Source organism: Varroa jacobsoni, unplaced genomic scaffold (genome assembly GCF_002532875.2).
Source record: "Varroa jacobsoni isolate VJ856 unplaced genomic scaffold, vjacob_1.0 scaffold_53, whole genome shotgun sequence".
NCBI classification, from domain to species: domain Eukaryota; kingdom Metazoa; phylum Arthropoda; class Arachnida; order Mesostigmata; family Varroidae; genus Varroa; species Varroa jacobsoni.
The window spans coordinates 74340-146428 of record NW_019212955.1 but is presented as its reverse complement, the minus strand read 5'-3'; the positions used below and the strand labels follow the sequence as shown (position 1 = coordinate 146428).

General features: G+C 41.9%; 2 protein-coding genes and 1 long non-coding RNA gene across 3 annotated transcripts; 1 reads left to right on the top strand and 2 right to left on the bottom strand.

Moving 5' to 3' along the window:
• Positions 1-20506: 20506 nt before the first annotated feature.
• Positions 20507-21923, bottom strand: LOC111260900 (purine nucleoside phosphorylase). Its single transcript, XM_022834009.2, has one exon. The coding sequence runs from the start codon at positions 21575-21577 to the stop codon at positions 20726-20728; it is 852 nt and encodes a 283-aa protein (XP_022689744.1). The 5' UTR covers positions 21578-21923; the 3' UTR covers positions 20507-20725.
• Positions 21924-45230: 23307 nt separating this feature from the next.
• LOC111260904 (nose resistant to fluoxetine protein 6) lies at positions 45231-59271 on the top strand. The gene is made up of 14 exons (XM_022834021.2): positions 45231-45867; positions 49467-49675; positions 50337-50460; positions 50704-50794; positions 52360-52445; positions 54354-54539; positions 55167-55260; positions 55564-55834; positions 56341-56543; positions 56866-56980; positions 57448-57634; positions 58026-58171; positions 58447-58602; positions 58780-59271. Exons 1-14 carry the CDS (start codon positions 45549-45551, stop codon positions 59044-59046), a joined length of 2454 nt encoding a protein of 817 aa, XP_022689756.1. The 5' UTR covers positions 45231-45548; the 3' UTR covers positions 59047-59271.
• Positions 59272-64647: 5376 nt separating this feature from the next.
• On the bottom strand, positions 64648-66196 carry LOC147753976 (uncharacterized). Its single transcript, XR_015311241.1, has 2 exons — positions 66086-66196; positions 64648-64987 (listed from the first exon to the last, which is right to left on the bottom strand). It is a non-coding gene; the product is annotated as an uncharacterized LOC147753976 (long non-coding RNA).
• Positions 66197-72089: the final 5893 nt, after the last annotated feature.

The following is a 72089-nucleotide window of genomic DNA, read 5'->3' as shown; positions in this document are numbered from 1 at the left end:
CATGGAAGAAGTATAAGGCCTGGCTCGAGTGCCTCGGATCTTAGGGTATTGCAGTGGTAGCATGTTTGGTGTATTTGTCTATTGCATACTCCGATGTTACGAAGACCATGTAATATGAACAAGTTGATTTCGTTAACGGTATACGCATGCTTCTGGTTTGCATATACCATGACCTAGATATAGGACAGGAAACATATGTGCACAAATACCTGTGCACATGGTTGTAGTTTAAGGTTAAAATTAACTTTTAATTCTAAGAACGCGTCTACAGTCTTCTATAAAAGGACACAACTCTCTTGCTTCCTTGCGTATGTGATATAATAACATCATTTGCGTAAATTCTCACAGATATGGACGAGCACATGGTAGAATTCCTGCTTAAGATACGCATCGCTGACCTAAGAGTGGTCCCCTGAGGGCAGCTCGAGCGTGGGATGTCCGAGTATATCCCGTAACCTGACCAAGGAAAGCCCGGTTTTAAAAGAAATCTTCGATCCATTATACCAAAGCTTCACTGATGTCAAAGTGCGCAACCAACTGATTTAAACTCTGATATAAGGCTAGAATATAGAATGTCAAAGTGACGAAACATGGTAATCTGTATTGATCGTTCAAGTTGTATGATAATGGATCAGAGGTTATTCTTTTTTTTATTACTGAAAGTATTGAATAATTTTGCTAGAGCTGAAGCATCGGCGAGCCTCCATAAAGAATGGTCAGACCACAGAGTAGCGCCGAAGCGAAGCAAAAACGATGTCGGTGACATAAACGAATAGATTCTAGCACACATATTCGAAATGAATGTGGAGAGCATTTATTATTACAAGGTGTCGCCGGAAAATTATGAGTGCTGCCCAATCTCTCCAATTCCTTAACAGACTTATGAGCATGTAGAACGCCAAACGGCAGTACGCAACGATACTGACAACGATGTGACTTCATCGTCACATTTTACTCACGGCCTAAATTAAGGATACGAGATTAAACGATGACTTCGGTCCCTATATTCTCCAGATTTAAGCTCGCGTGATTTTGATTGCTTCTGTGCTTTACAGAGCGCACACAGGAAGCGTAACGTTTCCTAGGATGGCCGATTATCTCAAACAAACTATAGATACTGGAATTAGGTATGGTAACGCCCGTCATTAATACATAGCTGTTCAGAAGTTCTCAAAGCACTAACTTCAATATGTAGAGAATAAGGCAAGGTACATTTAACATATGGCAATATGTAGACTCTAGATAATTTAACAATTAATATAATAGTCGATCAAACGTTGCGGGCAAAACAAGCATTCAGTCATATTCCAATGAACAATTTACATTCAATTCAGACTATTAATTTAATGAACATCAAGTTTTACATTTATTTGATCAAGCGTCTCACCTCATCGCTTATACTAGACGTCTTTATATATCGAAGACCTTATGTATCCTCAAACTTCTAGTTGTATTGAACGTCAGATGTTGTTTTACGCCTCACGTCGTCTAGATAAGAGAATAGACACAGCTAAAAATAACTGGATAATCAATGAGTCAATATAAAGTAGACAGCAAAAAAAATGGACTGCAAAGATTTATATAAAATTATTTCGTTAAAGCCAAAGTTTTTGTTACTAGTAAAAGTCAACGAAGATACGATAATTAAACTATTGAATATTTAAAAAGATTTAGCGTTCGATTTGTGTAAATTAACATGAGTAAAGGAAAAGCTGGCAACCCGTGCCCAAGGAAGTTCAAAGATCCGAGGAAGTCGCGCTGCGCTTACGCCATCTTGACTGCTTGATTGAGGACCATATTCTTGAGGAAACGAAAAGCCATACATTCATCGTTCATATGTGGATGCACGTTACTAAACACAAACATAGCTGGAGCAGTGATCCCGATTAGATTAACCCCCAAGATAAGAGGTGTTTCAACGTCTTTTTTGTATATCTAGGCTTCAATTCCGCCGCTTAACTAAGATGGAGATCAAGCGCTGCTGCGGGTCTAACTTAACAGGTACATACTCTAAAATCATGCTCTAAAGCAAGGACAGCTTTGCCGTCCTTCAGAAACCTGGTGTATATTTTATGCAATGCGCCGCTACGGATGCCACGGTATGGTAATAATTGTAGCACGTAAGGATAGCATTTAACAATACGTTACCCAAAAACTCATTACCAAACCTCACAAGTCGCCTAAATACAGATATTCGAGTAATAGCATCTTGTTATCTCTCGCGAACGAGACTCGTTTATGTCAGGTCGGGAAGTCACTCGTAACCAATACGTGCATGTTTGAAACCTAATTGGTACTTCATTTAGCCTTCAAAAATTATATGGTAAAGAATGTTATGCTTGAAGAATCGACAATCCGCTTTTTTGCAAAATAGAAGAACTCTGCTACTGCGGCAAGCCTTGGATACCGATACGGCCGTAAGGAGCAATAGTGTCGGAGGGCAATTGCAAGGGCGAAACCAGCCGTCTGAGGTGTCCCCTTTCGGGCTCAAATCAAGATCTTGTTGTCCATCTTCGTTTATTAGGTGCTTACAGATGAGTTCAACATTGCGAGTTGCGACAGTAGTAGTTGAGTACAGTGGCCAGAAAAGTCATCCCGGCTCCTGCGGTCCTTCGTTTTGCCGTTCGAAAATTTTCCATCAGCAGCCTTCTACTACTAGTAAACGATGATTGTCTTGGATGCGTCCTTTGAAACAGTAAGTTATTTCTTTCTCCCTTTTTAGGTCCCCTTCGCAGAGTGTTCTGCCGCTTTTCGTCAGTGGCAGTCCAAAGGACTCAACGTGGTCGCTTTTTTCTTTATACATTTGCGAATATTTGTTATTGTTTCTAGCTACTACATTTGCTATCGTTACTATTATGTTCTACAGGGTGCTCTTCTCGTATCTGGGAATTAATCCTGCCAAATGCCGGCGCATTGTCAGGCCTTTGAATCGCAACGAATAATACGCGAGTTTAGAGACTTGTATCATACTATATGATCATAAATAGCGAATATAGAAGAATGGTCCTGAAGTCTGCTCTTTTGCTGTTCCCAATGTTAGGAAAGGCGCGAGGTACCAAAAATGATTGCTTACAGAGCTAGGCCTACTATAGGAAAACAAGTGAGGTTGAGTACGTGTATATTTCGGCGAAACTGTTCGACGTTACTAAGCGCAGCCGAACTAGCAACTGAACGAGGGTTAAGTCTTATATCTTCGTTAGATAAAATCGTATAAGTTGTCAGGACAGGTCGTAATTAGATTTTATGTGTGTTCTATTTAGTTATCGTGGACCCTCAAGCTGTCGTACTTTCTCCACAATGCGCCGCAAACGTGAACAGATAAGCAAAACATTACTATCGTGTAGTATAGTAAACACATTTGTCCTCGACTCTCCGTTCCGAGACAAATAGCCTTGTCGCTCCTATCCAATGACCCAATCAGGTCGACTTGAAGAAGAGCCATACAAAGTGTCATGTACGTGTACAATCTGTTATTTGTCCATGTCAAACGTCATATGTACAGCAGACGAAAAATAACAAAAACAATAACAATAGAAGCAGCAACCGCAGGCATTAGTAGAAATTGTTATGCGAACTAAATTGTAAACATCCGTTGTCACGAGGCTTTTTTCACCTAAGCACGTCAAATCGACCTAACACCAGCTGGGGAAAAGCTCAACAACAACCCAGCATCAGGGCAGTTTGCCTATAGCAGTGGCCAATGCGATAACTACACAGTTGACTGGCCCCTCCTCAATGTGGAAGGAGAGGCCATGTAATGAAATGTAGAACGCACGAATCTCGCCCTTTTTCTCTGTTGCCAGTTATGCCATCGTCGCTTCGGTCGTGTCATGCATGGAAAGTTAGCCCGGATCTTTTGCATCCACGCTTGGCTGCCTCCATTTAACAGACAATGTTGTTTTACGGTACTAGTACAACGTGTCCATAAGGCGTCGGCGGCAACGGAAGTAGGCAACGAACGAAGGGCGACTGACCGTCCCTACGAGCAAAACGTATCCGAGTGGAGAATACTGGTCAATCCGTGCTCAGTTTCACTAGGTGTCGGTCAGTCGTCTGTCGAAAAATATAACGCACCGGGTTATCTTCTATCTACGAGACAAGGGTCACTAGCACAACGACATTCATAGCCGTAGCTACACGAGTAGTAAAGGCAACGCGGAACATGTACAGTGGCTAGGCGAACATGCCATATAGCTTTCGTTGCCCAGAGGGAGTGGGATAAATGGGGGGTAGGCTCACTGTCCCGATTCCCTGACAATTGCCGTATCAGGTTATACGTAACTCTCTTACTGGATAAAAACCAGTTCCGCTTAAGCTAGTCCTACTGGTCCATATGGTTCTACAGACCACAAAACTAACCTGCTGTTGTTCTGTGATAAACCAGAAGTGTAATTTTGAGCCATATGACGTGAGCAGCGGTCCATAACTGACAGGCAGCTGCAAGATTACGGACGCATAGTACATACCTCATATATATGTATATATACATATGTATGCACTACTTAATTTTAAATGATTGTTGTCATTATCGTCTGTACTCGAAAAACAGGACTGCTGCTGCTGCTTTCGCCGCGGTACTCGTTAATAAAACCTGTCTTCCTTATGCTTATTCCCACCACTATTGTTTCACCGTATTGGCTTACCGCTGATAGGACCTAACCTACGTGCAGCGTAAGTTAAAAATTTATAGCAAGTACCTGGAATTAAAACAAGTAAATAAGAAGTTTGGCAGTCAAGCGCAATTATAGCGAACAAAATCAGGAACTAGACTATCATTAAACTTCCGCTGTCAATGTGCTGCGCTAATATTAGCCCCGTTATAGTGGCAGTATCGCAAATAGTATTAAAAACTTGCTCATATCTTTAAGCTTGTGTACTTTTCTTGAGCTTATTTGTTTTTTCTTTTATTGGAGCTCGCGGTAACGAGCACAGAATAGTGTTCGAAATTACCAGCACATAGTTATTTATTAATTATCTATTTAAATACTTGTATGTTTTTGTAGAAATATTTGTTACGATCGCATTAGACGCCTAACTTTGCTGTATTAAGTTAAGGTAAAAGTAAGTAAATTAGAAGTCAGTATAAAACCAATAAGCTAAACGTATTTGTCTTAAAGAAAAATAGAAATGCAAAGTTGTGAAAGACATAACAATTAAATGAAAGAGCACTTCGACAACGAAGATTGTTTCCTCCAAATCGTTTCCACCTTATGCAGAAAACCAGACTTCAAGAGAAATCTAAAAAAACATATATTACAAAATTAGCTAATTTTATTTGAAATAGGTTAAATTATATGCCGACACTACCGTTTTTTAGCCAAGGGAACTACGTCGTTAAAATAAAGGGAAAAGCAGACAGAATACATGTAGGAGTAGATATTGAATACGAGCCACGATCGTCCAGGCTGTTGTTGACAGAATTCGACCATTAATAGTGGGCCTAAGTGGACAGCATTTGAGCCTGCATATAAAGCCATTATTGACAACAATGTAAGGTAAGTCCGAACTAAAAAGCAAAAGTGTCCCTTTCGAGCATCAACAGATTCTTGAGTTGATTTTTATTTTGTAAATAAAATAACTCAGACGCGGTTAGTATTGATCTAATCTTGTCTCTACAACGAAGGTATATCTTATTTAGAAAGAGGATTCATAGCACAGGTATGGCCTAGAAAAAAGTTCGCATAGATTTATGTTCTTAATAACCAAATTACCTCCAGCCATGGTGGTAAAGTTCGAAAACTCTTTAAATTAATTCCCGTTTGAGACAATGCTTGAGAATCATTTTTAAGAGCTGGTCACAAAGAAGATTTTCAGTGACGAGATAAAATGTACCTCTTTCGGTAAAAATTATGTCTTAGACACACGCCTTACGAATGTGTCATCTTTCCGTGCTTCTTACACAATAAATGTTTATTTTTGTGTTATATCTTGTTTTCTTTCACGTCCTGTTCGTATGCTTTCTAAAATTTTCACGAGTGCCTATCTAGTTGATTTGGAAAACGAATGCCCTTTTTAGCTACTGAATGATCCTCTTTTGGTTCTGTTGCGCATCGGTGATTCGTATTCATTTGTGGGATTCGCGTCCCGAATAACCCAAAAAGCTTGGCAGGGGGATACTTTGGCGAAGACTGGATCAACGGGGGGGGCGAAGACATAAGGATGCCCGGGGTTGAATATTTTCGTGGTATGCATCGGTACCCTTTCGTACGATACGGTTGGGTCGTACTTAGGAGTCCACCCCGATCGCAAACAGGCGGCCGCGTGGCTGGAGGGTGCATAGTTAATTTGTCACATCCAAATCCCAGCTAGGTTCTTTCCGCTAACGACTTCTTGCTGGGAAGAACGCGTCAATGGCCGGCGGGCCAGGCCGACGAGGAATCCGATGTGGGCCGTCTTAGGGAAAGGGATCATCGTGCTTAGCTCAATAGAGACACAGCTGGTGACCAGAGCGGTAGCTGCAGTCTGATTTCTCGCAAGCTTGGGGTGCAGCTGAGAATATTGGCTGATCTATCGAAGAAAACATTAAAGCATTATTTTACTCATGACTCAATTATAGAACTTCAAAGCCATTACGTCAGTAATATGCATAAATAAGCATTAACATACATTTAGTATGTGACAGTTCGTTACGACGGGACACCTTTTTGTTGTATGAAATCTCTGTATGTTCACTGAGCTTTAGAACAGAATCTCGTTGGTCGAACTTTGTTTGGGCCGGTCCCAGTGAATTAGTTGTTTTAGGAAACTTTTAGGGGATGAAATTAGCCTCATACATTAATTACTGTTAGCAGTCATATGTAGGATGGCGTAACATCTATAAATACGCCTTCACATGGTTAAAAATATATCGTGTAGTCTATGCGGCTCCTTGGATAAGCACGAATGAAGCGCTTGCTATGAATGAAGTACTGTTTAATATTTCTAATCAACGCTCTTACGGCAAATCAACCGATCGAGTCCTAAGATGCAATAGGTACCTTTTCAGGCTTACTATAGTAACAATCCCATATACAAATTATGTAGGACTAATACCTTTTAGTTTCACACAAAAAAACCCTGGCTCGCTAAAATATTTTTTCAGTATGATTTTTTCTGGCAAAATCTACGTTACTTAGGACACACTATATATTTTATTTTAGAACAGCGATACCTTTATTTTTTCTCACGCTAAACTTTTAACCTTAATGCATCTCTGTGGGCCGGCATGTGACTTTGGCGTCAGGTCGACCATGATGACTAGTTCGCATCAAAATCCTGCGCGACCACATGTACTTCTCGCCAGATCTGCTATTGGTGTCAAGTTAGCGATGACGCACTCTGCTAGTCGTTCCACTGGAAAACTTCTCCAAATTGACCCGCTGCGTAAACGAACCCGTCATACTAACTTCGTGTGTGAAGTTTTTATCTCCATTTCTTGCCCTATTTCGAACTGCCACTATCATCAACTCTAAGCTGCCTATCCGTTCCTGTTTCGGCAACTCGTCACATGCTTATATGATTTTTCGGCTCTGACGCGCTTTCCTGGGTTTAGTATATGTCAGAAACTGCTCATAGTAGTAGTTCGCCTTAGAAAAACTAGTCACCCTCGATCCCTAGTATAGTCCCACCAGCCACCTCACCGACTAGCTCCATATATATATATATAAACTGCGATTCCAGAACTGTGGACATGGTGACAAAAAGACCTACCCCATATTTCACCTCACCCGTTGGCTATGACGAACCTTAGTCATAGCTATATGCCCTGAACATTAGTTCGAGGTGGGGTAGCTTGATGGTGATGGTCTCGCAAAGTCTCTGAATGTACTCCGTGTCGTGTGTGTACGCATAAAACGAAAGTTTCTAAGCGCCAACAGGCAATAACGACTTAAAGTGACAGACTTCCTTCTCCTCAAAGACTTTATATAGGGATTTCAGATTTAGGATATGATACACTTCGCTTTTGTACTCGTTCAGTAACCCGCCCGTGCAAGCCATCGTGCTTGCATTTGCGTGTCGTCGTGTTTGCCCTGTCAGCCGAGAGTTTTCGCACTCGGTCACATCAGCCAGAGGGTCAGATCGGCGGCGAATCGGAAATCGTTCGCTAAAGCCTTTGCGAAATTTTTCGCATAGACCAGGCCAGCTGCCAGGCTATACGCCAATCCAAGAGTTGGGACGAAGGTGGAACAGTAGCAGCACTACCAATCGCAGAGGCGACCGTTACAAAGTACCACAATTTTGTTCGGGCTGTTACTCTCTTACTAGACCTCAAAATGCTGTTATATCCGCACATATGCCTTTGCTCTTTCTCAGGGTTTGGCGGCACCGAGTACCAAACAGCCACTCAAATGTCCAATCAGAACCATATTGAGTAGTGATAGGATTTGGGTTTTGTTCAATCTTTTCCTTTTGCCTTGCCCCCGACATAGAACACTGTGCGGCGCTTTTTGTTGTCAGTCACAGCGCAAGCTACGGGTTCTTGGCCGATGGTCTGGCGAGATCCAATGTCCGGCAGCGCGATATTCTTTCAGAGGCGTATCAACCTAAAATCGATGCCATCGAATCTCATACACGGCGTTGCTTATGTCGTGCTGCTACCACTGCTTCTACTGCTGTTCAAACCTATTGTCTGCCAAGTCTCCCCGATTCCGTTCTGTATTGGCTGCCGCAGCAGACCCCCGTGCAAGCTCCGCCGTCACCCATGAATGAGGAGGGCTACAGTAATTGCGCCAGTAAAGTAAAGGCGACGAACAAACTTACTGTCTGCTTTTTAATTACTGTCCCAGCTAAAAACGCACATGCCGCGTTTCCGTGTTAGTGAGCCAACATCCGTCCAATTTCGTCTTGCCGTCCATTCCTAACGCTAACCATACAATACCTTCTTCCTCTCCGACCCGTTCTGGACGCGAGAAACCCAACTTCTAGACGCCCACAGCCACCTCACCATGCATGTGAGTTAGTGACTGCTAGAGTCCTTTTACCGGCTGTGTCTTCTCTGCTTTCGTAACTTCATTCGTCCATCTGGTTGGCAGAGAACTACGTATCCCAGACGGGGTACGTAGTTTTCTGCGCGAACTACGCAGCACTGCTTCCTTGCACTGACCCTTTTCCTTGCTGAATACGAGATTCTTATTCGCCATTCGTAATGCTACACGTGCCGGTTCTGTCGCTACAACTATTACCCGACCCGAAGACAGTCCGCGGGTAAAAAGACGGTGCTCTCTGGAACTCTGCGACGGCGTGTTCCGCTCGTCCCGCAGTATTCCCTTTCTATGCTCTCACCAGCCGCCAGCGGACAGTCAGTCAGGCAACTAGCGCGCGTCGAGTTATCGGAAAACGTTTTCCGGCTCATTTGCGTTTCTGGGCGACGGTTTTCGTCTCATTTTGCTTCTCCTCGTGTGTTTGCTTCATTCTTGATCCCATTGGTTCCTTGACTAGCTGATGCCATGGTCGCAGCAATGGAACGGAGGCCGGAAAACATTTCCTGTCGACGATGACGACGCCAGTGGCTACGGCGACAATGAAGTGTGACGAAGTCGCTAGCAGGCGCCACTCATAAGGCTGTTATGGTGTCCTAGCAATGACAACGTAAACGACCTTCGAAATATCGAGTCGTCAGTTAGCCTCTGTTCTTTTCGTCGAGCCTTTGCTTTGGCTTTGAACGGTAATATTCGTGTTGCCGTTACAAGAAGAGGTTGTAGTTGAATACATGCACTTTGTCATCGATCGACAATTGACAAACGCCGTTTGTTGGAACGCAGATCAACTAACGAACCAGCGGACGCCAGTGCACAACTGATGCAAGGACGACATATATTTCACGAGTGATCTTTTAAGAAAGCAACAATAGCCAGTTTTATCCTTGATAGAGTCCACTACCAGTTGCCAAATCATCACTCACCGGTATTCCTGGCACTCAACGCACCCGTCTACGTTCACGATTTGCGACAATTGGCCAAACGAGGACAAGTGGAACTCATAGCGCGGGGCGAACTACAGATTCAAAGAAGCAACCCAAACAGCCAGTGGTTAATATCGGTTTCACCTCCAGTCTCTTCGATTGTGCGGAGAATGCTTTCGACCCACGACGAGTTGGGCCTAAACTGTTGGCTTAATTACCGGGACCGTTTGGTTTCTTCTGACTACAGATGAGAAACTCAAGCATCTGAGCGGCACAGCGAGGTGCATTCCTGCCAGACTTTATATAGGCGATAGCAGCATAAAAAACCCAGATTAAAAGGGGCAACGATTTGTATGGCAACTGCAGAAAAGTGGCTGTGACGACGGTGCGTGGTTGTGCCAATATTCATGATTAGGGTGTTTACCGATGCTTATTACGGCAGTAGTTTTCTCTGAGGAAAGGAAACGATCGAACACAGACGTGCCGCAGCACAGCCTTTGCTGCTGCAACCATCGCTGACTGTTGTTCGTTGTTTGATTACCGACGACGTTTGCTACCTGCCCAGTGGCTCACGTACGGTGCTTCAGCTGACGCGACAGCGTCGTTTTGACACACCGCTTAGCAATTCGATGGCTACGACAACCGAATCAGTGGTTATCCTCGATCATCGCTGCATCGATAGTTCGCGGTGGCTGGCTGAAACAGCAGGAACTCGGGTGACATTGGGGGCAAGAAATTGCGGCTACCTGATAACGACAGCAATGTGTTTTGCTCAGACATAGTACGCCGACCATTGCGTGCCGTTCTTCAAACTCCGTCTTTTGCCCTTTTCTACAACGAGCCAAATATCCTATTCCGACCCCCAGGAAATTCTACTTCCCTTTTGAAAAGTACAGACGACAGGGTCCTCATCTCTTATCATGAGGGTTCGAGGTCCCGCATCGTTCGGCAATGACAACTGCACGATGAAAGTTGTCGCCTTAGCTATCGCGGCCGTCGCCGACTGCAGGAAGATGATCATTCTCCATGTTTTCTTCAATAGCTACTTCCTTCTCTCGCCAATCTTTCGATCCCATTTTAGATAGAAGAAAGCCGCACTCGTGAAATGGAAAAGATGCGGTAGGGATAACTGTATCTGTCCGCGGTTATATCGCATTCATGGTATGTTTTTCCCCGTCTGTTATCAGTCGCCCTGGCTGAGAAATACAGTAAAAGGACCAGGTAGACTAGCCAAAACAGTATAGCACTAATTAGTGGAAAATAAAAAAGCAAACTATAACACGAATTTTTTATTTACAATGGATGCAGTAATGACCGAAGAGATGCAGTATAGAAGAACATAGCAGCGGCGCTAACTACTAAAGCCCTTTTGGCAACCAGAGGCGTTCGGCGACCCAGTTACTTCTTTTACCGTTTTAGGTAATCCCTACCTACCCAGGCATTATTTAGGTAGAAATAAACTACCATTATTTTTCAGATAATACCTTCACCGATTCTAGCTTTTTGTTCAACTCGAAATTTCGCCTAGTCTTCCTCTTCTATGAGCGACATTTTCTGCATTCCTCGCATCGTTTTCATCAGTCACGCGTATGACCCGCTAGGCTGCAGCGACGCTGTATGTGCATGGTCGCATGCGTCTGTCAGTTTGTCTGTGATGAGCACTGCGTGCACGACGAGTCCTTCTCGTCGCATGGTATTAGACGCGAGCCAGTGTAGCGTAACGAGAAACAGGAAAGGAGGTTCGGGCTTCTATGGCGGTTATGCCAGGAGAGAAGGCCGACACCTGCGTCCCTGGAGGAGCACTACATGCTGCTAGCGCCGTTTCCACCTACACTCCCTCCGTCATTGCAGCTGAGTGACAGGCAGTTGCCAGTTGTTCACACTGCATGTCGACAATGACGACGCTTCCTAGCTGCACTGACACCAAGGAACCCAGGAGCTATCTCGTCACCTAACTAGCATACAGACTTTGCCGCCCCGCAAACTCTCTTCTTGCTTGCCGTACCCCTAAAACCCTCGACACCACGCCTTTACATTTATCCTCGTGCCCTTCAACAGAACCCATCAGCAATCTACATCCTTCATACCTTTACCATAGAATATCCTAGTATCGTCCATACAGAGATAGGAAGAGCTAGTCCGGCTACCCTTCGCGCGGCTTACGGGAACGACTCGCGCAGCTGAAACCAAGCTATGACCTCGTCGTGTTGACGTGCTACTATGTATAACTTTTGTATGCTGTCACAGCCTATTATTGGTACTTTGGATACTACTACGTTATGACTGCTTCGACGGTGGCTATTTTATGGTACGCCTTTGAATACGCAATTTCACCGGACTTTCTTGCTGCTGACGGCATAGCTAATGAACCTGCAAAAGCGACGGAGATTGCAAGTGGCCATCTGCAGTGGACGGGAAATCTATATATTTTTATATGTAGATATAGGTAGTTATATATATCCAAGTAGAAATGTCATAAACTACTTTAAAAGATTTAATGAGTGAATTGGTGAGCTTACCTAAGCTGTTTCGTTATACAGCGCGTGCGATAATATTGGAGGTCGCAAAACGGTATAAACTATTTAATTGTCCACACAAATCGCCTTTGTCACGTTCAGACTGTTTGTAACTGCCCTGCAAGATCATAGCGATGTCATTTAAATCAATCAAATGCCTCCCCGCGGGATGTGAGTGTCGCTATAAATAACCCCATCTAAATCGAACTATGATGCAGTTATGACCCATACGCGCAGCTGGACAATTCCGCGACAGTTGAGCTTCAACTTTTTTCCAACTTTTGTGGAAAAATGCCCGCGTTCGTAGTCTGCATGATTGCTTCTGTAATTTCTTTGTATGTAAATGAAAGCCTTCTGCTATTCCTACCGCTACACGATACTCATTTACAAGCTCTGTATATATGCATGTGTTACCTTGATGTAATAATTTTGCTAAAAATTCTGACTAGCTTCTAACATGTTACGTCACTGGTACAAATGCCGTTTAGATAACTTGAGATTTCGGAAGTTCAATTAACATTGTATCCAAGAAGGTACGAAAATTGATTTTGTTTCGTTGCTCGTGTATTCACAAGCTACAGCCACTGCTTGACTGGTCGTAGGCGAGCTCGGTACGACGTACGAGAAGAGCATGTAAAGAATATTACAAAGATTCTGAAATATAATAATATTAAAATAAAAGTTTACTTTGTGGCCTGCTGTTTACGGCTCTCAGCTACGCTAAAGAAACATAATATTAATACCAGTGACAACGTTACCTGTGTCGGGCAAACAAACTCTTTGCTCGCAAACAGCCTGTTATCTGCCCAGCTTTCTTAACATAACTCGAACCAACAATTTGTCCTAATCCACTCAATTTGATTTGGCTTGCGTGCTACTAAAGTGGAACGACCTTTTTTGCGCAGAAAAGATGTGGCTGCCAGGAGAGGTCGGCTGTTCCATCAAAGAATCTTTCTTCTAAAGCCACATCTCTGTTGGGTACTGTATATCCCCTAGCAAAATGAAGCATGGGGTAGATTCCTCTAGCTAGCCAAGAAAGAACTGCTGATTCTGCAGAATCCACCTACTCTTACGTGGAGACTTAAGTGCTGTTCCCATGTGGGACTAACTCTACTGACTTCCCAATGTCTTTCTTAGGATCAAGACCGTGTAGCACAAAGATACACTCTATGCTTGCTTAACTCGCTCATGTGTGATACAAACTTTGCCGAATGATGGCACTAAACCGAACGCAGCGAAAAGCACGCGAAATGAGCTTATTGAAAAAAGCGGGGGTCTAAAACCCGATCTTTGACGCACTGACAAATAAGGACACCTACGTAGAGTATCTTACTCGGCATTTTCCACGACAGCAGACGTCTATCCTCTTGATTGGCTGTGTCGTATGGAAAAAAATAAGCGACCGCAAAATTGCCAAATGACTGAGTCCAACGTGCTTATAGCCTGAAAGAGCACAGCGATGCAGATGTCGTTCAATCTATCCGAGCATTACGTTAGGGATAACGTTGCATGTTGCTGCGGGAGGTCTATAATGGTCATTGTAATTGTAATGGCGATATGGCTGAATTGAAACCCTCAAAATATATGTGCGTCATATTTTTCCTGCGCTGAAAGGCATCCCGATCCCGTTCCTTCAAACGTTTTGCTGTTTTGTACTTCTGCTCGATCCCAGTTTACACTAATTCGAATTAAAGAAAAAATACAATTTCATCTCCTACACTTGACAAATGATTGCTTTGATTTTCGGAAGCTGCCCAAGTCAACGACGTATGGCGCCGATCAACGAAATATGGATTAAAAGAAATGAGTTTCAGTTAAGGTATATTATCTGGGTATGCGATTGGCCCGTTTAGCCCCTACGTAAAACGCGAAAGAAGGTGAACAAAAACTTGATAAATAATGTTTTATGTTCTTTTCATAAGTGTCTCAAAAAATCGCTTCCAGTTAAAAACAAACTGTTCTGTAAAGAGCCACCACCGAGGATGTTCTATGATGGTAGTTCTAGTTTCAATCGCCTTGTTTAAATGTAGGCTCTGATTTGTTTCTTTCCTGAACAAAGTCCTTCAAACGGCCTTCTTTCTTACAAGTCTACAGAACTAGAGCTTTTGAAGTCGGGCCGTTAGGGCGCATTGCGCATTAAAGCATCAGTGCATCGCCATCATTAGTGGACGATACTGACTATAGTGGTTCTTACTGAATCACGTTTAATTAATCTTACTGATTCACGTTTAACTTTTTCGTGTTTCGTCTGCTGATAATAGTTATTGCGTGATTATTTACAGTGTCATATTAGTTTTAGATATTAATAACAGAAACTATTGCAAACTCACCTCGCCAGACAAATTTTTAATAAGCCATTTTGAACCAATGAATAGGAGAATCGTTGAAAGTACGACTGAAATTCGGCTCTTTTTATTTCGCTCAAAAATAATGGCCAAAACAGCCCTAATTCGGAAATTTCGCTGTAAAGTTATTGGTTTACAGGCTATGTAAAAATAAAATCTATTTACGTTCTGCATTATGGATGCGAGAATTAATTTTTTCTTATCTTAATTGTTTTATTAGTTTATGGTATGTTTATTTCTTTCCGGTTTAGTAGGATTCCAATATTACATCGAACACATTTAACCACTGGATCATTGATTCGAATGTACCACAGCAGTAATTCCGGCCTTCTCGTTGGGCGTTCTGTGACTTGATGAGCCCTTTGGTGGTTTTCTTGCAAGTGGTCGCCGAATTTCGGCCCACAAATTAAATTATCCCTAACAAATCTTCGTTTATGTGTCATAAATGAAGTTCTGCATCGTGTACATAGACCTTTGGACACGCTGATTAAATTATTACATGTATTTTTTTCATCGGAGAGACCCTTTGGGTTTTTCGATCCGAACTTGAGACTATAGATCTTTTACGCTGAATGAAATAATGAGTGAATGCCGTTATGAACAGGTGTACACTCTAAAGTATTAGGTTAGAAAATGTGTAAAAGATTGAACTTTGCAAATGGAATAGGGGCTTTAAGGAAACATCACATAGAGTTTGACATGCTCGTCATAAAGTATCCTTTTTTTAAATGAACTCAAATCAATACTTAATCCCAATACGGAACTGGCAGTTTAAACTTAGATTGGACTGATCCCAAGGAAGTCGATCTTTTAGCAGCGAATTCCGCGGCGATCTCCGATAAAGTGTCTATCGATGAGCAAATCGGGTTATTTTTAAGTTTATTGTATAGGCGACCAGGAGAGGAATAAAGAAATTCGATTTACGCATAGATCATATGGTTTTAGGGGAATTCGCATATACATGGTCTACTAATTAAACTGTAGTCTAAAACAAGGGCGATTTCTTCCCTGGAAAGCTTCAGTACTACAGGAAACGTAAATATAACAATCTACTATTAATTTTAATTGTTTTTGTTCAGTTTTAATTATTTATAAACATAATAATCGTCGAGTAAAAGCTAGCCCTGCTAGTATGTTTCGTCCTCGTAATCATACATTTTCCTATTGAAAAAGAGCTCAGTTTGCCGATGGGTTTGGTGTGTACCACAGTTCGGACGATAACATTCTGAAACATATATACGTAAAACAGACAGAACGCTAGCCTCTCTTTGTTTAGAGTGCTGCTTGTCGTGCAGTATGTAGCAGTTATATTAAGGATGTAACAGTAAATGAATATGGGACGAATTGTACTTTACCTACCAGTCTCTTCAGCTTAAAACGAAGCATTGTTGGCTTGCACCAATCATGCACACGTAGCCGTTAGTGCGGTACGTGCTCACTCAGTCCGCAATGCTCATAAATATCATATATATATATAACGATGAACTTTTTTGCGACGACACATAAAGCCATTAACGAAATGTATAAATTGTCAATACTAATGTGGCTATTAATGAGACTAGGAATTATTGTGCGGTCTTCAATTTTAAAGTATTACGTCATTAACGAAATCGATTGTGATCGCTGCAGTACAAAACTATTCTGTACCCGAGAGGTCAGGTCAAATCACTTCACAATTTGCGTTTGTTGCTACTGATTCGTTTCAGGACTGCCACATAGGTCTACCCCCTCCCCCCCCCTTCCCCCCTGATGAGCTAGGCACGGTTAGAGGCTAGATTGTTTGCGGAACCAAATGGATGTACACATATATATTCTATAATATATATATATGGAGCTCTATCGGGTCGGTGAGTCTCCACGATTTGTGGCCGACACAGCGAGACATGCTTTACCCTGCGTAGTGGCAGTGGAGGGGGTGGGTAGAGGGTTGTTCCACCTCTCAGCCCGTTTCTTCTTCCTATATTTTCTTTTCCGACTTGGTTGGCCTGTTGGGTCAGTTAGGATCGTGACGTGGACTAGTAGAAAAGAATGGGAAAGGGAAGACAATATTCCCCAATTACCCCTCTATTTGGGAAACAGACAGAGAGAATGGGAGAAAGACCCCCCGCCGTTCTTTTTGGTAAATGCCAACGGCCTGGTAGATGAGAAGTAAAATGGATGTGGGCCGAATGGAAGGTTTACTGAAGCAAGGCAAAGCTAGCGGTCACCGGGTGCCGGCTGCCATGCGGACATTATAGACCAAACTCACGCCAATGCCGATGCCACCTCGTACCCAACGGCAGCAATGGCGGCGGAAGCAGTGGCAGCACTTCTTCGCTAAAATGACTGACTGAGGAGGCCATTATAGCGACGTGACTTCGTTCTTCATCCGTCTTTTGCGCAGCCCGACCGATGTGCCGCTGGAGGCGGTATCAGTGGCGGCGGCCAACGGCCAACCCTGCCTATGCCACGAGCTCAGACCGAATCGGGCGACTCAAGCCTGGGTGGTCCGAATCTGGGTCTGAGCTACTCACCCAAACGGTGTTCTTCCAGTTAGAAAGAGAAGAAGGGAAGATTTAGAGAAGTGGAGGTAGCCACGTCGTTTTGAGGGGATGCGAGAGTGACGCGGCCTGGTCATTCCGGCTACAAATAACCGAGATTGCTTCCTGCGTCTGCCACCCTACAGGCTGCTTTTGCGCGGACCGTAGATTGAGTTCATCGCTTTACGCTACCACAGCTTTTACTTGCACTATTGCAGTTACGCACTCCACCAAGCCGTGAAATAAAATATCAACGGAAAGCGACTTTCTAGATCTTCAAAACGGTATAGGATAAGTCACCAATTGTCGTCGATGTCAATCTGCTATTACTTTGTTTGAATTTTTACGTTAGGCTAAAAGAGCGTGTAACAAAGAAGCTTTGTAAACCCCTGCATTACCTATGTTTTCTACAGAACCGCTGTTTTTTAGGTGATGCGAAAATGGTTTGGTTCTCTCTGCCAAATCATTCATGAAATGCAATGCCGGTCATGTGTTCGTACACATTTGGATGCATACATATCTGCTGTACTACTAAGTGTAAGTAACATACATTAGACATGCTGGCGGTTAACAGGATGAATTCCTATGTTCGGCCTGCCGAAGGAGATAACGACCGACAAAGTGGCGTATGCCTGAAAGACATCGTGTCAGTGAACTTGCCTGCTGTTTATTATAAGCTATATAGCTATATTCATGCCATCGTCTGCATAAACTGCACTGAATGTACTCAGCCTGCTTGGATACAGGCTTGCCTTTTATCACGGAAATGATTTGTCGTATTGTCTATTCGATGGCGGTAGGTTTTAACACATTGGGCCGCATGCCCTTTAAAAGAACTCAGTGTTTCCCAGGGATATGTCCTATCTCGACAACTATAATGTCTACGAGAGATAGTAGTTTTTAGTGCTGACCTCTTTTTTGAATCCCCGAGTTTCAGCACCGAATGGTCTCCTTGCACCTTTGCGCGCCTGGAGTTTTGTTGCTAGGCCCCTATGTTAGCGATTTGTTCCTATATTCGTACGCATGTTAACGTATGGATTATTATCCTATTGTATGCGCATCCATCCAGAACAGCATCTAAATCTCACTCTGATCCAGAAGGTCTAAACGCACGAAAACTCGACCCCATTCCTTGTTTTGCTGGCTATTCTGCCATGGCTTACCGGAAATAAGACCGTTATAGCGACGCCCAAAGCAAATCCTTATACTTATCGGGGCCTTGCTAGAGCGCGCTGGAGCAAACAAGCAACTGCTAGTAGTGGCCAAAACGCCAAGGATGACGCAAACCTCTAGACAAAATGCCAGTAATGCTTCTAGCATCGACATGGTAGGGAATAATCGCGTGGGGTATGGGACGCACGGTAACAAAGGATCAGAATGAAGGTAGTCGGAGGTTGGAGCAGAAGCGTGGTCGATGCCCAGCAATGCGCTTCTCTATTGCTTATAGCAGTCTCTTCTATTGCTGCCGGTGTTGCTGTATTATCCAATGCTTATTCGAGCAGTAGGATTGCCGGCAAATCCAGCGGAACCTTCGCCCGAGGCCCATCCTGCACCACGCACCCCGTTCCCCACCAGTCCTGACGCAAGGTAAGCCGGCCCACCTTCAATTCAAATGTCCGCACCATTAGGCGCCCGTTTCCCTACTCTGGCTACCGCCGGAGCGACCACTTCCGCCGCTGCCTTGACATCCCTCATAACTTCCGGTCGCCTTGTCTGCTTCTAAGGTCCTCGGCACTCTTCTAGCTCTCCGTGGTCATCTATAATTTGGCCACTTGCGACAGCCGTGGGGGCTTAATAGCCCTGGGACTGGGAGCAGCAGCGTCAGCAGCTGACTGCAACGGTGTTGGCGAATGACTTGCTAGCTTGCTACACTAGCGGAACGATCGGTCCGCGCGGACGTAGAGCTTCAGACAAAGCAGAGTTGAAACACGGAGAGTGCAGCTCGTAAGTCAACGGGGATGTTAACCATGTTCACGACTTATCTAGAGAAGCAGTAGCAACCATGTCGATGACAAAAGCTTTCGAGCATGAGTCGTGCGCTTGCTAAGCTTGCATTTATCCTACGCTCTGCATACGCTGAATGATTATCGAGCAGCTTTGACCAAGGCACAATCATGAACTTTACGATGTATTACGTAGTTAATATTGGCCAGTTGCCGTAAAAGTGCGACCAATAAGTGTGCAGGTCTAATTTTTGATTGTGGAGCAATTATCCATCGGACGGCCGGATGAACGCTGCTTAGAAGTTGGCCGAATAGTTGTTGACACCTGTTTTAACATACAGGCGTTTACTGTTTACGAGTCGCTGTGTCCGTTGTTGTCGCCGTGGCGAAAGAGTACGTTGTTCCGTTCACGCAGGAGATAGCCGAAGCCTAAATATCTGGACATATGAAAATCGATGCCGTACTCAATCCAGTTTGATGCGACAGTTATTGTTGATCGAAAGTTAAAGTACGTTTTCTTTTTTGGTTAACGATACTGTGTTAACGAAATGTTGCCTGTAAGTTACATATCGACTTGGGTCGTCCATCAACAGTCTGTTCCGTAGATCAGTAAGCCAGATGCTGTACGTAGATGCACCTACATAAAGCATGTTCAAACTAAGTAATAATTGTAATAAGTGAATAAAATCTATTAAAACGTGTATCGTTTCGTATGTTATCGATTAGACGATGAGAAAAAGGGCCAGAACTTGAAAAATTAGTGCTTAGTTAATATTACACATCTAATTAAACAAGGAACCAAGGACGAACTTGCAACATCCGCTTGCTCTACTAAAATAGTGGTTCTCTCAAAAAATTCAAAATCAAAAATAGTTGTCGAAATTTAATTTCGCAACTTTGCCCTAATATAAGATTGAAATATATAACATGTTGAAGTAGCAATCCCACTACCAGTACGTGCATTTTCGTGTCATTTACCGAACAGAGTACTTATTAATCAATAAACTTATATGTTATCGGTATGAACTAATATTATATGAACTGTATTCTATGTGACAAATGTTATAATGTCAAACGAAACAGAGATCCTTAACTCAGACGTAAGGAAAGGTAGCCTATAATAACTATACAGCTGTTATGTCTTACAGAAATCATTGTTCCGTACTTCGAGTACTTACTAAGAATTGAAAAGTAAGTTTATATGACTGCTGCAGGAACCGCAGGCTTTCACGTCCATGCAACATAAATTTAGCATTTCATAAATTCGATTGCGTTACACTGTAGATTAAAGTTAACGAGCAGCTTGATTTTCATGCGGATCGATTTTTTTTTTTATTTGTGTTTAAAGATACTTCGTGCTAGCTCTTGTCATCTGAACACCGCAGCGATCGCCAGCCACCCACAGGTTTTTCCCTCATCTCTAGCCGTTGCTGGTAATTTCTGTCTCAACAGATTTACGTGTATCATCGAAGTCAAGCCAGGCCTCGGTGAAAGGGATTGACAATTGCTATATACGTGGTCATCAAAGCAGCGAAATGAGTTTCGTAACAAGCGCTTGTAACACTGTTTTACGCTTGGCTCCAGTCTCAAGAACTTCCTGATGATTAGCAAATTGTGTGGTGTCATAGTCCGCCACACATTCGTTGCTAATTAGGGAAAGTCCGATCGTTCGTATACCGCAGTGAGCTGCTGTGATGACCTCATGGCAGGTGCTCATACCGCAAGCGTCTGCTCCAATAGCTCGTAACATGCGGATTTCCGCCACCGTCTCGAAGTTTGGTCCTCCCTGCATACAGTAGACGCCCTCCTTAATAAAATCCTTCGCACCGACTTCAGCCGCAACTTCTTTAGCAAGCTTCCGTAACTTCGGACAATATGCGTTGTTCATCGCCGGAAATCGGGGTCCCCAACGCTCATCATTATAGCCGTTCAAAGGGTTCAGGCCTGCCATGCCTGGCAAATTGATGTGGTCCTTAATGATCATAATGTCGCCCATCTTATAGTTCGCATTAACTCCACCAGCAGCATTCGTGACAACGAGGAACTGAACACCCATGAGCTTCATGAGTCTCACCGGCATCGCGCATTTCCACAGCGGATAGCCTTCATATGGATGGAAACGGCCTTGCATACATACAATAATTTTGTCACCTAACTTCCCAAACACAAATCTGCCCTGGTGGCCGACTACGGTACTCTGGGGGAAATCCGGGATGTCCTTGTACTCCACAGTCTCCTGCTCTTTTACAACCTCAGCAATCGTATTCAGTCCCGATCCACAGATGATCAAGATCGTGGGCCGATGTTTCGTCCGACTGGCGATGTTGTCCGAGATACTCTTCATGTGCTCGTAACTATAACAAGCTTCCGCCATTATGCTGTTACCGGACCTTTTTCCGACGTTTACTAACCTTCGACGAGTCTACGACTTGGACAGCACAACAAAAACACACAATGTTGTATTTTAAACTGTTCTGATTTGTTGGTCTACTCGCAGCGAAATGCGCGCTTCAATGGCACAGCCTTCTTGAGCCGATTTTTACTACCTCTAATCGAACGATGGAAAGCGCACGTTTTTGCGCGTTCTCTAAAGTCCTGCCAGTCGGGGACGTCCGGTGTAAGTCAGTTGTGACAGGTACTTGCCCCCGTCTGCCTCCCTTTCGACGCGCGTGAAGACGTGGAGAGATCGACCGTCGGAAGCACGGGCGAAATGCCGCGAAAAACAATAGTTATTAGTGACCCTGTCTTTCCGAATGCTAAACTTCGTTGTAAAAAGATGCGCGGAAATATTGTTAGTCTTGTGACAAGCGATAGAATATCTAGACTGTGAGTCAGCACAGAAACGTGCCGCAGTAAATAACACTGAGCGAAGGCGCCCGTTACAGATAACGTTGATGATGAGATGTGATAACAATACTGATTTGGGATCAACTTTGCGGAGCCACTGAAAGGTCAGCTTTCCGACTCTTTTCACAGGTTCTAGTAGCAGCTGTAGTAGATATCAGTCGTAGCGATACCGCTGCTGCTGGGTCTTTAACGCTCGGCGCCGTGCGTTAGGTCGTGTTTTCGAGATCGTTTTGCTGCAGCTTTAACTGATACTGCTGCTGCTGCTGCTGCTGCTGTTGTTGTTACCAAAACGATGATGAGCGAGTTGCGGGGCCACACTGATTTAGTCACTTGTCTTTCTATCTAGGATAGAAATGACGGCGCAAGCAGTGAACCTATTGCAGGTTACCTTCGTAGACGTCGTTGCTGCTTGTAGCACCTATTGTGAGGACAAATAAGTGTTAAGCGATGAAATAATCTTTCATAAACAAACAGGTAGACGAGATAGATACTACGCCATCACTTAGGTGTCACTGGCCCTGAGGAATCCAAATTTCTAGGACACGCAAAACGGTCAACGGTTGCCGGCACACCTTGTGACCCGACAAAAAAAAACTTCGCCCATTGTGTCTTTAATGCACACAAAAATGTTTATCAGATCTACGTCCCCTAATATCGCACGCTTTGCTTTCAGAAACAAAGTTGCCTTAGGACGCACGAGCATCAATTTGAGTGACTAAAAGAACGCACCATAAACGCACGATACCTCAAATTTCCCAAAAGAATACGTAAATATGTGCACAACGACCACATCGATACCAGGACGCGACAACTGAATTTTTTTTATTCAACTTCTAGCTTTATCATATTTGAGCCGGTGTTATCTAGGGAGCAACTCAGATACGCCATGCTTAGGTATTTATGTCGTGCATTTTCAGACCTGTATACTTGTCTACTGGCACATAATTCATATGTGTAGTACAATAGGAAGTTGAGACACCGTAACAACTTGTTGCTTCAGCGGTTATTCGAGTTACTTTAGGCTAATATTAAAAATGTAGGGTACGATTTTGACCCCATGAATTGAAAATAGTGGCGGCTTTTTAAATAAGCCACAAGCACCTTGAGATGCCAAAGACCTGCAAGCAAGGCATGCATTACAAAAGATCACCATACAATTACTTTGTGTTCATTTTGATGACACGATGCTACAGGCATATTTAATTGCAGTTCCGAGTCGATGGGCGCTTTAGCTACTTTGCCAACGTCCCCAATGTGATTGTTCAAGCACCTATCGCATGTCGATTGCGGTTTGACTGTTAAAAAAAGGATGAAGTCTTTTACCGGAACAGTTAGGTTTATAGGGCGGCGAAACCCCCGTTCAGTTTGATGTGTCTGAGCGCAGGCTAATCATTGACCAACATGTATGCTTTTCTGTTTCCAGTTCAAAGAGCCAATCACTAATTATCAACGTCTCAAATCCCATTACGTCGGTGATATTATCATAAACAGTTCGCTCGTTATATAATTACCAGCCTATATACAAGGCTGATTATATATGATTATCCCAACAAAAGAGGGAGACGGCTATCTTGGAGTCGTTCATAATAATACAACGATGTCGACTTTCTAGTTCAGCTACACAGTATTCACCTTCTTTGTTCTGTGCTAACTGGTCAGTGTGACTGGTCGCCATCTTTAAAGGGCGATTTACTCTCTGTATATTATTCGAAATTATGCTTAGGTAGTCGCTTCCGTGAGCATACGTTACATAAAGGAATTGCGACATCAAAATTGTAGCGTCTTTTTTTAGTGTCAGGCCTACATAGTGCCTGACACTATAGTATAAACTTAACTTCGTATGATATATGTGATATGGGAAACCTATTATTCCTATTATCCAACACGTTCTTACATGTAGTCGAATCGAAAATCACTTTTGATTTAATAGGCGATCCCGCATCGACAATGAAAGGACAAATTTAAGAACTGGTTCTAGAAACCTGATAAAAATCTAGTAATCATAATCGGAACAAATGGTCGTTTGCCAAGTAGGTTATTTAATTGCTGTTATTCTGCCCTGATCATTCGGATAACTTAGAGTGAAATGAAACTTACAATTGTATACAAGAAGTATGTTACAGGCGGTTCAACCACTCTCTGAGCCGAACTATGCTTCGAAATATCGTGATCAGTTCTAAATGATTGCGAACGGCACAATCTTTCATTGAAATTCATTTATAGTTTTCTGGCCGGTTGTAAATATACCTCCATAGTGGTTGCAATACGCAGCAGTATCTCGAAAATGACTCATTTTTCTTCGATCTGCTATCAATGGCTGCATAACTACGATGTTTTCAGACAATATTTTATCTACCAGTCAGCCGTGAGTGACGTTGGCTTTCATTAGAATAGTTAATATAGCTATATAATAGCCCTTGGCTCCTGATGGTCCGTCGGCCTTCGTTTTACTCGAATACCCAACCCGTAGTCGTTTGTGAATGTGCGTAGCGTAAACCAATTTAAGGGGTAGGCTGTTCGTACCGTTAAATACTGACCCTATTGGAATATGTATTAGTATGAACTCTAGATGTGTCATACCTATAGAAAACGCAGAAAAAAGTAAACATTTTTTGAAACAAACACAGTGCTCAACGACGCGTATTTGATATATATATATATATATATATATATAATTACGCATTGTAAGTCAGTACTCGTTGTCCGTTACGCATCGTTTAGCACTGTGTCTATTTCAAAAAAGGTTTACTTTTTTCTGCGTTTTCTAATATATATATATATATATATATATATATATATATATAGAAAGGGCGAGAGAGAGAGAAACTCGATACATATAGAGTTAAGACGAAGGTCTTAGGTGTGCGTGTTCTGACTTCAAGCGAGCAAAAGATGATTTCTCGGTACCTTGGCCACGAGGTGCTGCTTTTTGTACAAGCCGATCCCATAACTGGTTCGCTATAGGATAGTCCTTAAGTGGACGCCTCGCCAACGTTCAGGATGGGTTTAATCCTGCAAAGCTCGCCAGGTGATGGGTGATGACGGCCAAACCGCCACAACTGCTTAGATAATAAGCAGAGATTCTTGCTAACTACATGGACGAGCCAAGCTAAGGCGCGCAAACGGTGCAGATTTAAATAACGGACAGTTTAGAGACAAGGGAGTTACGGAGCAAGGCAGCCAACAATGTTGGCTGACGGCGAATCTGAACTGAACGTGCCAGACATTTAGGCAAGGTAAGATATTACGTACCCTGACCAAGTTCTTGTGCAGGTTTACGTGACATCTCTCAAAGTTCAAGAGCTGTTAGCGTAAGCTGTGTACAATGCCACCAGAAGCCATTCTCCAAGTTGCTTTTCCCGAGCGGGCGCCTTTCGACGATGAGTGGCAGCACTAAAGCTATAGCGACCAGCAAATTCTGCGTGCAGGTGTGTCATCTTCAATGGCCAGCCCCGACGGCCTACCTTTTACCGTGTCTTTGTCGCCCTTTCCCAGCAAGCAGCTGCTTCAGCACCCCGTTACTGAAGTAATCGACGCATGCGATAAGACGGCAGTTACACCTGCTAGTCGTTGAGTAAGGGCAATACGATGTTCTCTCTATCTAACTTGGTTTTCTATTTGTGTAATCTCAGAGAAAAGCACAGCTAGCAAGGACAGTTTAGCTCATACGCTGCATGCCGTCGGGACAGCTTGTGGTAGTGAGGCCCTGCTTGCCCCTATCTATGCCTGTTAGGTAGAACGTTACAACCTTTCAGCCTTGGTGACAATGGAAGCAGCCAGTTGCAAGAACGTTGCATCGCCTTTTGATGGCGTCTAGCGTTAATTGGTCCAAGCTGCCTGCGGACTAGGGAACATCCTGTCACGTACTTGAGGCCACGCAGTTATTAGTAGCTTGCATCCAGCGCACGAATATCATAGACAAAACACAGGTTCGCTATATAGAACCGTTGTGTCGTTGGTCTCTTTCATCAGAAGATCATCATGTCAAGTTTCAATGAAAATAGGCTTTACATTTACAGAGCAGAGAGCGCATTCATGTCGCCGGGCATATAAGTAAAAAAAGGTATATTTTTTCGTGGACAGTTTACATTTCGAATAAATAGCGTTCAGATAAGTGATATCAATGCGATATTAACGTAAACATAATATTAATAATAACTGATAATAACCGATATGGAAATAGGTGTTGAAAAAATTGTCTTTTGTATATATTGCAACCATGCATTTTCATTTATTTCATAGTAAAAGTTTAATTTTTACTACCATGGGTACTGTAGGAACAGGCATATAAGAGAATATAAATCGATAGATTTAGTGTTAAGAATACTAAGAACGAACGTTTGAAATCCTGACAAAGAGATTGGCACCACAATTTAATTGCCATTGTTTAGTAACATACCATTATTTTTCGCTTTACGAAGGCATTTCATGGTGGCGATAAATAGTTTAATTTTAAAAACTTCTTTTTTATTGAAAACAGAAGTTTGTGCCAGTCGGTGTTTATGTTAAACGGATCTAAACATGTCTTAAAGCAATTAGGATGACTAAAATGATGGATACTCGTGCCTTGGCAATTTGTTCTAGTAGGATAAAAACCTATACACACAAGAATCCGCTAAAATTAGTTGCTTCAATTGGCTAGTTCCTCAGAGCCATCATCATCATTATTATTTCGATAATTTTAGCTATTTTATGCTCAGTTTATCTAGTCACTGTTTGTTCAACATCTCGTGTTCTCTGCCAAATTCAGCAAAAAATTAAAACAACGAAAATGGGTATTGTGTAGGAAAGTTGCTTAGAGTTGTCGGGAACATGTAAAACGCATCGTTCGATAGTAAACTCACGTACGTCTCAAAGGGTGCTCCTGTAGACTCCTACTAAAATGGCGAATCGTTTGATGTTAATCAAAAGCATAGCGATGGCTATGTTCCTACAATTTCAATTCGTACGACCTATGATTTTGCTGCTTTCGTTCTCCTACCACGCAGACCTTTTCCGCCTTCACTTTCCAAGCTTAAATTGTCCGCGGCAAACCAAAGTCAAATAGGGAAAGTTGTGGACGCGTTGTAGCTGGCGGCTAGACGTTTGTCATTCTAACGCCAGTTACCCTCCCACAAGACTTGGCTCTGAAAGCTCTCACGCTCTAGAGACTAGTCCGCTGTTACCGTAAGGGAAAAGTACCCATACGGACATCTGCTTCGCACGCGGCAGGGGGCGCTAACTGCTGACGACCAACCGTGTGACCCTAGTGACAGGCAAAAATGCGTATGAATGGACCGTCCAGTCCGTTCTGGGCAGTCTGCTCCAGACCCATGGCTCGAATGCTATCTTCGCTTTCGTTTCGGTAAGTTCTATATATTCGAAGTTCATGCAGTTCTTGTGGTTTCGAGTCAGCCAACTGAAAGGTGTGCTTGTTACGAGATTTTCAAAGTATACCATTGATTTGCCATGGCACGTACTTTCGATCGACCGTGTAATACATATCGGCACACGATACCTGTCACTAACTGCAGACTTCCTGTGCTCCATTGCATAAATTTCCGTATTGCTGCCTTAGTTTGCCACGCGGAACAACCACTGGCTGTCGGTTTCGCTCGTTTGTTACATATGCCTTTTCTTCAAAGGGTGTTGCCTGTGAAGAAGCCAGCTACCTTCCAAATCCACCCGATGGGTAATCTCGAAGGTAACTGAACGAAGTGCGTTTAAATGATTTCCTTAGTCGTTTTACTACACCTGACAATTTACAACTAACGGGAAGTGCAATAAAATTTACCACGCCATCCCGTATGCCCCCCCGACTACTCTGCCGCTCGATAGTTGAACCAGAAGAAGAGACTAAGCTTTTACCCTGACCCAATTCGCCTCACCAAGTGGTCTCACGGGTCTAACCGCAAGCGCCTCATTTATCCAACTTCATCTCATATCTGCTGTTGCTGCCCCTCGATCGTGATATGTCATGCAGCCATGACACTTGTTTCCCCAGTCATACTAGCCCCGTCGTGCGTGTCCAGTCTAGCAAGCAGAAGCTCGTCAGGGGCAAATTAGTTCTTGCATAGCAGACAAACTGCAAAATGCCCCAGAGCAATTATTACCTTATTCATTAGTGAAAGGTGTTTACCTGTATGTTGTAAACATATAGCACTTCTGTTTGATATTTTTTTGCATTGTCTTCTATATTTCATAAGGTTTTGATAATTGCTTATTGCGCATAATCATTAGTAACTCACACAAATTGATCACTGTTATGATAAGTTGCGATCTCCCCTCTAGGCGAAAAATAGTACATCTCATAGATGAGAACTCGTTGCCGGTTCCGAATCACGGCTATGAAAGCAGCTTTGTTTTATATTACTCCGCGGACGACTTCAGTACCCAAATGGTTTCGGTTTATATTAAGGTGGCGTTTGCAGCTGAAATCGAAGCTTTCTAAGATTTCGCAGTGTGAAATCAGCGTGGACCTAAATTTGGGCGCCTTGAACTACAATAGCGTAGGACCGACCCATCTTGAGGAGGATTACACCGCTACGATGTTCCTCTTCGGTATATTTCGATAAACGACGATAATTTTCGTCGGCAGAATATTTGCGTCGGGCTAGTCAAACGCTGATGAACGCGGTTCCTAAAAGACTGCTTTAAACAGTTACACTATTTCACTAGATTTTAATCCGTGCGATACACGAACAGCTTTACCGAATGCTGAGAAGACGATATCACTTATTTCGATTTAATTTCTAAATTTTATCCAAATAAGTGATCTCGTTTTTAGAGTGAAATTAGAGTTTAACTTCGAGTGAAATGATATATGGAAGATGATACACTTCCTATCTATGTGTTGGGTTGTTATTTTCACGTATCTAATGAATAAATCTATGAAAAGAAACACAAAAATGGAAGACGCGTAGTTTCTATCGCTACACAGACACACATCCAGTATCTAAGAAGCTAGCGCACACTTTTTTTGCGCCTTCAATTGAAGTCCGCATTATTTCTTGCTTACAGATGTCACAAAATTTCATAATATCATTATTGGCATTAATCTAACGGATATTTTTGTCCTACGTCATAGACCTAAGCTATTGTTTTTGCGTTCAGATTATTCCTATTCGGAATATTAGCGAACTCAGTGGAAAGCCAGAAAATTGTGTTTTACTAATGAAAAGATGACGCACCGTTATCATACCAGCAGCAGTTACGAAAGTAAGTAATGCTTAATTTCACTTACTCACTTAAATATGCGGATTAAAGTTTTAAACGCGTCAGCGGCAACTGAATAATGAAGAACAACATTGATCAGATAGTTCTGTCTTCTAGAAGCTGAAACTGATCGGCACCTGCATCTCTACAAGAATTATTTTAGGATACCAATGAGTTCCGTAGTTTTTTTTTCTGCTATATTTATCCCGATGGACAATAATAACGACGACAACAACAATAACCATAATAGCAGACAAAACAGCTGATTCAGCTTTGTCGTCTTGATCATATATTGTTTGGTTTCTAAAACTGTAAATACGCGTTTATATTTTATAAATACGCCGTATAAGCTTGAATGTATTAGTATCTAGAAAAAGGAAAGGTACGAATCGTTAGCCGTTGTTGTATTCAATTTGCTTAATAGGCCTATCTTCGAAAAGCGAAAAGTACATTCTATCCCATTCATGTCTGGTCAATGAAGCGTCTTTACATCTAAATCCAACATTGTTAGCGGAATCATTCTGCATACGTTAACACAGAGAATAAAAAAAATCCAATTGCATTAATGTTGTATTTCACCGACCGCTAGAATCGAAACGAAGTCAACCCCTTAATGGAATGATTATTTATATCATAATATAAGTGTTATTTTATCAACCGTCAAAACAATCATTTCGTTTGAAATGGTCTTTCGCTTGAATAATACCCTTCCGTAACAAACCCATTCCTTAGAAGATTCGTGCCAAGCTTCGTACTAGTAGATAACCTTAGATGGGCTTAATCATCCACTTACCGATGCCTTATCAGCAGGCCGAGCAAAAGGATTCATAGCTTTAAGCGCATAAATGTTTATTGTTGATGGTTATGGTTAAGTCAATTGCAAACGCATTATATGGCGCTTAGAACTTTGACAGTGTAGTGTACACGTGTTCCCTTGCGTGACTTGATCCAGGTTCCAGACTGGATATGTATAGGTGCACATCGTTTCGTGTAGAGAGACGCGGGCTCCGCAGCAACGATTTTGTGAGGTGTTCTTCAAACTAGGACGCTATTTCCCAGCTTTTTCGGGACAAGAATAGGACTATTCCTTACATGCATAAAAGAGGGACAAGTGAATTTGTGCTAGAATCAGATGCCTGTAACCGGTAACGAGGAAGTGTGTGCAGTACAGGTACTTTCTTTAATGACGACGGAATTTGATGTTGGCCGATGTAACGTTCTCGTTTTCCCCTCCGTCTTCCGATTCCCTACGTCCAATTGATGAAGGCAAATATAAGCAACGTTATCTACACTAGCAGTAGCATCAGAGACAGAACATTGCTATCACATAACTATTCCCTACCTTCGTCTGTCAACACGGCATGATGGGCATGTCAGGATAGAGCTGGGGTTTAGTTGAGGCTAGGCTGGCCGCCGAGTGGACAGCTACCAAATCAGCAGAGATCACTGTTTTCGATAGAGATGATTCTCGAACTATTCTGATCCCTTGTCTGACTATTAATACTGGTCTTGCGTCAAGCCTTGCAGCCGTCGCAGGACTTCCGCTCAACCTAATATCTGCTGTCTAAGTCCGCACGTCTCTAGAAAGCTACTATACATACGTCTAAAAAAGGTTTCTACTAGACATTAGTTTGATATCGTTTACTTAGTGGCTGCAGTAAAACCGAGCACGTGACGTTCTTTGGCTAATTAAGGAAATGGACGGACTCATCTAATCAGTGTTACTTTTGGCTCGATTTTTAAGAGATTAACGTATAACTTATAGTTTTTCCAGTACGAACAAACTTCGTCTAAAACGCTACTATCGTAATTTAGATGAAAGTAAAGTAACAATCGAACCTGTATGAGGCATATACTCATATTGTTCCGAACGGGAAAATCAATTACTCTCAAACCGGATAATATGACACAACGTAGCGTCCTTCTTTCATAAACTTTCCTTCATAATTCATCTGGTAATTAAAGTCTGGAAAGTTTCTTGACTGGTACGTAAATGGGTCGTCGAGTTAAAGAAATGTCTTCATCCGGCTTTTAGCCTGTACATTTTCGGGAGTATCAGAATAACAATAAGTATGTTGCGTAAAAGCAAATACGTACAAATACTACTAGTTAAGAAACAGAGGAAAGCTGGTAAGCGAATAGTCATATTTAGCCAACAGAGAAGCTATCCACCGGAATCTTAAATTTGGAACTCTGCTCTGACCTCTGAATTTATACAAGGTCGTTGTGTTTCGTGCGTGATTTCCTCCTATGAAAACAGGGCTAACTGAGATGGTATGTTTGGAAATAAATAAAATCTACACAATCCATCCACAGAAATCTTGTTTATCATTGCAATAAATATATTAGTATTCGAATGTGGCTTTTTTATATTTCGTTTGAGGTATTATCACAAAGGCTTTCGATGAATTTGAGAATCGTTAGACATGTTATCTTAAGAACCAAGTTATCGCGGCAAAATTTCAACAACATGCAAATATCTATGTGTTAGTATCAGTTAATTTTTGTAAAAATATAGCCTTAAAAAAGCTAGGTAATTTAAACATCTACATAAGGCAAAGTTGAAATGTCGGAAATTATTCCACCGTACAGCGTTCGGTACCTGGCAACAAGAGGAACATCAGTTGTGTGATACAATGCCTCTGAAGTCTGATAAAGCGCTCTTACCCCCCGTAACCTTATTATAGGCGTGTTCATTACATTCGCTCACGTCCATATGACAATTCATAGGACCACGAACCGATGCCTGCGTGGATCGTATTCTATGAAACCTAGCATGACCTCATTGGCAATTATCAGGTCAATCTGGGTTTTATTTCCTCAGTTTGTGGGTGTCACGGCTCAGTCAGTTACAGCTGTAGCCCAACAGGGCAAGTCTCCTTCGCGCTCGTAGAAACCCGCTACTATGACTAGTTCAGGGGCAATTATATCAGCATCGACGCACAATTCCGTTAGATTGAACAGGAGCAACTGTCCAAATCTATACTCATTTGCTCTTTACCTCCATAGAGCTCTATGCTAATTTTTTTTCGTATAAGCCGGTTGCTCAGCTTTGTTGCCTAATCTCCTTTCTGATCACGATTGCCGCTGATTTACCTTTGTCTACCCTCCTTCGCGCTCTAACGCACTCTTTTATCTCACTTCATTTGTTGTGTTTCTAATGTGGCAACCTTAATCCCACATGAACCAGTACCGTTACATAGCGCCACATAAGACAGGTTGCTGTAGTCATAGTGAGGCAGAAAATGTGCCTTGTCAGCGAAGCCCCCTTAAAGGGTTCTATTGGCCCATGGTTGTACGCTGCTGCTGTTGTTTTGTAGGCCACACAATTCCAAGATGGCAAGATTCATGGCATATTTAGATACGCCCTACAGCATCTGTGGTCCATAGCCACTAGCTTACTTTCATTCTTTCCCGGCCTGCAAGCTTTGATCCGGCCGCCATGTAATTCCTTCAGCAGTGCTATCTTATCTTTGTCCACTCCTGTTCGTTCCTTGTCGCGGTGCCTGTTACCTAATATATTGTATAATACAAGGCGAACGGCAGACCGCAGCTGTATTAGTGCAAAGGAACCGCCTACAGCGAGCGAATCTCAACGTGAAGATCTACGAACTCTTTACATGCACACCGCTTATAGCGTGCTTACAGCACAAATGTATATAATCTATTCGTTTAGCTCACTTAATTCCCTTTTCAGGGCTTCCTATGCTTGGCTTAGTCAGACAGATAGGAACCTGTTCAGGGTCTTGCCAAGGGATCTTGGCTACGAACCTAGAATTCAACGGTGAGTCGCTCGTCGCCACCCCTGCCGCTGCTGCTTCATAGTTTATAATAGTAAATACTACGTATATTCGTATGCTTGCATTGGCATTACTTTGCTGGCTTTGTGCGGCCAGCAGTTTTCATTTCATGGCGCTTAGAGTACCAATGATACACTGGCAACGTTCGGAACTTACTTGACCGTTTCGACCCATTCGAGTGGTAAAGTTAGAAGCGGACGACTGCATAAATTTTAAATATACCTTGACTGTTAACCGACCACCCGCTACCCTTACGTCCGTCGAGCGATTACGCGCTTTGCGATTCCTCAGTGACGTTAAATCAGCTGTATGTGCGGGTCTAGTATACCAGTCAGCACTGACTGGCCGCACTTGCCCTTCTTATTGAGGATGAGCTGCAGTATTGTCTCGTTTAAGGACATGGTCGAGCTAGGCATAAGCTGTATTGTGTTGTAGGACCCGCTGCCATTGCACCAGGTCTGTTCAATCGTCGAAATGTAGTCGGTGGTACTAAGGCGGAAATATGCACCTTGTAATCCGGGTGTTTAAAGTTGTTTTGGGTCCCTCGTCGGCGAGCACTCCATCTGCATTGAGCCAGTTTTATGTACCATCACTAAGAATCCTCGAACAAATAGGGAGATCTAACGTTAACGTGACGGTTAACGCTGTATGCTGATACCGGTGAACCGCTATCCGAAATGGTCTCTCGACAGCGGCTATGGTTGAAATGGCGTTTATGTGGCCTATTGAAAACACTACCAATAACTATCATCAGAAAAGTCCTGCATTAGGCCTCTCTCCATGCATTATTGGGATTACAGGTAGTTATGAATAATGGGAATAAAACTGCTAGCTAACCCAGATAAACCCACATACAAACCTTGACCTACGCCTAATAAGAAATGATCTTTCGATCCACGATTATAATCCCTAAACATGTAGCACTGATACATTTCAGCAGGATTTAATATTGAAGACTAAAGAATCATGAACTGTTCTTGTCAAACGAATGTCATATTATATATAATTCCTTCAGTTGCTTTAGAAAAATGTCAATATTTTACGCGTCACAATATACAATTGTACCAGCTGAAAATAAGCTCAATTCTAGTCTAAGGTCCAATTCTGTCAATACAGAAATACAGAAACAAAGCAAATTATCAATATACCATTGCCCTCTGTGGCAAGTCGAAGGCAAGGAAACGACCATCCTAAGTAATTTAGTCCGTAATTCCGTTGAAAAGACACAAAGTAGGTATGTATATTCTACGATAAACGATATTTTGCTACGTGTATGTTTATCACTGGAACCGGATGGCTAGTAAAAACACGTCTACTAGACTGATATTACCTGATAGTGAACGGCACGAACTCTTCGATGCAACATCAGTATTACAATACTGTTAATACATAATTACCTTGCCATTTCGTTTATAATATCATTTTATTTGGAAGTATTTCGGCGAAAATGGCAAATTTTATTTCCAGCAGGATGGAGAACCTACCCATTGTCAAAATCATACAAAAGCTGATTTTGACTTGATCTAAATGAGTCGACCCCCAGAAGATCATTTCAACGCCAGATTCAAAGCCAATGGCCCTGAAAAAATGTGCCACCAAATCGAATTAAGTGTTTGTAAATCTTAATGACTTAATTTCGACATTGATTGTATATAAGTAAATAAAAAAACACCTTTCAGACTGATTTTGAAATATCCTGTGTATATGACATATTGTATCCATATAACATTCCGTCCTGATATATCGAAATAATGAAATACTAAGTCGTTTCTACTATTGTGAATTAATTGTCAACGTTCGTGAGTACTTGCTTGCCGAACGTGGGCAAACGATCCGAGAAAACTGAGATCGATGAACAATAACGGGGCATTGTTCAAAGATTTCAGTAAACATGAATGGTTGCATGAAAATTCTGAACGAACATCTTCGTTTAGCATGAAGAAAAAATGCTCTACTTGTACAGAATTTACTCCGTCGTTGTGCTGCATCGGCTGTTATACTGATCAGTATGGTCGCCAGTCAAGCGATATGCAGGTAGCCGGCACAGATCTTATTTCTGCCATTTTCACATAATATATATATCTGTGTTCTAGAAGTAACACCATACCGGTTTTCACAACTTCAGATACGAAACGTTAGACATCACACAGAAAACATCTAGCAATGACAAATGATTTCGGCTCGTAGCGTTCACAGCACGAGCATTTCCCGCGGTGCACGTCTGAAAACATACACGATGCCAGACAGAATAAAAAAAAATTCATTCCGTGAACGCGTGGACTGCCCTTGTTAACACTGCACTAACTCCGTGTGAGTGCCGACTTCATGCACCGAATAAGCGGATGGCCAGCGTCCGATCATCAAGTCAAAGGTGCCCTGGAATAGGCTTGATAACACATCTATAGGCTTGTATCGAACGCTTCCAACGATCTACGAGAAATAACAAACAAAGCTATGTTGATCGCTATGGTCGCTCATTACTTAATTTGTCCCGACCCATGTATCCAATGTATTCGTTAATTTCATTGTGTATCCACAATAAGTTAATGATAATAACGACCAAATATAACTGTACTATGAGGTAAATTTGAAAAATCGAATACTTGAAAGCATTTCTGAGCTTTAGTTATATATTGAAGTATGATATCCTACACAGGTATTTATCACCGACAGATAGATAGCAGGCAACCATTTTGTATTATACTGGAACAGCTTTATATGTCGATAAATATATACTCATTTATTCTTACTTAGATAAACTAAGACCGATACCGTATGGGCACGGTATCATTGTGCTTGCATTGAACTACGCACACAGATAGAGAAATTATTCTAATAAAACGTGTATCGTATACGATGTTTGTTGGTCATTTTCGTCTCTAGCCCAGCATCGGTTAGAGAAGGGAGTACACGAAAGATTTCATGCTTTAGCATTCCGTTACTGGTCAGCCAACAGGACTCTCCTCTGGCCAGCCATAAAGTAAAACTTGCGCCAGTGAGTCCACAAGCGCAGTTCACGACAGAGATCTGCAGTCCGGATGAGAGGGCTATGGTTACCGCTAGCGATTCGACTTCCGAAGTGCACGGAAGGGGCGGTTGTGGCTCGCAGAACCTCCAAATGCCCCTTGGCCCCTTTCGGCAACTCCAAGCACCAACCCTATGCGCTCTGCTTAAAGGCCTTTCACTTCACGTCCCCTCACCCTTTCTTATCCATATACAGACATTCGCTGCAGAGAAACTTTCCTCTATCCGTTGGCTGGACTCTCAGCGCCTCTATCGACGCTGCTACTTCCACTGCCTTGGGTGCTTCCTCTGCGTCACCAACAACTTAACCCACATAAAGCATTTACGAGCATCACCAACGGAAGAGGCCCGAATGGGGCCAGACCCAGGCGATGGCCATCGCCATCCGACCGTTGTCGGGCGGGGACAAAACGACAGCGGTAGTTGTGTGTTGCTAAGCTCATGTCGAAAGAGAGAAGTTACAATAGCCACTAGTTGTCGCTGTCCCTCTCCGCCCCTTATTTTTCTAACGATCCTAGCAACGCGACCGCTGCCGTCTGCCTGAATTGGGCAGGGTGAGGCAACTGGCAGACGGTGGGCGGGCGGGAGGGCGGGTAAGGCAGACATACGGCGGGGCATACATGAATGAGAGCTGAGTTAGAGCTTTCAGCTTCTGGTGGGATAGAGTGAAGAAACAATAACAGGGGTGGGTGTACGAGTGGCAGAGCAGGGTACAGGCAGACTACATGGCGAAAACGAGACGGAAAAGGACATTAAACAAATTTTATGAACGGAAGCGATACTACGAGCGGTAGGGACGGCGGCGGTCGGAGCAGGCAACGGTCGCCCGAAGCTACGCTAACAACATCGACGACATGTAGAGCCACGCACGGGACTCAACATATATAGCCAATGTTTCTCTCCTCCACGAAGATAGTCAGACAGCGAGAGACGCACACGCAAGCAAACACGGAGACATAAACTTGGCTCCCATTAGCAATTAGAGTGTTGTTGCCAATGAACAAAAAGTGGCGGCCACGACGGTAGAACCTAGATGATGACTTACAATAGCATTGCTAATTCTATTATTATGATTATAAGAGAAAGGCTTATAAAATTCAGTCGTACGGTTTCATCAGTTTTAAGAACTCTTTATCTTTCAGCAGCCAATCCCAGGCGAGTATAGTTTCGGATCTACCCAGACTTGAAGTTCTTAGTTAACGGGCATAAAAGGTGTACACTTTTTAAGATGTTAAATAACAGAGTAGGTTATGTATGTGTGTTATACTACGGTCGTCTGCTGAAGATTACCGAAGTCGAAGTATGAATTTCTGTTCGAAAAAACTCCGTCTGATCATTTGGCTGACAGTTGCTTCTTAGGGATATCTTTATATTTAAGTAGTTTAGTGAACATTGACAGTCAACATTTAGTGCCAACATATGAAACGTAGGCATAGATATATAACATAATCGTAATACTCACTTCATTCAAACTATAATTTAATGTACCATTGACCAATAACATTAAATGATCTTAAAGAGCTCTGGATCGTAAAAATGCCCCATATATTAATGGCTACCCTTTGCAGATGATTACTTATAACTGTTTAAAAATTCAAATGGTTTCTAGTTAAAAATCATACTAATAAAGAATGATATTAATTTCTTAATAGAGAAATCTCTGTGGTAAGCAGTTGACAATCGGTTGCCGATTTGTTTACAAACGACAATTTAGGTCTTTAGGTTTATATCTCAGTGACGCCTCGTTTGTTGTTGAATAAAATACACCAAAAAAGGATCCATATTAACTAATCTGAACTGCAAAAGTAGACTGTGAGAAAAACTGCGTGCCTGCGAGATTCTCAGAAGACACCTGTGAAATATTGTATTACCATGTTGCTTGTTATTATATTTCCCGCCTACGACCGTTTTTCCTTGTTATGAAGCACGAAAGTTGTTTATATGGGTCATAAACTATCTTTTCTCAGAACCCGCTTACACAGATTAAGTGAGAAAAAGAAAATGTATTTTGGATGTAACTCTCACATATTCTAGAAAGCAAAGATGGCAAGGTTTGTTAACTGCAACTTGCAGGATCGGAGATCGGCTTAGTCGGAGTGGCAGAAGGCTGGACACTTCTGAGTCACCAATCTGTTTCCGTGTAGAAGACCAGCAGAGTTATTGGATGTCACATCGGTAACGATACGTGTCACAATGAGAATTATGTAATGCTATTCACTGAGTAATATTTTCGCCCGTCCGTAAACTCGTATCCTATTTGCTCCCTTTTACTACACTCCGCGAGCCAGCAATTGCAATACATTATTATTCAATATATTATAGCCGCGAACATCACTGAGATGTACTATATTTTTCAACGCAAGATTAGCACCTTCAACTGTTAACGCTCAGCAGAATAGTGCTTAACCTTTCTGGCTGATTCCTGTTCTCCCGAGAGCGGGGCTACGACCCAAGTGCGTAAATTTGAAGGTGTAAAATTGTGGGCCACTAGAACCGGGCGGATTTGATACACCGCCTTTACAGTATGTAGACATTTACATCAGACCCTTATATGATATAACAGCATCAGTGTGCATTCCCTGTAAGCCTGAAAGTTTTCAACTTGCGTCACAGCACCCCCATGAAGTTGAGAGTTGTGGTAGGCTTAGTATATCGATATGCATAAGCTGTAAGGTTAGAAGAACTTGTGCTACAGGCTATACAATTCAAAGAAGTGCTTCCGTGTCGTGTACTACTTTTACCGATACTCTGATCCTACTTCGTTTGAGTCTAGGAAATCTCTTGACAAATCTATCTTGAAGCAGGATTTTTCTAAAATATTTCATCTACACAAGTTAACTACTTAGCCTTTGTTAAAAAGCCGTAGGGAAACAAGTAACCTTGACGTTATCGTATAATTCGACTTACCCAGTAACTAGAGTGGACCGAAATACCAGAGACCCTATTAGTTACACCTGTCGATAGCAGCCGCTGTGGCCAGCGCAGCAAATGTGGGCATAAAACAAGTAGCTCAGGTACAGAACAATGAAAGTCCTTTGCAGTGCCATGATGAACAACTTCGATTTTTTTTTGGCATATTTCGTTCACTAAATTTCTATTTCGATTTTTGAGCTCAGTCCGCAATAATTGTTGGCCACTACGAATGATTCTTCACTACCTGATCGTGGCGTATTCGGGGGTCGGTCCCCATGACAGCACCACTTTAAGCTCGAAATTCACATGAGTGTGTATTTTTTTCTTACTGTGTAGGATTATCATAGAGAAGATGATAATCCTACACAGTTTTCTTATTGGTGCATGTGCGGGCCAACCGGACTCTTGGAAAATATAACAAATGTTATGTAATGTTACAAAAATGACGAAGTAAAACTTCGTCCGTCACCCCCTATAATTACCGTTTCTTTGTGATCGGTCGAAAACGGGTAAATTTAAGTAGTTCTGCATCTGTTTAGCATTACACCTAACACAAACAAGGGCAAAAACATTAATAAGGTCCCAAAGAGATCCACAGATTCTGTGTGGCATATTGCAAACGTATGATACAGACATACATTCGATGAGTGCAAAGATCGGTAACAAAATACCGTGTTATAACAACAATCTTCTTAGTAAAACGACTGCTCGCACTATTTTTTATCACTGTTGTACAGCGATATTGAGTTTTGTAGTTTCCACTAAATGAATAGGGGCTAATAGTGAAACTAGGTATGTTCATTTATTAGGTCTTTGGGCAAAAGCCATCGTAGGGTCATATAGCTAGTATAGTATAAGCATATAACTTGAAAAAAAAAGTTCGACTTTTTACTTATACTCAGTTTTAGAAGCAACTTACTTTTTTATGTGAGGCTTCCAACTAAGGCTAGAAGAACGTTTACCGTATCAGCAACAAGGTACTACAAATACGTATTTAAACAATTATATTCTTTATTTATATATATATACTTAAACAATTTGTAGTACTGCTTACGTCGCTCCCTCTTCTGTAACTCGGCTACAATGGCCCGATGCTGTCGAACAAAGGCGTCGGCGATCCGAAAGAATATCGAAGCAATAGAAACGAATCGCCAGCTATAAATGGCCACCGCAATAAGGGGCGGCAAATAGACAGGCCAAGGTCGCATCGAAAAGCTCAGTTTTCCCTTTACCTCACGACCTATTGGTATTACTGATGGTGATTTTTTTTTACATAAATGATATTGCCCTACGAAAAATGATCACATGAGACAATAATTGACCAAAAAGTGTAAAATTACTGCTGTAGAAGATTGAATTATGTCAAGCACGAACGAAAGTGTTATCAATTTTTACTCAGCTATTCCTCGATAAGATTAGCGTATTCTATAAGCAAAATAGGCTTACCTATATTATACGTTACGTTGATGTATCGATATGGTAGGCTTTCGGAGTTTGTTGCTTGGAAACAAACGACTTTTGAATTAAAAATGATTTATGTGAATTTACCGAACAGGAAAAATTGTCACAACGAGGTAGGTTCATGTAGTTTTTTCAGCTCCATAGGACACGTTAGATTTTTCAACAAGCCCCTTTTCAACAAGCTTCAGCTAATCACAGCCGCTTACATACTTTATACACATAAATAAAATTGACGTCATCCTTTCGTCTTATTGGGTTTTACTGAATTGTTCGATTCAAAAACTTTCGGGTCAGTTCAGACGAACTATTACTTCTAAGGAAACATGTTCAACTTGATATTTCAGGTTACAGTTAGCCATGAACATGAATCACAATGTAAACTAAATGAAAACGTGCATGTCTGCTACTAGGACAGCGAGGAGATAGAAGACAGAGGTTGTACAGTGTTCCTCTTTTTTGGATCTTCGTTTATATGTAATGGAATGGATTTCAGCTAGGACAACGCAGGCCAATAGGCAAGAAAGCGAAAAGTTACAGGTTATCTAAGAAACTGATGTCGTCATTTTTGCTTTCGGCACTCTCCTAAGTGTAGCCGCGGCCGTATGTGTCGTCATAGCATTAAGAGCCTAGTACTTGACCTAATGCTCCTTGGGCCTTATAGTCCATTTGGTTGCATTCTATGGGATGATCATTACCTGTCGAATGTTATGCCACGAGGTAAATAGCCTGTTATGGCTGTCGTGAGATAGGCAAGCGCAAAAATCTGGGATCCGTCATTGACTGGCGGTTCTGACCGCTGCAGATAATCATTAGGGCTCTAAATCGTTTTTGAAAATGTATTCGGGTTAAATTTTGGCCAAAATTTGTGAGTCATTTCTAGTGTCTAATTCGTTTACAATTTAGATGCTTGTATGTTAACGGAAACGGACGTAATACGCATCTAACTTATCTATATACCTTCGTTTTATGTATTGTGCTTGATGGCAGCTTCTGGCACACCTCCGAGAAGTTTAAACAGACTGATGTAAATTGGGCTTACCCTGGCGATACTTTTAAGTGACGTAACGTAGCGAGATTTTTTTTTTAGCGAATTTCCTACGTTGGAAATTATTCGATCGTAATAATGCACAAGTGTACAAGAAATACGTTCCTAATTAACAAAAAAAGGCACTCGTCCCTCCAGCGTCTCACAGAAGTTCCGACACATTGCAAGCATACTTATCACATATAGATTTTAGATGTAAATAACTACTATGGTTAGAATAATCGATGAGTTCTAATGAATATGCAAATAAAATAGGAATGGCTGTCACTAATGATTTGTGTCTGTGATTTTATATTATATGGGCGGAAATAGCCCGAGGTAAGACAGCAAGTTCTGCCGTATGTAAAAACGTTCCCTAGTTTGCCTCGGTGCTTCGTTGATTAAATGGAGCCGTTTAACTACTTTTGAATTTGCCGCTAACACTGTCACATTATTTGAATTATAATCCCACCCGTTGGGCGCTAAATTTCGAAAGATCTATGAATCGGTCTACTCGGTCGGTAAATTCCGGATCGATTTCCGCCCGACCTTTGCTATTTAAGCGTGTATCTTAGATATAATAAAGAAAATGATTACATTTGTATTTCAGATCGATTTGAAGTGACTTTCATATAGCGTTAAAAAGATCATACTCGATTATATATGCAGTGACGTAATAACAGTTGCCGATTGATGTTCCGCCAAACCTAGACAGTTATTAGACAGCCAGGAACGGCGAATTCAGTCGATCAATGTCCTGCCACTCAGCCTTCCGCTGTACAGCGCCATAATCATTAATTGTTAGCAAACCTATACACACAAGCACTATAAGCAGAAACTCTTCTTCATCTATCTTTTCTCGCCTTCCCGGCCAGTTTCTTCGGAACGACGATCGGTCAGACGAAAAAAGCAGCAAAGAATAAACGATCGCACAGAAAACCGATGACGTAACCACTCAACAATAATTATGCCCCCTGGTTCAATAATATTTTTCTCGTTTGCCGCCGCTCCAGCTGCTACCGTTGGCGCTGCTGCTGCGACTGGAGCTTTTGCTGTTGTCACCGAACGTCGCTGGAAACGTCGGATTATTGCGCTTACATCCGGGCTATGTAGCTGTTCGTCCCGGGGATTTACGGCAGAATTTGGAATGAAATTTATTTCGTCACACTTAGATTTAACACTAAAGACAGACACGTGGCATTATGGACAGCGAGTTAATTATCTGTGGAATTCGATGGATTTCTCCAGAAATAATCAATTGATCTCATTCTGCGTATGGTCGTTGTCGGAAGCCATGCGGTGGCCTCAAGCCAACTACAATAGAGTGACTGAGAAGCTTTAAAACAGTTCGATGCAGCCTACGATCTATCGCGGCGCGGTCTTCGAGTATCTGAGAGATCATAACTACGGGTATAGACATTTCGAACGTTCAATTAAATTAGGTACTTGCTGATCTGGTGTGCATGTACATAAATCCAAGTGCAGCGACCTAACCTATGTTTTTTTTTTTTCGAAAACTACACTCGTAGGCAGTAAGACAAAATGCCATTATACATTTACAGTTAACATTAATTTCGAATTTGGAAAACTGGCCATCGCTTCTATCCATGCCACATCTTTGTTAGCGCAATTTCGAATTTAAAAGCGTATACATAAGGAGATACGAAGCTCTACTATATGTATATATTGCATGTACACCATTTGAGCCGTGAGCTTTTCCGCTTAATAATTCATTGAACTGTGCATTTAACTGTATTTCTTTTTACAACAATATACTTCGGAACCAGTTTAGAAACGAGTTTGTAATAAGTAAAGTAAGCCTAGTTTGTAATAGTATGTTTTATTGCTGATCCAGTATCGTTCGAACCGTAAACGAAGTACACTGCGCTATACATACAATGTACATCAACCTATCTAAAGCTATTTAGCGGGGCTTAAAATCTGGGTAACTACGCATCATTAGCAGACAGAATCGGATAGATAATTACGTTTTTCAGTGACTACAAGCATAATCTGATGGAGTAATATCGACAAATGGCGAGTTTATATATTCTATTGTCTTTTCAAGATACAAGAGGAGTGAGTTTTGCTTCTCGAAAGCGAAAGCGCTGGCAGAATCCATCGAAGACCTATAAAAACACTGGATAAGAAAGCACTCTGCAAAGCAATGAATCATTGGCAGTGCAGCCATTTTAAGAGTCGAAACTGAGAGACTAGGAATAACGGATAATAGGTGACTACTCGGAAAAGTCCGTCGCTGTAATTGCGGAACCCTAGGCGCCCCCTGTAGGAAATATAGAATCGTCAAATGACGCGTGCCGAATTTGTGGCGAAGGTATCGAAGAAAAGCAACAATAAGCGCGTTTTGTTAGAGAGAACAAATGGAGACGCGTGTGCGGTATGATTTGTCCAACTGCTGGAAGAAAGCGTCTGGGGCACATCCGTCACCGTAGACTGGAAACGGGCCAGTCCGAAGCGCCTACCGAAGAACGATTAGCTTAGAGATGTCGGCGATAATACTGAATAGATTCGGATGTAAGCTGCTTTTACTGGCAGTGGACATGAACGGCATTACGAAATATTGTCGGAAAGCGAGCGGCCAACGCAGCTAAATATCTCGAATTAATGGATGTATGGCGCTGTACTCGACGGAACACGACACACAGTTATTCGATGACAATGCACGATCTTCAATCACGGTTTCAGCAAAGACGGGATGGATCAAATGACGGGTTTAGTCCCTATATTCTCTAAAGTTATGCTCGCATGATTTCAGTTACTTCCATACCTAACAGAGTGCAATGAATAGCACTCAGCTAACCCTCAGACAAGCTATCGATAACGAGATCAGGTATGGTAGTGCAAGTTACAAGTATACAGCTATTGAGAAACTCCCTAAGCGCTAGCTTCAATGTGTAAACAATCAACAAACACCCATTCAGCATATAGCAGAATATCGATACTCTGTCTTAAAGTTATCTAAGGTTAGAGGCGTAAAAGTTATCTAGTTTTCCACCCGCTGCATGGTTCCGAACAACTAACTGTAGAGGCGAAACACATCACGATATTTTAGAAGAAAAAGGCTTTGTACTTCGTCGAAAAGCGGGTTCTGTCCGCCGAATCTTCATCATTCTACACAATGGAATTCTGGACACCACACTTCGATCGTTATTACTATTGTTATTATTGAAAAACGCATCTGGTACAAACTACTTAAAACGTGTATGTCTATTGTGCGCGGTTCGTGAAACAATGTTTTCTTCGTATTGATCTTCGGCTTTCTTATCTTACAATGACGACCCAGTCTTATTATCCGTCGATTTCGTAAAAGGACCCCAATAAAAGCTTGCGTCTATAAATACAAATGGTAACGAGTTGCAAAACCAGCATCGTCATTACGTTGCGGGTTTTTTTTTCTTTGCCACGGAACTGATCCTGTAGTTTTGCTTCTACTTACTGAACAGCTTTCTACTTGCAGAAAATTTGCATCCGTCCTTTACTTTCATCGGATACGACAAATGGCTATGTCAGGTATTGACCAAGGTTTTCTGGCGGTGCGTATTCAGGGCTGGTACAGTGACCTTTTTCGAGCCGCGATCGAAAGATATGAAATAATTCTGACGTCCAGATATCGTAGTAAAGAGTCACCGTGACGATAATTGGAGCTGAGAGAGTCGAGACACCGAAACCTCCTTTCCAGCCAGACGTACTCAACAAAAATTACCAGGCCAATCGACTTAGAGTTTTAGATAAAATCGCACGTAACCTTCTCAAAGGGTGACATAGTGACATCGAGCTCGTTTAGTGCATTCGATCAGAACGAGTTTGTACTTCTTTGGTTACTTCAGCCCTCCAAAACGGATAAACGCGAGGTTGAGAATCTTCGTTTCGTACCGGTTTCGTAATAGCTTCACTTGATGAAGTAGAAACCCTGACTAAGGACGGTTAATTCGAAATTGCTGGCGCACATCAGCAAGCTGAAACAAATCATCATCTATCATATGCTGTACTAGAGGATCATCAAGCTGTGCGGTGATTCTCTTCAAGGAGCTGATTAGTGTGACGAGAGGTTGAAGCGTAAGATGAGATTAGTGCGCTGGTATGTTTTATTTCTAACACTGACATTAATAGTGTTTCGTGCGATTCACGCGGAACAGGATGAATACGCGATTATCGAGAACAGGGACGAATTGGAAAATCATACTGAAGTAACTACCGAGATACAGAGCACAACAAGAGACTTCATTGAAGATCTACAGCCGCTTCTCAAAGAGGTTCAGCGTCGAGCATACCCAATTGTTAGTGCGCTATTTGCGGACCCCCAGATATCCAACGACTGCACGAGCGGTCTGGCAGCTTTGCTTCGTGGTGTACAAACGCAGGAGAAATGGGCCTTTATGAGTAAGTGAAACACTTGCTATCGGTCAAATCTGGCGATAGATACATCGATAAATGTGCAGACATGTAGCGAGCGGCAATAGCTAAGGATAGCGCACAACTTAATTAGCTGAAACTGCATATAACATAAATTAATATAGCGTTCTGATCTAGATAATCGTAACACGGATTGGCTGGAACTAAATTGCAAAAAAAAAAAAGGTACCAGTATTGTACCGAAGTACCAAGTAAGTATCAAATATATAGGTTCATTCAATGGGCCTGAGAGGGTTTGGGCCAGACGACGAACGCTGCTGTAAAAGCGTACGCTATTTAAAACCAGTACTTAGCAATGGTAAAAAAATTGGATGCACACAAAATGATTGACTAAGACGAAGTAAAATTGATTACATATCAAAAAATTATACCCGATTGAATAAAGTTGCAGGTTTAAGTTCAAGTTAACCCTCGTACAATGAATCTGCTTTAAACCGAACTTAAAATTGAAGTTGAGATTTCAAGGAAAAAGTGCGAGATAAACATAAACCTATAGTGGAATATGGCACTATATGTCTACACTTCAAAAAAATTTATGGGAAAACTTGCTGTTCAGTAATTTTTCATTGTATGCCTACGTCTGTCCGAACTAGTACACAATATATACATGTCAAGTAAATTTCGTTACACCTAACAGATACGGACAAACCCTTCGGCAGATACGGCTACCTTCTCGATACCTTTCAACTTTGAGATGTTCATTTAAGGTTGGTCGAAAGGATTTGTAATAACAGATAAACGCTGGCGAACTTTTATGCCTTAGTCGTATTATCCATTTAACGTTACCTACCTAAAGCCACTGAGTTTGAAGGCCATTTGAGCAACAAATAGCCTTTAAATAGAACTTTTACGGAGCGTTCACCCTTGGCTAATTACCGCAATTTTTCGGGAGTGGCCAGTTTGAATCATCATAATAGCCAGTCTATTTGCCAAGCAAACATATAACACTGTTTATAGTAGCGTCTGCTTCAGTACAATGCTTCGCGAAGACAGATCGTTCAAGCGCTACCAACGGTCGCTCTGAAAACAGCTCCAACGAGAAGATGGTAACAAATCTGTTCGATTTTGGTTCAGCGTTTCTGTTAAAGCGCTCGAAATTGTAGGTGTCGTATATTTGGTGGTAGAGAAGGTTTACGAAGCTTCAGGAGGTATGATGTATTTGTTCCCTTCATTTTATTGCGGTTCTTCCGCTCCTGAAAAAAAAACTCAATAATGACTCATTGTTGGAATTGTAAGGGAGGGTACCATTTCTGGTACTACTGAAGGTCAATCATACCGCGCCGCCTTCTTTCCATCTGTATCGTGAAGGACAATTTTCATCAGAACGATCTTGTTATCAAAATGATTTAACAAAGACGTTCGTGTTAGAGATTTTAACGAGCAAGATTGTTTCCATATTCAATTTACTTGGCCCTTGTTTGTGGAGGGACTTACAGGTGCTAACTCGGCCACACAAAATAGAATTACAGATAGATATAACTCTGGTCTTTTTTTGTTGCAAACGTTAACTCTGCTCAAAGAGTCGGCAAGCGTCGAAATTTCAAAATAAAGATGGCGGTTTATGCAGTTCGTAGAGTTTTAAAGTTTCAATTAGTACTAAAAGCTGTTTGTTTGTTTGATAAATATCAACGCGAAATATTTATCCCTGTCTCCCCTTCGCGTAACGTCCGCCCCGCCTACGCTGAAGCGCTAAGCGTCACAGCGGTGGCGTTACTGCATTATATTGTTAGTGCAAGATCTTGCGTAAAAAAAATGCTTTTGAACATCGATCCCTAGTTTGTCTTTCTAATTTTTGGTTTACATGCCAAAATAACCTGTTATTTGAAGATTATTTCAAATTTTTATCGGCGCACATTATATTCAATTGTTAATCAATAATTATATGTCAGCGAACAAGTGTGTTCTTCTATAGTATTATACATCAATCACAACTCATTTTTAGATTTCAATACATAAGGGTAATTTTTATCGCCTAAGTAAATCCTAACAAAGCGCTGGAAAGCTCCAGAAAATATGCACCAGAAATTTTTTTTTGCATATAATTATTTATAAAACACAACGTCCTAATTAACTTTCCAAAATAAATTACTATCAACAATATAATCTTCTACCATGTCTCGAATAAGTAATAAAAGTTGACCCCGCTGATGTTTACATCCTCTTATTGCAATGTATCAGTAAGCCAAATTATAGACAGCGCACAGAAGTCACTTGGTCATAATAACTGGTATTAACAAGCATCTGTTATTACTATTACTGAAAAGTAACATATTTTTCTGTTCTCAAGCGAATCCTAATGGATGCAGGATTACATATGCACACACCTATTCATCACTGAGGTGGCGCAGAAAGATAGTTACCACGCAGAGGAATACGTTGGGCTCAAAATGATTCGTCTATGATGCCACCGTTTTCTGGGCCTTGGCCTTCTCGTAGTTTTTAATTGACTACGCCACTTTTGTGTACTGCATCCCAGCACAAAGTTCTGTTTAGTTACGTATACGACGCGGATATGTCACTCACAAATATTGCCTTTTAGGATAACAACTTAATTGCAATAGGGTATGGCCCTGCGCGTCGATCTAGCCTGCAGCCAAAAAGGACACCGAATAACTATCGATGCCTGATAAACGTGCAGTAGTAATGGTAATATTGACAAAGTAAATGTGTTAGTATGAATTGGAGTGTGTTCAGAGTGGACAACTGTTAACGAATAAACAGAATTAACATATATATAAAACATTCAATAACGTATTTCTCTCGATGTTTCCGAAAGTTACCTGGCCGGCCGCTGTTTAGGTTATCTGAACATGCGGGCCAACTACTTCCATAGAAGTTCCCTATGCAGAGAACAAAGATCTCTACGCATTCTATGTGCCAGCAGGTTTTCAGGTTCGGGAAGAATAAGCGAACACTCGCCTCGAACTATTGAAGTTTTTAGAGGAATAGATATATCAAATTAAGGTTAAAGAAATAAATAGGTAGATCATATACATACTATATGTGTGTGTGCATGTGTTCACGTTTATTTGTGTCTGCGTGCATATGCATAACCTAACATAGTTAAGAACACTGGAAAGAATCTATAAAAGGATATGTGCGTACATCAAAACTCGGAGAACAAAAGTGCACTTCGCTATCTATAATATAAGAAGGAAACGCATGTTCCGGGAAAAGGAGTGAATAAGTCGTGTTCCATTAATATGATTCATACATTCATGCATTAGTGTGTGCCAGTGTTATTATACTAATTATTGCCGGACCTGTTCTTGTTCCAGCAGTTAGTTTCACTCAGCAGTAAACTGGAGTTATTGTAAGTAAAAAAAAAAACATGCTATAATCACAGCAACTGAAGGGGTCGATATAGAATTATAGTAGTGCTATCAATAGCGAGTTAGTCAAAATCGGGCAAAGTCATGAACTACTGCGTATAGCAGCAGAGCGCTCCAGCATGTACCTTCGTTAGAATAATGCAAATAAAATCGCCAGCCGTCCGTATCTAAGCGTACCACAATAGCAGACAAACGGACTCAAGTATCGATGTCTACGTTGTCTTCCTTTGACAGTTGCCACTGCACACGGAGGCCTGCCACAAAACTTTTTTCTCGGTGCGCAGGGCTCGTTTGGTTCGTACGATCAATGCCTCGAGGCAAAGCGGGTAGATCCTGACGGTCTCGTGACCCTGAGAGGGCAGTACTGCACCTTGTACATCAATCCCAATGAGAAGATGTACAATATCCTCAAAGAGCAAGTGAAAAATGATCCGTTTTTTAAGGTAAGGTTGTGTTGTTTTAAGGTTGTTGTTAATGACGACCGAACTTGTTCATTTTGAGCACATAATTCATCCTATTAGCTATTAAATATATAGAAAGATAATAATTAATCTTTTTCAGCGGCTACTCTCATTTTATCTTCTGTTCTTCAATAATTAATCCATTGAATAGGATCTTCTATAAATTAGTCCATAGCAGACTCGTTGTGCAACACGGTCGGTTGGTCGGCGTCGCACAAATGAAGTGCCTGAATATCCAAGTATGATTAATTCACTGATCATTATTTTCTCAAATAAAAATTGTATACACCTAAGCACAGCTTCATCTTAGCACGTATGAATCTATCCGCCTCACAAAAATACGTAATTTTTTAGTATTGAGTAACTCAGTCATGTCAGCCAGATAGAATATCGTTACGGCAGTTTTAATGATCCATTACTTGCTACTGAAGATTGCGTCTTCAGTAGCAAAAACTTGGAATGTAGTTACGAAGATTTTAGTTTGTACCCACGCATATGCAGATCAACATATGATACAACGAAAGTAAGGCAAAAACACGTAAACCGAATAAATAGAAATGTTCAATAATGTTATGCATTTTTATCCATGACATGATAGATAAACATATATAAATTCCATCTGTTTTCTATATTATTTGAGCAGGAAACCGTTTTAAACATGGAAACCTGGCCAAAGCACATCCTGGATGTGCCTACTGGAATCAAAATCGGTCTATGTACGCCGAATAGATGCAGCACCAAGGATCTAAACTACATCCTCGACAAATGTACCATGTTGTCATGACTCAGTTGCGGATTTCGGTGGCACTCGCTAAATAGTATCTAGAATGCTTCCTATTTCTATGTTAGCCATTACCTTAATAGTTAGGGCATAGACGAGTGCGCGTACTTCACAACGTTCCAATGAAGCCTATTCTACATGCTTACTGTAATGAGTTAAGATAAACAGATTTTATTACGAAGGATAGAAATATATTGCTGTTATCGTCCCTGCCATACTGTACTTGCAGTGGTCAACAAAGTCTACGGGACAGAGTTTGAAATTGGCAATTGTCGCATCAAGCACCGAAACGCTCCGACACCATTCCAACTATATGTTTTGTAAGTATATATCAGGTAATGGCATCTACTAGTAGACCAGCATCCTGGTTTTCTCTAACTCGACTCACCTATCCTCTTGACGCTCAGTCCGGTAGACTGCTATCCGGTAGACAACCAGGATAGAACAAGTAACTGCAGGGCGTCTTGACGAAATAGCAAGGCCTGTTTAACTAACAGAAGTCCCTAGCCAGTTATCCACCCATCGCAGCAGTTAATAGACCCATAACGGGTAAAAAAGGTAAACGATATGTCGACGCAACAGTCCCGATGAGCCCATGGTAATCGGATAATTGCATTTCGAGACGTTACAGACCAGAACGTGTACAACCTTTCAGTATTAGGACTTTCTTTTGTTAAACTGGATTGCCTCGATCGTTTCGAGTCCTTGGCCTACTGCTCACATTCAAAGAAAATATTGCTTTAGTCTGCGTTCAAACGAATCATCGACATTAACGTCGGCTTTCATTTCGGACAACAGCTATTCAAGACCTAACTCCATGTTTTAAACCGTTTACTACAACAGTAGTTTGTTCGAATAAACGTATTTGTACGTGTTGGATGTAAGCAGCGTGAATGAGTTCAGCTTAGCCCTCGACTTGAATTGACGTAAGACTTCTACGATTGTTTTGGCTCTCCCGAACCTGTTGCGATAGGTTCCGTCTCCACTCCATGTTTACTTGATATTCTCAAGGACTTTTGCGGGACGCACAAAAACCTAGATTCCCGCTAACTTGTTATGCCTCACTAACTTCGACAAGTTGATGTCTGTCAATATCACACGCTTCTTCCTAATCTCCTGTGTCGGCTAACGTAACACCTAGCTAGCGGCCGCATCTACTATCGATTATAAAAAAGAAGAAGTAATTTCAGACAAGTGTCTTCTAGTTTTGCAGATCAATGCAGCGCTGCTTTGGTTCGTTATGTTGGCGACGATCTTTAGCGGTGTCATGAAATCTCTGCTTGCTTATTTTGTTGCTTTTTTTTATTATTGCTTATTATATATTGCAGACGTTTCTTTTGTACAAATGTCTTTTCAGTACTACCTTATAGCTATCACTGGAGACGTTATGAGCTGGAGAAACCATTAAAGTTACCGAGATTAGTAGGTTTTAAGGCACTTGAGTTTTTCTTATGCTGATCTATGAGGAGACAACTGGTCTGAATAAACTGGTCGGTAGCAAAGAGGTTTTTGACAAATACTTACGTTTGGTTCAATAAATGCGCATTATTTGTTTTCGGAGCTACTTTCAGCTTGTTGGGGGGAACTGCAAAGCTAGATTAGTCTTTACAACGAAATCTAGGAAGTCAGTTCAAAACATTATGCTTGATGCTGCTGTTCATCTATGTTATTGGAGGTTGAGGACGATAGCAAGGCTGGTACTCTCGACCATAACAACTTCCTCGATATATATATATATATATAAATGAATAAAAATATCTATATATCCATATACAGATATGTTACACATGAGAAGCGTACATACAAGTTGTAGAAGTTTCTAAAAGTCTCTCTGTAGTATAATTACATACACTTTTTAAGAATACTTTTATATTAAACCTTTCAGTGGACTAGGCTACGTACTTCTCATTCTGGTGATCGTCGGGACATTGACGGACTACTACCTTAATAGGACTCATGACAAGCCTATTTGTAAGTTCATTTCGCGTGTGAAATATAACCATCTTCTAGCTCCTCAGGTTGGATTTGTCTTTCCCGCATAGAACAATTTGTAAAGACCGTATAGCTTGCGGCCATTTTTGTCTTGATGAAACGTTTGTTAAAAAAGATCGTGCACATAATTTTTCTCGTTTTTTTTCCCACTGAGCTGCCGCCCATCTTCTCAACCAAAGGTTACAAATTTCCGACTAGATTAGGCGAATAAGTTGTAGTGGCTGTGGTCGGTGGCGCGAGCTACTAAACGCCAAGATACGCAAATACGTTATTTCCTAGAAAAAAGGTTGAGACAAATCAAGGTCCCATCGACTTTTCAGTCCCGCGATGAGTTCATCCAGGGTCTCTGTTAGCGAACTTAATCATATTACAATGATCCCAGGGAAAGTTTACAGAGAGCCGGACTCATTAAGACGACGCGTGTTCTTAGCCCGGAAACCTTACAAAGGTGATGAGACGCGATTCTTTTGGTAGCATAATTAGATCTATTTTTCGCTTTGGTACTTTATCAAAGAAACTCTAGATCCGGATGATACAGTGCATTTGGCCAGCCTATTTATCAACATTATCATACATTAGCAGGGAGGACACTGATCTCTGGCTTGACGCCAACGAGCGCCGCCCTATTTTCAATGTTAGATCCGTATATTTATAGCGAAAAGGGCTCAAATCAGCCGAAGAGGGTGCTTTTACTAACCAAACGGTTTCGTTATGCGCGCCCGCAGGTCAAACTAGGATTTGTATGTTATTTTTGTGTGAAAAACAAATATTTGATTTAGCGCGTTCGTTCAGTTTATAGGAAAACTTATTAAAACTCTAACGAATCTCTTTCATCGAAGGCATACTTCCTAATGAGCGACATATGTCATGTTGGAAAGAGCTCCCGTCGTTTTTATCTGTTTGGCCAATATATTGAAGCGGCCAAGATATATATGTGTAATTGTTTCTGCACTAGTCCACTGGATATTCTAACGTAAGCAGATTGAAACAAAGTAGTATCAGGATCCTGAGCGGGGTTGCACAGGGTGACGGAGAAACTTGTTAACGTTGGGCGTCATGGGACTTTCCCAACATGACATCATTTATTACCATTAAATATATGCACCCATACATGTACTTACAGAGAAATGTAATGATAGAAACAATCGAATACTCTGACTACGCTATGTCAGAGCCGTCCCAGACATATTTGATTTGGATTAAGACTCTTCTATATGTTAAGATCAACTGTTCGGCGTAGAACTTACCGGTGAGCTTATCTGAACCAAATGTTGATACCTTTTCATATGAGCGCTTCTTTTATACGTTGCATCATCGATTGTCACATGTGGTCGTATCTGAAATTGCTTCTGTTCTTCAAGTTTAACTCATTTGCACTGCGCCCAGGGGCCTTGCCACTCTGAAGCCTGTTCTCTTTTTTCTGTAGATAAATAGCGAGTGAAATTCATATTACATATTGATTACACAATAGAGACCCACCATTGGTGCCTTACTATATTTTCTAAACGGGCCAAAGTGTTCGATGTTGATGCATCCACTGTTATGCCCATGGCGTGGTAGAGACAATATGCTACGAATAGGGAGACTAAATAGATTTTTTGCTAAACAATATAATTACAGATAAGAAACTCAACTTAGATATAGTAACTCAAGCAGCTCGAAACATTTACCGACTTTCAACTGGATATCGAACCCAAGATCTCGGGCTAGGAGTTGTGCGCCTATTCGAATACATCAGATAAGACAGAGATGCCTGGGCAAAATAGGAAGTTATTTCGAATAACTAGAGCAAATGTTGCGTTTACTGTTGAAAAATAAATGACTATGATATTTGATAAAAAGAGATTCGTTCCAAGTTATTGAACGTTGTTTTTTGGCCGCTTGCAGACATCAGCCCCTGGTTTGCAGTGACGTTCATTTTGATGTTTTCCGCTCGCCGAAATATAATTCGCCTGTTCTCGCCACATACGTCCCAGGCAAGGGAGCTGGGCTTTTTTAATGGGATCAAGGTGCTGCTCTCATGTTGGGTCGTATACGGTCATTGCGCTATTTTCATCAGCCCAGATGTCTACGGTAAGCTTTCTAACCTGATCGTAGCTGAAGCATTTACTAAGTAACCGCAAGGAAATGCGAGGCCAATCTAGCCAAAATGAATTATGCCCTTTTAGGCGTAGGAGCCTTATCCATTTTGGTTAATAATATGGTTTAATTTGCTAAGCTTTTACTTAGTTTCGTCACTGGGGCTGACCCGCCAGACCGATACTGTGTGCACGGATTTCACCTACTGGTAACGCATCTCGACAGACAGGATATTTTGCTTAGCACATAAACACACGATAATATCAAGCAGACGATTAGAAAAATACGTTTATTTATATAGAACACAATGTTTTTCGTACCTTGACCTTCGAAAAGCAATCTCCGGGTCTGAACCGTTGTAGACAAATTTAACATGATCAGTCGTTGCATTGATTATCGGAAAGCTGTGATGTTTCGTTTTTATCGTATGTTTTCTAGGCATAAACGTTAAAATCGAAATCGGATTCAATCGTACATGCTTTATCTCTGTGAAACAAATAACAAGATATTGTTAGTTTCTGCTGGGAGCCTTCGAGCAATGACATACTTTTGTTTCTTCAGCACAACTTGATTTACCGCAATATTATATAAGCATTTTACATGTTATTTTGACTCTTTCAGTGAATATATCGAGCTATGTTCTCTTACTTCAAAAGATACCCTTTCAAATTGTTGCGAACGGCTTCATGGCCGTGTCAAGCTTCTACTTCATCAGGTTAGTATCACTGGAAAAAACTAAAGCTGCTTACGGAAATTTAATCTTGTTCAGCAATTCGTTGTTCAGACTAAGGCCCTATATAAATTGTACAATATCTGAGATAGTTATATCTCGAAATTCTTAAATAAGGTTTACAAAATACATTGAAAAATGCCGCGTTGCAGACCTGTTTCAGCCTTCAATGTTTCGCTGGGAATATCTAGATCTTCGACTTAACTACACCTGTTTCAGAAATGATATTAATTAACTTTAGTATTATTCAAAAAAACTAATATCATCACACGAAATGTCGCCGTTCAGTGGATTCCTCTTGGGGTACTTCTGTATAAAGGAAAAGCAACGAATCATCAAACAGAACCCAGTTATTTTCATAACAACCATCTTCATCCGACGTTACATCCGATTGGTTATTCCGATACTCGTAGTCGTATGTTTCTCAATGTTGATGCCGCTTTGGGCGGATTCGCCAAACGACAAACGGTCGCTGTTTGAGGTGTACGCTCGGCGGTGCCCACAAAACTGGTGGTCGATTCTAGCACTGAGCAGTAACTTCATGGGCGCCGACGGAATGGTATGTCTAACTTCTTGAAGCTTTGAAATCCTTTCTTGGAATAATAAAACATACGGTTCTCAACGGGCTATGTTTTATGTGCAACATTGGCAATGGTTACGTATTTTAGCAGAAGCACAATACATTACATAAAGTATACGAAAATCATACACACGTAGAAACAGCTGTCCATGCTCTCTCAGGTTTATGAGTGAAACTAATATTCGTACCATAGAATGATAACGCATTGTTTATAGCTCAAAGCGTTAGGCGCTCAGGCCAATATGAACAATCTGCCCGTTTAGGTTTGCTTAGTACGTAGGCAATTTGCTCATTCGTCCACGATAGCGTTTTTCTTTCTAATTGAACACCTTTTCAACGTTTGTTTACATAAATCAGTGCCCAGACAGTCATTTACTGCAGCTGATAAGATCTGTATCGTCAACGTACGGCGATAATATGGCAAATTGATGCATAGTCTATGATACGTAACTCGACGGAGCTTGTTTGCTTGTATTCAATTTCAGTGCCTCGGCCATAGCTGGTATGTGTCTGTTGATATGCAAGTCTTCCTGGTAGCGTCCATCGTCTGCATAATAATCTTATCCAATCCCCGTGTGGGGTTGACATTTACAGCAGTGCTAACACTCGCCAGCTGTCTCTGGATAGCGATTAATACCTATGTTTACGAATACAGTCCCATTATCGGATTCACCGGCAAAAACTTCTCGTAAGTGACTTAGTAATCGACGCACGGCTAATATATAAACTTATGAAACTGTATAAACTTACTTACGTATATGCATCTCGTACATACATGATATATGTGTATGTTGTTTACATCCAATGCGAGACCCATACTCTATCCTATATGAAAGACTGGTTTCTTTTTTGCATGGAAACAACTGCAGGTCATGGCAAAATTCAATATTGCTAGCTGCATGAAAAAGGAATCATAATTTATAAGTTTGACTTTTCATAACGATCAATGAGCCAGGTTCATATTGCGATTAGGCGCAATGCATCTTCTTTTGCGTGCCTTCTTTTTAAAGGACTATAATAGATACCTTCGACTACATTTACGTCCAGCCTATAACGCATTCTGGTTGCTACTTCCTCGGAATCATGTGCGCCTACGTATGTTTGCACGGAAAGCGCCTTCAATGGGTATGTTTGTGCGCCTAGGTGGTTAGGGTAATGCTATTTCAGTCGTATTTCCTTACTGCCATCATTTCGAACATCGTTGGATATCGCTTTAGTGTCATGTTTAATTGCGCAAGAACGAGCCATGAGGAACCTGACATAAAGGAAATCTCTGAACTCTATAAGCTATTACGCATCGAGAGTATAGACTAGCTACGGGCTGTATGGGGGTGAAAGAGATTGTTAATCTACAAAAAAGATTGCTTCGGCTGCATCAGACAGTTTACGACTCTTTCGAACGACAGTTACAACCACCCCAGACGATTTGACGACTTTAAACTAGAGCAATAGTAGACAACAATTAGTAAGCTATTTTCAGTTGGTCACCACGAGCGATAATTGACCTATTAACACGATACGACGTGCCTGATCACGAACATCACTGTCTTCGTGGCGACAATTGTTACCTAATTTTGTCCTATATTCTGCAGTACACGCAAACCCTGTGTTGGGTGCTGGCTCACGGATGCGCCTCCTATGTCATCTTCATAACGGTTAACTGGTATCGCTATGGCCTACCCGGACCTCTCGAACAATCATTGTATGCCGGCTTCCATAGAATAATTTTTACATTTGGACTATTTTGGCTTATATATGCCTGTCTACATGGAATGGCTCGTAAGTACTGCTTATGGATATGTAAAGGAAAGATTTGATACAATAGAACTTTATCGCTGCCTCTCGAATTTCGAAAAAAAACACACATCAAACAAACGATATTTACAGCTTGTTTTTATTAAATGCGCAAATCAACCGCTCTCTCTATCAGTCCTTGCAGTGTCTTTATCGAGGCTGTTGGTCGTCCAGAAAGGTTGGAATGAACACCTACATTCAGTCTGATTGATCTTTCTGACTGGACATGGTGACTGAATAATGTAATTCGACTTGTTGGTGTGTTGGCAGTATCTGTTAGCGGAGAACGTAATCATTTAGTATATAGACGTATATCTTACTTCTTATACTGCATTATACAAACTGACTAACTCTTATTCATCCATTTTGGCGATAGCTACCCTTCGCCGGATACTTGAACACTCAGCGTTCCGTGCTTTGGGGCGACTGGCATTTGGCCTCTACTTGGTACACTTTGCCGTAGTCTATATGCAGCAAGGTCTTATGAAATCTCAAGCCTTCCTTCCGAATCAATATTTGCTCGTAAGTACGAAAATGTCCAATCGTTTATAAACGATTTGAAGCCTATAAAAGATATCCTTGTTCCTGCTGGCTGAATATACAGCTTTCGCGTCTAAGAAAATCATCGAGAAGCTTACCAAGTTTCTTTGCCCTTTTAATGTACGTCACAAAATAACACCGGATGCATCAGAAGATCCATCAGGATGAAACTGCTGTCCGGACTTTTTAGCAGTCAGGACTCATATTTTATCTAACAATGAGTGATAACATGTATTCGCTCCCGTTTGATTCCACAGCTTCAACAAACTCTGGGTGTCCTCTCGATAAGTTTTGGCCTAGCATTTCTTATGAACATCACCGTAGAATCACCTGTGGGACATCTTGATAATTTTATCTTCAACAGATTTGTAGCCGAGATGATCAATCAGCCCCAGACCCACAAAGAAGCCGAGGTATATATAAAACTAAACCAGAGATCTACTAATCGTTGAACGTACATACTTGTGATACTCAGAATCCGCAAACGAAATACGTTCTGTTTGTTATTTTCATCAGACGACCTTACTGTAAGAACTAGACCTAGTGGCTATTGGGCATAACTATTAATTGAATTATTCATTCGTAATTAGATGACTGGCCGCAAGACCGAGATGGCTTTAGCTGCCGAACAACACCATGACCGTCGGCGGAAAACGTCGTTAAAAGAATCATGTGGGACTAACCTGGACATGATCATCATAGAGAATGTAAAGAATGGAATCAACGCTAGCATTTTAGATACCAAACCGCCTGTCGATTCAGCTGACGGCCAACCTGGAGCAAGTTTCAAAGCAGGTCGTCGAAGGGTCAGCAAAGGAAGCTCAACCCAAAATCTTTCAGAGAAGACGAAACTGTAGTTCTCTTAATACGCAACTTGTAGACCTTCGTCAATAACCTTCAATATGTAAATATACCAATGACAGAAACTTATATCCTCACGATTTATCTTTCCTATGTGTCTGCTCTAACTGAACCTATTCTGTATTTACATTGTACATAAAAATCTGAACGAGCCGGTTATAAAGCTTTAGTATATAAACCGTATAAAATAAACAGCTAGAGTATTTATTACTGAAAAATAATTTTGTGTACCCTTTTTCAATATGCGTATGATAACGTTTTTTGCTTAATTTACGTATTCGTATTACTTGACCGTAATGATTGGTTTCAACACCTCATGAATATATCACTAGCTAAAAACATCAGCTCGTAAACGTTTACCTGAAGATCGACGTCATTAGATGACCAACTAAGGGTTATCATAAACATTCAAGTGAGCATTGTTTTTCTTCGGTAGGTTCTTCAATTTTCATTTCGGTCCTGCCATCTGCTATATTATCGCAGTACACAGCACACCAACTATATTATATGAAGAGCACCCTGTGAGTCTACGAGAGCAATTTCTTTGTACCTAAATTCCTTCACGTAAAAGTTGTATAACAAATATCGACATTAATCATCAATGAATTTAATTAAAGTAACTTTGGGACAGAAGTCGAATTGGACTCTTAAATGCTAGGGATTTATTGACTTAATCACTATTAAACTTACTATTGCTATCACCCAATTTCTTGAAGTGCTCTACTGATTTCATTATGGTTGAAGTTCGACAGGAAACGTTCTAACGTATCGTTGTCAATAACAGATCCTATCCTTGCGTGTGTCTACACCCCATATTTAGCGTCCTTTCCTTGAAGTAACGTCCTTCACAGGTCATCCCGGGGCTCTTTGTTCTCACGTAAATATACAAATGATCTTAGCATCGCTTACTGTTTTCAGGGTTAACAGTTAAGTCACTACATTATTATTTACTACAGCGATCATCAAACATGGCGAGCGCCATTAAATACAATATTTTACCCTAACCGAACTGGGCATCCCGTGTGAGTTTCCTATCTGGCTTAAATCCTAGATCTGGCCCATCCTCAATACTGACCCAAGTAAAATATTACTGGTCACATATCTTAAATCTCTCATAGATTTTCAATGCTTTCGACCCTCTACCTTTTCAATTGGAAAGGCCTGTCTCAGTTGGTACACACATGAGTACATGCGAGAAAGTATGTGTCTGTGAAGGCCTGATTGACCTAGCGATAACGCCAATAATCGCCGTCTAAATAATAACTGCAGGCTTCTCGCAGTTTTTTCTTTCTCGGCCTTTACTGACTCGACATGATTCCATTTGCGCCCCGTTGCAGCCCAAATCTTTACCGCTTCAACGCATCAAGCAACATAATAACAGCTTTCTTTGTTACGTTCTCTCGTCCATCCGCTTGCGGTACTATTATACTGGGTCTTAGTTTTTGTTGTTGATGCTTTTGTCCTTGTTGTTGTTTTGCTCTCTTTTAATCTTAAACAGAACAGCTTGTCTCAAGGGCCTTGATTGCCAGCGCTTTGACTATCGCTGCTACTAGCACCCATTGGCCCGCTGCCTTTTGTAAGTAATGGATAGATTATTTCATAGTCCCTCACTGGCCTGTGGGCCTTAGACCTCGAACCGTGACTCGCGGAATCCGTATCATGCTGCCAAGCTGAATCTGGGGCAGCTGTTCCATTTAGTGGCCTCAAAGCGATAGCGGCGGTGACCACGTACCTCAGTCATCATTTCTACTGCTTCTACTCGCGCGCTATCGACTTTTAGATCGACGGCGTTATTCGGGCTCGATGATTCTTGGCAGCGATATGGGCGGTTGCAGTGATTTTCGTCGTGGAAGGCCGGACCGACTAACCGACCTCCGCGGAAGAGCCGAATCGTTACATTTGGGCTTTGGTGGACTGTTCACAACAAGATTTTTGCCCCTTCGAGTCCTTTTAAACCTCGTTGGCTCCGCCTCCAGCTAGTAATTCTTCCACCGAATTAGCTAGCCATGAGGAAAGCTTTAGTGTTCTTCGGTTCTTTCATGATTCATTCTTCAGGGTTCATCCTTTTGCTCAACTCATCTTTCCTTGTTCGCCGTCCAGTCATGTAACACACTTAAAAAAGCCAGAGCGGCGGCAACCAACGGTCAGCAGACAACTGCATAGAGCTCGGGTGGGGCAAAAAGGGACAAGCGGAGACTTGGCCAAACGACAGGATGAAGGATAAGAAACATAGAAAACGGGGGAGATTGAGAAGTTTGCTCAAGAAACGACGAATGGACGAACGCGAACGGGGTGGCACAAGCGGGCTCGGCTCTCCTAGAAAACGCAGACAACGAACATAGAAGAAGGGGACTCCAGTTGGGTCGAGATAAAACTTCTCTTCCTTTTTGGCTCCTGTTTCTCTCCTACTTTTTTTTCTCTCGCTTCTTTCATTTTCAACGCCGACGGGCAACGGGCAACCCAAAGGCATCCGCTCACTCTCTCTCCTTATCCGTTGCTTTGGCCTGCTTCTTTTCATGTGTTTCTTCCACGTCACCTCACTTGGCCCGCTTAACTCGACCTGCACTCATTCTACTGATTGGCAATTGATTTTTCCAAAGCAGAAATAGGGACGATACAAAGAAGGAAGAGGAACGGGAAGAACGCTACAAGAGAACGAACAGGAAGAAAAACAAAGGCTAGATTGGGGAAGAAGAGCGGGGTGAAAGGACTGGCCATCCTATACTGGAAAAGAAAACACAGCCACCGGAGGAGGCACAGTTCTATGGCTACCCCCAGAGAACCGTAATTCCTCGGCTGCTTGCTCTGTTTCGAGCGATCACTGCCGTGTTGGCGCTAGGGGTGCTTATATTGCTTCAACTGCTGCCTCTACCCGCTCGATTTGCCTGATCTTCAATTGACGACTCACTAAAAACGGCCGAAATAAGCGATTAATGTCAACTGCATAACGTTCAAGTTATTCTTATTGCTAACGATGTTGTTGATAATGTTATTGGAGGTAGCATTATTGTCATCAACATTTCCTGCGAAGGAACTACTACTGCGACGAGTTCGTGTGTTCCACACTCCCGTTTCTCTTGATGAAGTTTTGCGGAGATGAGGCAGCAAAGGAAGGAGATGAAGCGAGCGGAAATGACTCGTTTTGTAGCTATCTGAGCAATGAATACGTAAGAGCTGGTTCGAAAGAAATCGTCGATCGAAATATCATCAATTGAGATGCTGCTAGGCTAGATGTCTGTGATGCTAAAATAATTAGAGCGTAAGAAGACATACGGTGAACATACCCTACCCTTTTTCTTTACACTAAAATCCCAAACCAGTACTGAGATATTGATTTCATCACTACACGTGCAAATAAATTACCGTACACCGTATATTCACCGTGTGGTCTTCTTGTACATCAAGTATAAGGAAAAATGCGTTCTGTCATATATATAGTCGAACGAATGAGCTCTCACCGTTACAGAGGAGTTTTTCGAGATCATATCGCTTTGTTACTTGTAGTCCTCGTTATTAACGATGCTGCGGAAAGACTCTGAAATTCTTAAATGAGCCTTGTTTTTGCATGAATTAGATATATATATATATATGTTGATAAACCTTTAAAAGTTCTATACACACTTACACAGAGACGATATCTGAACGTGGCTCTCTCTTCCTCATTCCAACGGATGCAATTACATGGCAGTATTCCGACTGTTTACTAGGCTGGTAGTAGCATCAGCACCAATAATAGTCGGCAGCCATTGAAATATTGCAGGGGAATAGAGTGCGCTCTACGGCCCTCCTCGGTCTATTTATTGTCTACTTTTTTTGCATTCCTTCATTATCTTTCACTTTCCCGTTGGCTATTTATCCTTCGCAGTTCGCTTTGCCATACCCTGTTCGGCTGCACCTTGCGAACTGTGCCTCACAGCCATGTATGGCCTTAATCCTCCGCTTGATCCCTTGGCCTTTCGGGGGTGAACGTAAAACAACGGGTAGGCCGAAATGGGACAGGCGGAGGACAAAAAACGTGGCAAACGCAGAAGGACAATTACGAATAGTAGTGGTAGGAAGCATAAGCGGACAGAAGACGGCACCGGTACATAGCCTGTTGAGGAAAGTGGTTGACATGCAGAGCGTAAACGGAGGATACCCTTAAAAACATCAACGTAATGGTAACGTTAACTGCCAGTGTTAATGCTGTTAAGGACGGTGCTTGCGGACGAAAAAGACAAAACATCCGGCACTTTACGGGAACTTCAGGAGCACTGACTGGACGAGTTAAGACGGCAAGGCGAAAGACCACGGATCCACCTTCACGCGAGTAGGTTCATATCCCTGACCTGACCAAGGCATACAGCAGCAGTAGCAGCAGCAGGCAGGCAGAAAGCCAAGAAAGAAAGTAGACAAGCGGCCATTCATGAAGCTCTTCGTTGCCTAATGTTGCGTTTGCCTGCCAGCGTCCAGTTATCCGGTCACTAATATCGTCTTCCGCTTACAACGTGCCTGGAACCGCTGCCAGCTGTACCTGTCGTTTACACATTCTACGAAAAACAGTCAACCAACCCAACCTAAGTAAAGCAGCGGGATTGGAATAAGCCGCAGACACTGAAAGCTTTATGGACACCCCCGTAGCGTTAGAAACGGGGCCGGAGAATACAGAGTCCAAGTCTTTGTCCTGCCGAACTGCTCGCCTTCTATGGCTTGTCGCCGGGCTTGATAAGGCTTCGGTAAGCTTTGCTCTGGCTGGCTGACCAGCGCAACTCCTGTCACTTCTGTATCTCTTGACGGGCTAAACACGAACACGGACGACGCCTCCCACACGATAGGATCGCGAACCAGTGGAGCGCAGTTTGGACATACCGAAAGAGAGACTCAGCCAGGCGGTGAGCTAGCAACAAAAGGAGCGCCGTGTTCGCTTATGTCTTACGAGGGCAGAGTACATTGCAAGATGGAGCAGGACGCTGACCAGCTCAGCAGCTGCTGTACACCGACGCGGGACGTTGCGACACTTACTCCTTCGTCCTACAAGAATCTTTCGGGTGAAGCAGCGAGCCGCGCTCGAAGCGACTCGTTTTTCTTCCATGTCCGGCAGTCTCGGAGATGCTAGAAGCAGCACCAAACCTAGCTGCTTAGGTATATACGAGGCAGAAAAGAGATCAGGGAAGAGCGATGTAAAAGGTAGACGTAGGCACGATGCAATATGGTAGCGTCACGCACCGACGCGTCTGTTTTCTCGTGGCAATTGAGGAAGCGTTGCTACTGGTGCCGGTGGTATTGGAAGCTAGTTTTTGCGCATGTAAGCCTATGAACAGCTGGCTTCGCTCACTTTAGGCGCAGCAGTCGATGTCGACGATACAGTGGAACTTAGAGGGCAGTAGAGGTAAAGAGGCAGGAAAGCTATGAAATGATTGGCTTTAGGGGATGACGGGATCGTGCCATCTATTTAGTGCTAGTGACCAGAGGCTGGGTTTTAGTGGTCATATCAGAAAACCAGGTTATGCAATTCTATTATCTTCGTGAGGTATATACGGAGTGTAAATTTATAAAGCTAATATTTTATACGTATGTTAATGTCATATAAGGAAATCTGCTGCGAACCGACAGCTACATTTTGGTTAAACGGAAGATGCTACATTATAAACAGATATGCCAACAAATTAGGTTTATTATATGACAGTTAAGTGGAAAATCCAATATAAAATAAATGATAAGCAAAAAACCAAAATATTACCTAAGTAAGACAAAAACTAAGCTGATCAAGTACATAGAGTTAATTAATCATGTTGTGAAATACCGACAGCAACGAAGGTCTCAGCATGGATCAGGCGCTTTAACTGGTTTTGGCACGGGACTTCTCACTTCGATCGCTTTGAAACATGCGGCATCTTTCGGTTCGAGGTATGGCCATACGCCGTTGGTCGCTAACGGTAATCCACCAGAGCGGAAAATCTAAAGACAAGGGTCAGTTTAATTAAATAAACAGCCTAAATAAGGGCTGTCTAAGGTGAAACGTAATTACGAATTGCAAAGAGGGCGAAGGTTCTTACATGTAGCGTCGAAATAAAGCAGCGTGGAATCTAGTTGCTTAATTTGGATAGAAGAAGGTCACTGAAATAGACCTGCTTCTTGAAGAAAATGAATTGGCCGCGTTTCATGAGCTTACGTGACGCTGAAGGATCGAACCGGTCGACCGAGCCGACGCTCAGAATAATCTAAACTAGTTGTATAAACTATTGATCTAAAGGTACTGATAAAAAAAAAAAGTAACATTTGTCTATTACAGATGTGCAGCTCACGTATTGTTTAATATAACATATATAACTTCTGTGCAAACGACGAGTAAATCGAACAAAACCATATACGCATTAGTCGTGATTTTACAGTGCAACGTTTTAATGAATGACAAACGTTAAACTGATTGGAGTTCGTTGTATTTTATAACAAAATATAAACAACAATAATAATAACAACAATTAAGAGTTTATTCAATGGCGTAGGTTTATGTGTGTAGCATTTAGAGCCGATACGAATGTACGATATCGTGCATCACCTAGATTCAGCGGCCAAGTTTCTCCGAATTGAACTTGATACTAACTAACACGTACGGCCGCTAATCAAATAACCAGGGGGCATTCGCAATTCGTTCTACATCCGCAGGCTCGTCGGCACCAGCTTGTAGAAACGCCACACTAGCTAGTCACAGCAAACTGGTAGTCTTTGACATCATCCGCCAAAGTAATAATGTTTACCCTTCTGTGATAAAGCTGGGATTGGCCGCAAAACCCAGTCTACCGAATAACTAAGTGTCTTATCTGCCTGAGTATTCTCTTTGCTTTCGCGTTCGTGTCTGCGCGGTATGATACCAGCATAGTAAGAGCTAATCCGCGCCTTCTTTCTTTCTGCGACAGTCCTCTTCTACTCTCCGAGCGACAAATTAGCGCTGTGAAACGAAGCCACCAGAAAGAAGCCAGCTATGGGTAAGCTACTTTCGTTAGCACGTTTTCGTAAGTTCCCTTAAGCTTATAGGAGTTGTAATAGTATTCTCACCTTGCCAGGTAGCATTGACCGATTCAGTCGTTGTTGATGCCCGTTCGCAGCTTGCTCCGTTCTAATATGCTCACATTCACGCGCCCGCAGTAGCGAATCATAGAGAAACATCGGCGGAATTGAGCGTGTCAGCCTGCATGACGGTGCCACGTACAACTCGGGCGAACCCGACGCGAAGGGGCAATGACGGCTGAGAATAGGCGGGGTTGGAAAGAGATAATTAAATAAGCGATCCCGCACCTAAGCGGTACGGCGAGAGGAAACAACTGAATGAATCTCGGTGCTTGTGGCACACTCCGCGAACCGACAAAGGATTCAGTGGTAAAGCAAAGGGAATGACTATAATGAATTGAGTGAATACGGAGCAGGAGAAGAATGCAATACGTTGTAGCAGTCTTTGCAACTATGTAGAATGTAAAACTGATTAACAACGAGGGTTCGTAAAGTCACCTACAGACGGTGTTTTTCTTCTTGTTTACTTATGTGGCACCAATATAAATCAATTAAACATTATGCCTTCTATATTACATTGAGATTTATTGTACTATTGTATCTCCTTTTCTCTAAAAAGTAAAAATTACCCAAGTTCGCACTAGAAAATATCTTGAAGCGTATAGAGAGAAGCGTATCCAGCACTTTTGAGCTGCTATTTACCTAATAGTTTAATTTCTCCGACTTGATCTCTCATCTGGAGAAGCCTACACCTTTTTCTCTAGAGTATTTTCTATACGTGATTCGGTTACAGCGTCGATTGTGGAGGGCGACTTTTTAATATCAATAGGAGTGTCGTCTTCCTCCTTTGTGTTCGTCAATTGAATCAGTTAAGGGTTTAATACAGTTTTGCTGTCACGGAAAGACAAGGACCTTCCAACTCGAGGTTGTGTGTGGGTCTGGGAACGAAAGGCGAAAGGATATCAGGCCTCCGCTAGTTCATTCATCATAACTTCAGGCTTTACGCCTTTGAGCTTGATATAAATAAATAACAATTCCGTTAATCGATAAGCGTCTAATTTTTTAACTGGCCTAGACACCCATCAGCCTGTTTACCCCCATTTTTCCTTCCCAATTTCGCCTAACCACTTGACCCCAGCCGGTCTCATCTAGCTTCGTTGAGTTAACACACGGAATCGAGGACGGCTAACCAGTAGTGTATGCTGTAGTGCTTCCCATATCGAGAAACTGCCGGCTACGGGTGAAGCGACGGCCTCCGACTACGATCTCCGCCTTTTTGACTATAAATTGTTTTGCAGGACCCGCCTATTCTGCTAATGCTTTTATGCTACGGTTCGTGTTACGGTAGGGAATAAAATTTTCGCCCGAGGGGCGGTTGGTGCGGATGCAAGTTTTCTATTACGATATGAACTTGATAGCAGCCGGACACGGCCATTCCGGCCACCCCTGACTGCAGCTGCTAATCGCTCCGACATCGCCAATGCACTACCGATGCAGGCTCGACGAGCGGATCCAGAGCGATCATGGCGATCTCGTAGAAAGAACGCAGTTTACCCCTGGAGATTTTCGTCTACTAAGGTGTTTACTGGCTAGGGATGCGTGTCGAAGAGAGATTGAAAGGGAACGGGGAAGTACTAGAGGACGCAATGCTGCAGCGTCCATATAACCGACAGCATGCTGGGGCAGCACAGGGCTAGCGTTCAAGTTGGGCTTTAAAGTAGTGTCCCAAAACGCGGATAAATTGAGTGTCTTGTGTTTATGGCAAAGAGCGAACTGATTTAGAGATCTAAAAGCAGCGCTCTCGGACAAAGGGAGAGACACCATAGAACTTCTATGAAAAAACGGTCATTTACGTCCTCCGGCGCACAAACGCCAACCCAAACACTGAACTCGCTGGCTGCTCGTACGCAAATGCGTGAAACAAAAATCACGAGAGACAGAAAAGCAAGCGAAACTGAACGTGGTGCAGCCTACAAATAGCAGCGAATCTATACATAAATGCGATCGCGTCAATCGCCGGTATCGCCCCTAGCACAATGTATACAGTAGATAACTCTATATATAATTTAGCTTTGGGGCTTGAAAGGTTGATTGAAATCAATCTGATTTAAATTGAACGTGTTATCTTTGAGAGTGTACGGCGATGATGCACAGCCGGATCGTGAAATCACGGCCGAAGATGGCCGACTTAATCCCTAGAGAAACCCTATAAATGTCTAGTTGTAGTTAATGAAGCACACTACGTCAAATTATAGACTATGTCTATGAACTTGTACTACTGGTACGTTTTTGGAGTTTAATTAAACTTCCACAAGGCACCGCGCAGGTGTCCTGTGAACTATGCATGTCCTAGTTTATGTGTTGTTTACAGCAGGCGCAAGTTATTTGAGGTTAGTTTACGTACTGTGGCTACCAGAATATGTCTATGGCCTAGGCAAGGCCCACCACAGATACAGTGCATGAGCATGCTGAGTTAGGATTACCTCCAGAGAAAAAAAGGCTATCGTTTGATCCTAGAAAGAATCGTGTTGTTTGTTCTTTTTTCCAACCCGGCATAATCCTAGACCGACTGAAAAGATGTAAGTGACCGAAAAGAAAGTGTAGCTTTTATCGATTTTAAGGTATCTGTATTTCCATTTAATACCTCCAATTCCTCGTAACCAAAACGGAAATCAGCCAATAGGAAAGAGTAAGCATGGACTAGGGTAAGGCTTCAGGCGCAAAACGACTTTTACTTCCCTGAGGCCTTTGATAATCTGAGACAATATCGTTGTAACAATTCAAAACACAGGCACTCCACAAGTAGGACGATATATGGTGATATTGCAGAAATTACTAGCGTGAAATATTCCAACCCAATCTAAAATGCAGCTCAGATTTTCTAGTACTTCTAGGACAACCAACTAATGGAATCTACCATTAATTTTTCATATGAAAAGCCAAGCTTAGTCAAAATGGGTTCACATTTAGAATCTTACATACGCTATGACGTTAGGGTACAAAGTTATCATGAGATGTTGCAGCTGAAAATTATGCTACATATGTCGTAAATACAGTGAATCATTAAAAGCGTGAGAAGTAGAATTTAGGTCAATATAAAACCAACATCGTGGGTAATGGCTGGATTGTTCTGCTTTAGTTTTGATAAAATAATTTCTCCCATCGACTGTAATGCCATAATATAAACTAAGCAACTTTATATAGTAGCCGGTCAATGTATTGCCATCGTATTGTATGTGCAGACGATCATTTAATTTACGGCAATATCTAAAACATCACTACGCGCCTACAACCTTACTTCATGAACGAACTACTCAGGTATACATGTAGTATAGATTCTAACAAAATTTTTAACAAAATAATTAATGCTGGCTTTTCAGAGACTATCCCTACTGCCACCGGGAAAATTCCTATTTGAGAGTTCCAATTTAAATGGAAATATGTATGCAAACGTACATATATACCTGTACAAAAAAATGTATACAAAAACGTTGTCTTTGCCGCTCCGTCTTTTTGCTACGCGGTGATTGACAGCCTGCAAGGGCTCGTTCGCGCTTGAGTTGGCGGACGCTAATTTCCTGTTAAACAGAAAAAGAGGTTGTATGAAAAGGCCACCGTCTGCCCCAGAGGGGCTAAAGAGTATGGCGGCGGTCGAACTTTCAGAAAAAGCTGGTGTTTTTACTCGCCTACTGTTGGCATAAGCGGTAGACGTCGAAGTTGTGGCAGCTCTCTACTGCTACCTTATTGATCATATATTGCTAATGCTAGTAATTTCAATGCCACTTACATATCTCTTGTATGGTCAATGGATTACCGAGTTCACTTTCTGCCAACAAAAAAAAACAGCGTCCGTTTCCCTTATAGTATGATATTGTCCATTTAGCTGTCATATCTTTATTAATACTACGTCTATATACTTAAAAATTATGGCTTAATGGTCACCCGCAACACAACAAAGTTACATTCAGATAAAGCAAACACGATTTCATCATTTTGAATCACTACCTTCCACTTGGGAAATCATTCCTCTCAACACATGTTACTATACCGAAATTCATCAGATTTACATGTCGTTTCTAGCTGCAAATTCTATAAACTTCATCTGAAAAACGTTCCATAGCGTTAGCTAACAGCTGCAGTGCATATTATTTATCTGGCAATTTACACCCGATCTCTATATGAAGACGCGGCCCCTGGTAGAATAGACGGCCTAGGGTACACACTCATTCATTAGGGACTAACTGGTATTTTACTTCATAGTAATAATGTAGTGTGATGCAATTACCTCAGCACATATTGCTCATTACTGCGGAACGCTGGCGATAGAGATCATTACAGAGATCGAGTAGGGCCACTACCAATGGACAAATTGTGGTGGCCTGCGAGTGGCCATAATGCAGCCTACCGCCTCGGGGTAATGAAGGTAACGACAGCCCACTAACGAGCCCATAGTTGCTGAGGCAGCTAGTCAAGAAAAACTACTACCACGACCTCCGACGCCCACGTATCATAGAACAGTGTCAAGATAAATCCCGAGCTCAACGCGTGCAGACGTACTCATCTGCTGTGCAGAATACCCGGCGGACACCTCAGCAGCTTTTGTAATAGTCAACTCTATTTGGGATAGCTTGCTTCTAAACTATACGGGAAAAGCTTTCTAGAAGACAAAAGAGTATACATTTTGGTCGAGCGTTTAGCATAACCGCACATACGTTCACACGAATCGAGAGACGCATATGTCATATCATAGCCATAAGCAAGCTGCCATATCCGTCTCAATGCCAATTCGAACGATAACGATCGACTTGGCCGGACAAAAGCTTCATCTTCCAAGCAGAAAATCTGCGAAGGCTAGGCTTCACGCTAAAAGGAAACTATTTATTAGGTTTAACGCTACTGAACTTTGACATCATCACTAATGCCAGCCACTTATCCGTTGCTGATTACTGAACTGACAAAATTCGATTCTACCACAGCTCGAAAGGTACGTGGGGCTAGCTATATGTAAATCAGGCTAATTAAAGGAGCGCTACTACAATCACACCGGCTCTAATCTCGTTATACAAAGGCTGTTAAAAGAGAAACAAAGGACGTACAATATAAGCAGAACGGTCCCTACAGACCACCTTCATAACCACCACCTATAGGCCACCTTCGGCGATTGGAACAATATGTTTTGATAACCACACGGACTCTTCGTAACTCTCTATTTACAAACACAAAACAGATGCGCAGATCTTAATGTCGTGTCTGGTCCTAAAAAGGTTCATTAAGTCAAGCCACTCACCTGTGCAAAAACAAAAAAAGAAAAGGTAAAACAACTATAAACCCAAGCAGAACAACGCACTTCAATATTAACCAGAGGTGTTACAACACAAAGTTGCAAATTTGGAGGATTACCGATCGAGCACTCGCTTCTTTGAACGAATAGTTTTCGATTGGTATGATACTGCTAACGCAAATGATGCACGAGTGGCCTTTCGGCAAACCAATCAACAGAATACTAACCTAATGACACTTAGTTTGGTTCCGACGAACTCTCGTGGGCTGATCGGTCCAATTGTTTGTTTCCAAAACTAACAAAGAAACTTCGATACAAATAGACGTTTTTGAACGCTTTCAGGTGTAAAAGGGTTATGTCTAGGTCTATGATGTTTTATGGGTAATTTTTTAGCATGCGTTTAATATAATAGTGGTGAGCGCGGTCTATTTACCACCTCATTTTACCTAAACCAATTTCTAGTGGTTTTATAGATTCCTGGAAATATCAGTGAAACAAATCAGACACCTATACCCGTGCAAGCTGTTTTCCTGGTCAACAATTCATATCTGTTTACTGCAATACTTTGTCCTTCTGTTTAGGGTGATATTTGTATAAAGTTTTAAGCATATTGGTTAGCAAGCTGAAGGAATGACGGACCCGGCGGACAGATATGTGAGAGAAGGTAACCCTGGTGTTGGGAAAATAGCTTTTCAACATTAATTCGGTAAGCTGGACTGTGTTGTATTTCTCATTAAAATTTACAAACCTAACAGAATTGGGTGCCTTCAA

What these genes read in the sequence shown, in the direction of transcription:
- LOC111260900 (XM_022834009.2), bottom strand. Translation starts at nt 21,577, where the DNA reads ATGGCGGAAGCTTGTTATAGTTACGAGCACATGAAGAGTATCTCGGAC.
- LOC111260904 (XM_022834021.2), top strand. Translation starts at nt 45,549, where the DNA reads ATGAGATTAGTGCGCTGGTATGTTTTATTTCTAACACTGACATTAATA. An exon ending in CATCAGCCCAGATGTCTACG is followed by an intron (nt 54,540 to 55,166) that starts GTAAGCTTTCTA and finishes TGACTCTTTCAG; the next exon opens with TGAATATATCGAGCTATGTT. An exon ending in TCATGGGCGCCGACGGAATG is followed by an intron (nt 55,835 to 56,340) that starts GTATGTCTAACT and finishes ATTCAATTTCAG; the next exon opens with TGCCTCGGCCATAGCTGGTA.